At 43.1% G+C, this 52,364-nt stretch overlaps 4 protein-coding genes across 4 annotated transcripts; all 4 read right to left on the bottom strand.

Moving 5' to 3' along the window:
* Nucleotides 1-11,142: 11,142 nt before the first annotated feature.
* LOC115102607 (natriuretic peptides A-like) lies at nucleotides 11,143-12,807 on the bottom strand. Its single transcript, XM_029622728.2, has 2 exons — nucleotides 12,640-12,807; nucleotides 11,143-12,234 (listed from the first exon to the last, which is right to left on the bottom strand). The coding sequence occupies exons 1-2, from the start codon at nucleotides 12,763-12,765 to the stop codon at nucleotides 11,908-11,910; spliced, it is 453 nt and encodes a 150-aa protein (XP_029478588.1). The 5' UTR covers nucleotides 12,766-12,807; the 3' UTR covers nucleotides 11,143-11,907.
* A 2,935-nt stretch (nucleotides 12,808-15,742) lies between these two features.
* LOC115102609 (brain natriuretic peptide-like) lies at nucleotides 15,743-16,753 on the bottom strand. The gene is made up of 3 exons (XM_029622730.2): nucleotides 16,570-16,753; nucleotides 16,128-16,422; nucleotides 15,743-15,943 (listed from the first exon to the last, which is right to left on the bottom strand). The coding sequence occupies exons 1-3, from the start codon at nucleotides 16,687-16,689 to the stop codon at nucleotides 15,927-15,929; spliced, it is 432 nt and encodes a 143-aa protein (XP_029478590.1). The 5' UTR covers nucleotides 16,690-16,753; the 3' UTR covers nucleotides 15,743-15,926.
* A 1,467-nt stretch (nucleotides 16,754-18,220) lies between these two features.
* LOC115102608 (ventricular natriuretic peptide-like) lies at nucleotides 18,221-19,922 on the bottom strand. Its single transcript, XM_029622729.2, has 3 exons — nucleotides 19,712-19,922; nucleotides 19,178-19,487; nucleotides 18,221-18,652 (listed from the first exon to the last, which is right to left on the bottom strand). Exons 1-3 carry the CDS (start codon nucleotides 19,820-19,822, stop codon nucleotides 18,624-18,626), a joined length of 450 nt encoding a protein of 149 aa, XP_029478589.2. The 5' UTR covers nucleotides 19,823-19,922; the 3' UTR covers nucleotides 18,221-18,623.
* Nucleotides 19,923-24,204: 4,282 nt separating this feature from the next.
* On the bottom strand, nucleotides 24,205-25,294 carry nppal (natriuretic peptide A-like). Its single transcript, XM_029621171.1, has 3 exons — nucleotides 25,151-25,294; nucleotides 24,679-24,991; nucleotides 24,205-24,514 (listed from the first exon to the last, which is right to left on the bottom strand). The coding sequence occupies exons 1-2, from the start codon at nucleotides 25,232-25,234 to the stop codon at nucleotides 24,686-24,688; spliced, it is 390 nt and encodes a 129-aa protein (XP_029477031.1). The 5' UTR covers nucleotides 25,235-25,294; the 3' UTR covers nucleotides 24,205-24,514; nucleotides 24,679-24,685.
* Between the last annotated feature and the right edge of the window lie 27,070 nt (nucleotides 25,295-52,364).

Raw genomic sequence — 52,364 nt, 5'->3', positions numbered from 1 at the left:
GCCAGCATCCTAAACTGTTATCTTTGAGCTGATACAATTAGAGAACGTAGACAAATGTGTTCAATATACTTCCTGTAAAGGATTGTACTGACATAGATTGTATAGCTTCGTGTTTCCGAACCTTGGTCCTTGAGTACCCGCAACAGTACACATTTGTGTTGTAACCCTGGACAAGCACACCTGGTTCAACTTGTCAACTAATCATCAAGCCCTCAATGAGTTGAATGAGGTGTGTTAGTTATGAGCAACAATGAAACTGTGTATTGTTGGGGTTACTCGAGGACCAGGGTTGAGAAAGTGATCGGTAAGCTGCTCAGATAGCTGATGCTTAAAGTTAGAGGGAAATACGTCTCCAGCTTCAGCAAAAAAAAAAAAGAATTTTTTGTTGTTGCAATATTCGTTCCAGTTATTGGCAGCAGAGAACTGGAAGGAAAGGCAGCCAAAAGAGGTGTTGGTTTTGGGGATGACCAGTGAGAGACCTGCTGAAGCGTATGCTACGGGAGGGTGTTATGGTGACCGGTGAGCTGAGATAAGGCGGAGCTTTACCTAGCAAAGACTTATAGATGACCTGGAGCCAGTGGGTCTGGCGACGAATATGTAACGAGGGCCAGCCGGCGAGAGCATACAGGTCACAGTTGTGGGTGCTATTGGGCTTTGGTGACAAAACGGATGGCACTGTGATAGACTGCATCCAGTTTGCTGAGTAGAGTGTTGGAGGCTATTTTGTAAATGACATCGCCGAAGTCAAGGATCGGTAGGATAGTCAGTTTTACAAGGGTTTGTTTGGCAGCGTGAATGAAGGAGCCTTTGTTGCGAAATGGGAAGCCAATTCTAGATTTCATTTTGGATTGGAGATGTTTGTGTGAGTCTGGAAGGAGAGTTTACAGTCTAGCCAGACACATAGGTATTTGTAGTTGGCCACATATTCTAAGTCAGAACCATCCAGAGTAGTGATGCTAGTCGGGTGGGTGGGTGCGGGCAGCAATCGGTTGAAGAGCATGCATTTAGTTTTACTAGCGTTTAAGAGCAGTTGGAGGCCACGGAAGGATTGTGTGGCATTGAAGCTCGTTTGCAGGTTTGTTAACAGTGTCCAAAGAAGGGCCAGATGTATACAGAATGGTGTCGTCTGCGTAGAGGTGGATCAGAGAATCAAAACGTTTTGAGAATGATACAAATATACATTTTCACAAAGTCTGCTGCCTCAGTTTGTATGATGGCATTTTGCATATACTCCTGAATGTTATGAAGAGTGATAAGATGAATTGCAATTAATTGCAAAGTCCCTCTTTGCCATGCAAATGAACTGAATCCCCCCCAGAAAAATTCCACTGCATTTCAGCCCTGCCACAAAAGGACCAGCTGACATCATGTCAGTGATTCTCTCGTTAACACAGGTGTGAGTGTTGACGAGGACAAGGCTGGCGATCACTCTGTCATGCTGATTGCGTTCGAATAACAGACTGGAAGCTTCAAAAGGAGGGTGGTGCTTGGAATCATTGTTCTTCCTCTGCCAACCATTGTTACTTGCAAGGAAACGTGTCGTCATCATTGCTTTGCACAAAAAGGGCTTTACAGGCAAGGATATTGCTGCCAGTTAGATTGCACCTAAATCAACCATTTATCGGATCATCAAGAACTTCAAGGAGAGCGGTTCAAATGTTGTGAAGAAGGCTTCAGGGCACCCAAAGTCCAGCAAGCGCCAGGACCATCTCCTAAAGTTGATTCAGCTGCGGGATCAGGGCACAACCAGTACAGAGCTTGCTCAGGAATGGCAGCAGGCAGGTGTAAGTGCATCTGCACACACAGTGAGGCGAAGACTTTTGGAGGATGGCCTGGTGTCAAGAAGGGCAGCAAAGAAGCCACTTCTCTCCAGGAAAAACATCAGGGACAGACCCTATATTCTGAAAAGGGTACAGGGATTGGACTGCTGAGGACTGGGGTAAAGTAATTTTCTCTGAATCCCCTTTCCAATTGTTTGGTGCATCTGGAAAAAATCTTGTCCGGAGAAGACAAGGTGAGCGCTACCATCAGTCCTGTGTCATGCCAACAGTAAAGCATCCTGAGACTATTCATGTGTGGGGTTGCTTCTCAGCCAAGGGAGTGGGTTCACTCACAATTTTGCCTAAGAACACAACCATGAATAAAGAAAGGTACCAACACATCCTCCGAGAGCAACTTCTCCCAACCATCCATGAACAGTTTGGTGACGAACAATGCCTTTTCCAGCATGATGGAGAACCTTGTCATAAGGCAAAATTGATAACTAAGTGGCTCGGGGAACAAAACATCGATCTTTTGGGTCCATGGCCAGGAAACTCCCCAGACATTAATCCCATTGAGAACTTGTCGTCATTCCTCAAGAGGCGGGTGGACAAACAAACAAAAAACTAATTCTAACAAACTCTAAGCATTGATTATGCAAGAATGGGCTGCCATTAGTCAGGATGTGGCCCAGAAGTTAATTGACAGCATGCCTGGGCAGATTGCAGAGGTCTTGAAAAAGAAGGGTCAACACTGCAAATATTGACTCTTTGCATGAACTTCAAGTTAATGTCAATAAAAGCCTTTGACACTTATGAAATGCTTGTAATTATACTTCAGTATTCCATAGTAACATCTGACAAAAATATCTAAAGACACTGAAGCAGCAAACTTTGTGGAAATTAATATTTGTGTCATTCTCAAAACTTTTGGCCACGACTGTATACAGAGAAAAGAGTCAGCCAGAGAATTGCACCCTGTGGTACCCCCATAGACTGCCAGAGGTCCAGACAACAGGTCCTCTGATTTGACACACTGAACTCTGTCTAGGAAGTAGTTGGTGAACCAGGCGAGGCAGTCATTTGAGAAACCAAGGCTGTTGAGTCTGCCGATAAGAATGTGGTGATTGACAAAGTCAAGCCTTGGCCAGGTCAATGAAGACGGCTGCACAGTACTGTCTTTTAACGATGGAGGTTATGATATCGTTTAGTACCTTAAGCATGGCTGAGGTGCACCCGTGATCAGCTCGGAAACCGGATTACACAGAGGAGAAGGTATGGTGGGATTTGAAATGGTCAGTGATCTGTTAACTTGACTTTAGAAAGGCAGGGCAGGATGGATATAGGTCTGTAACAGTTTGGGTCTAGAGTGTCACCCCCTTTGAAAAGGGGGATGACCGCGGCAGCTTTCCAATATTTAGGAATCTCGGACGATACGAAAGAGTGGTTGAACTGACTGGTAATAGGGGTTGCAACAATGGTGGAGAGGGTCCAGATTGTCTAGCCCAGCTGATTTCGTATGGGTCCAGGTTTTGCAGCTCTATCAGAACATCGGCTATCTGGATTTGGTGAAGGAGAAGCTGGGGAGGCTTGGGAAAGTAGCTGTTGGCCGGGGTTGAGGTAGCCAGGAGGAAAGCATGGCCAGCCGTAGAGAAATGCTTATTGAAATTCTCGATTATCGTGGATTTATTGGTGGTGACAGTGTTTCCAAGCCTCAGTGCAGTGGGGCAGCTGGGAAGAGGTGCTCTTATTCTTCATGGACTTAGAGCTACAGCTTCTTTAAGTGTGGTTCCTGAATTCCCTGAAAAGTTGCATATCACGGGGACTATTCAATGCTAGTGCAGTCCGCCACAGGATGTTTTTGTGCTGGTCGAGGGCAGTCAGGTCTGGAGTGAACCAAGGGCTATATCTGTTCTTAGTTCTACATTTTTTGAAAGTAGCATGCTTATTTAAGATGGTGAGGAAATTACTTATAAAGAACATCCAAGCATCCTCTACTGACGGGATGAGGTCAATATCCTTCCAGGATACTCGGGCCAGGTTGATTAGAAAGGCCTGCTTGCAGAAGTGTTTTAGGGAGCGTTTGACAGTGATGAGGGGTGGTCGTTTGACCGTGGACCCATAACGGATGCAGGCAATGAGGCTGATATCCTGATTGAAAACAGCAGAGGCGTATTTGAAGGGCAAGTTGGTCAGGATGATATCTATGAGGGTGCCCATGTTTATGGATTTAGGGTTGTAACTGGTCGGTTCCTTGATAGTTTGTGTGAGATTGAGGACATCTAGTTGAGATTGTAGGACGGCCGGGTGTTAAGCATATCCCAGGTTAGGTCACCTAGCAGAACGAACTGTGAAGATAGATGGGGGGCAATCAATTCACATATGATGTCCAGGGCACAGCTGGGAGCTGAAAGCGGTCTATAACAGGCGGCAACAGTGAGAGACGTATTTCTGAAGAGATTAATTCTTTTAATTAGAAGCTCAAACTGTTTGGGCATAGACCTGAAAAGTATGAAAGCCTGCAAAGTTATATCTCTGCAGTTCAAATCTCAGAATTTTTGGTGGCCTTCCTAAGCCAGGATTCAGACACTGCAAGGACATCCGGGTCGGCGGAGTGTGCTTATGTAGTGAGTAAAATTAACTTAAGGAGGAGGCTTCTGATGTTAACATGCATGAAACCAAGGCTTTTACGGTTACAGAAGTCAACAAATGAGAGCGCCTGGGGACATACAGGGCCTGGGTTAACCTCCACATCACCAGAGGAACAGCAGGAGCAGGATGAGGGTACTGCTAATGGCTATCAAAACTGTTGGTCTAGTGCATTGGGGACAGAGAATAACAGGGAATCAAAGGAGCAGATTTCTGGGTGTGGTAGGATAGATTCAGGGCATAATGTACAGACAGGGCTATGGTTGGGTGCGGGTGAAGTGGAGGTAAACCTAGGCAGTGAGTGACGATGCATCTCTGGACGCACTAGTTATGCTGGGTGAGGTCACTGCATGTGTGGGAGGTTGGACAAAATAGGTATCTGAGGCATGTTGAGTGGGGCTTGGGGCTCCCCAGTAAAATAAAACAATGATAACTACCCTAAACAACAGTATACACGGCATATTGACATTAGAGAGAGACATAAAGCAATCACAGGTGTTGATTGGGAGAGCTAGCCAAGACAACAATGGGTAAGACAACAACAGCTAATCAGATAAGACAACAACAGGTAAAATGGCAATGAATGGTTAGAGAGGGTCAGTTAACTACACACAGGGCCTGAGTTTGAGGCTGGGGCCGACAGATAAACAAAAATGGAGTGCCGTGATTAATGAACAGTCCAGCAGGCATCAGTTATGTAGCCAAGTGATCATAGGGTCCAGTGAACAGCAATAAATGAAACAGTGAAGCTGCTAGGTAGTCGTTTCTACGCTAGCAAGTGAGAGACACAGAGTTCATAAAGTTAGCAGGCCGGGGCTAGCAGAAGCGTTTTCACCGACGTCCGACAAAGGCCGGTTGAGGGCACATCGGAATTCCGTCGGCAGACCAGTCGTGATGGATCGGCGGGGCTCCGTGTCGACAAAGGGTCCAGGCCAATTGGCAAAAGAGTTATTGTAGCTGGAGTAATTTCATTAGCCTTAAGCCAGGCGCATCTCCTAGCTAGCAAACTGGTGCTAGCTTTGGGACAAGGGCGTTATATAATATATATAATATTTTCTCTAAACTTTGTTGTTATGGCTGCATCCCTTTGTTCTCAATTTCCCTAATCTCAACATACCCTAATCTAACTGCCTGTAGCTCAGCCCCAGATGCAAGGATATGCATATTCTTGGTATCATTTGAAGTTTGTAGAAATGTTAATTGAATGTAGGAGAATATAACACAGTAGATCTGGTGGAAGAACAGAGAAAGAAAGAACATACGTTTTCTGTTTTTTATTGTTGTAGCATCGTCTTTCACATGTACTAGAATAGCCACACAGTCAGATAGGATGCTGGATATAATTTTGATGGATAACACAAGAGGGCAACTGTAGGTGTGCAAAGTTTCAGACTGATAACTTCAGGAATGGGTGAGCTACATGACATTTAGCATGAAGTCACCCAGGTGTCCCACACAAGTTGCCCAAGTGGCCGAATTGGTGAAATTACCTATAACTATATACAACAGTGCAAATAACTATATACAACATATCAAAAAGCAAATCTAACACACACACACACAAAAAAATGTTTTAAAAAATTAAAAAAAAACAACAAAAAACAGTACACCCTGTGGAAGTCCTCGACGCAATATTTTGCTGCCTGTGCCATGTCCCATAGCAGTCTCTTTCTGATGTAAAGCAGAGGCAAACTGAACAAGTGGTGCAGTTCATGTGACACAGAACACAACGACGCCTCCATGCTGTGCCCTTTTGGCCCTGAGGCACAGTCATGCCTGCAGTAATGAACTGTGTCATATGAACACCACTGGAGGCAGGAGTAGAGGGGCAGAGGTAGAGCGGGCAGCTTGGCACCGGGGGCTCCCAGTCGTAGTCGCTATCACTGAAAGAAAACATTTAAAAAATATTTGTATTGTATGAGCCTTTTATCATCACATAAAATAAACAGATATGTATTGTATAGAGCAGAGGGAACAGTCACTAAGGTGAAGTGCTGTTCCATTCAACTCCGGCCATTGTTGTGGGTCTGCCCTCCCCTGAACAGCACCCAATGGCAGGTGCTGGCGCAGTGGCCATGTGTGTGCTTGCTGTTCTACTCCATTCCATTTGAATAAAAAAATGGAAAATATATATATCTGACATGGAATCTATATACACTGCTCAAAAAAATAAAGGGAACACTAAAATAAAGATCTGAATGAATTAAATATTCTTATGAAATACTTTTTTATTTACTTAGTTGAATGTGCTGACAACAAAATCACACAAAAATGATCAATGGAAATCAAATTTATCAACCCATGGAGGTCTGGATTTGGAGTCACACTCAAAATTAAAGTGGAAAACCACACTACAGGCTGATCCAACTTTGATGTAATGTCCTTAAAACAAGTCCAAATTAGGCTCAGTAGTGTGTGTGGCCTCCACGTGCCTGTATGACCTCCCTACAACGCCTGGGCATGCTCCTGATGAGGTGGCGGATGGTCTCCTGAGGGATCTCCTCCTAGACCTGGACTAAAGCATCCGCCAACTCCTGGACAGTCTGTGGTGCAACGTGGCGTTGGTGGATGGAGCGAGACATGATGTCCCAGATGTGCTCAATTGGATTCAGGTCTGGGGAACGGGCGGGCCAGTCCATAGCATCAATGCCTTCCTCTTGCAGGAACTGCTGACACACTCCAGCCACATGAGGTCTAGCATTGTCTTGTATTAGGAGGAACCCAGGGCCAACCGCACCAGCATATGGTCTCACAAGGGGTCTGAGGATCTCATCTCGGTACCTAATGGCAGTCAGGCTACCTCTGGCGAGCACATGGAGGGCTGTGCGGCCCCCCCAAAGAAATGCCACCCCACACCATGACTGACCCACTGCCAAACCGGTCATGCTGGAGGATGTTGCAGGCAGCAGAACGTTCTCCACAGCGTCTCCAGACTGTCACGTCTGTCACATGTGCTCAGTGTGAACCTGCTTTCATCTGTGAAGAGCACAGTGCGCCAGTGGGCTCATACCACCCTCATGGAGTCTGTTTCTGACCATTTGAGCAGACACATGCACATTTGTGGCCTGCTGGAAGTTATTTTGCAGGGCTTTGGCAGTGCTCCTCCTGCTCCTCCTTGTACAAAGGCGGAGGTAGCGGTCCTGCTGCTGGGTTGTTGCCCTCCTACGGCCTCCTCCACGTCTCCTGATGTACTGGCCTGTCTCCTGGTAGCGCCTCCATGCTCTGGACAATACGCTGACGGACACAGCAAACCTTCTTGCCACAGCTCGCATTGATGTTCCATCCTGGATGAGCTGCACTACCTGAGCCACTTGTGTGGGTTGTAGACTCCGTCTCATGCTACCACTAGAGTGAAAGCACCACCAGCAATCAAAAGTGACCAAAACATCAGCCAGGAAGCATAGGAACTGAGAAGTGATCTGTGGTCCCCACCTGCAGAACCACTCCTTTATTGGGGGTGTCTTGCTGAATGCCTATAATTTCCACCTGTTGTCTATTCCATTTGCACAACAGCATGTGAAATTTATTGTCTATCAGTGTTGCTTCCTAAGTGGAGAGTTTGATTTCACAGAAGTGTGATTGACTTGGAGTTACATTGTGTTGTTTAAGTGTTCCCTTTATTTTTTTTAGCAGTATATATATATATATATACTATAGTATGGCTGGTATTATAAAACAGACTAGATGGTATAACAATCTTTGCAGGGCCGGTCCTGGCAGTTTTGCCGCCTTAGTTGCGACAACAAAAATGCCGTCCATCCATGTGGTAGGACAACTGTTGGTAAAACAGGCGGTTGTATTGGCTTTATTCGTCCTGATACCTGTGACCGATCAATTTGTCTATTTAAGCTCTGAATATCAGCTACCCAACTTTATCAGAAGGAGTTATCCTGAGCCCATTTGCAACGTGTTTACACAGCGGGAATACAGAAGTATTTTATTTTTTCACTATGATCAGCTCATCAAAAAATGGACTTATAGAAACTTGAAACAACTGATCGAGACAATTTAGCCCACGGGATAAAACTCCTGAACAGCAGTTGTGTGTAGCCTGATTGTCCATTCCATATTGTCAACTTTATTTTGACCTGTCCTGTTTTTAGGATATGTTGTTAACATGTCAGTGCATTTTTTATTTGATTGTGCGCCATTTAGGTTAGGCTATTTGATCGAAGGAACCTGAATGATGTAAAAAGTCTGTCTCATTACATTGTCATATATTTTATCTCCAGCCTGTATGCTAGAGAAAAGGCCACATACTCTTTCTACCAAGTCTGCTACATGATTTGTTAGATCATTTTTTGGGATGGAATGTTGGTGGAGTACCGCAGCGATGCGGCTGTCCAACTGCACCCTGGATGCTGGGAATGGAAGATAGATATTTTGCGTCCCTGCCTTTGACAAAGTGGATACTGCTTATCACAGGGCGGCATCAACGCTCACCTAAACAGTGGCGTGTATTCATGGATGCCAAGGGAAGCCAGAATTCCTCCAAAAATGTATAATTTTCCTTCAATTTGCAAGAGGCTGAATGTATCTTGCAGACCCACTGGCTCCAGGTCATCTACAAGTCCATGCTAGGTAAAGCTCCGCCTTATCTCAGTTCACTGGTCACGATGGCAACACCCACCCGTAGCACGCGCTCCAGCAGGTGTATCTCACTGATCATCCCTAAAGCCAACACCTCAATTTGGCTGCCTTTCCTTCCAGTTCTCTGCTGCCTGTGACTGGACGGAATTGCAAAAATCGTTGAAGTTGGAGACTTTTATCTCCCTCACCAACTTTAAACATCTGCTATCTGAGCAGCTAACCGATCGCTGCAGCTGTACATAGTCCATAGGTAAATAGCCCACCCAATTTACCTACCTCATCCCCATACTGTTTTTATTTATTTACTTTTCTGCTCTTTTGCACACCAGTATCTCTACCTGCACATGACCATCTGATCATGTATCACTCCAGTGTTAATCTGCTAAATTGTAATTATTCGCCTACCTCCTCATGCCTTTTGCACACAATGTATATAGACTCTTTAAAAATATATATTTAAAAAATTTCTACTGTGTTATTGACTTGTTTATTGTTTACTCCATGTGTAACTCTGTGTTGCTGTCTGTTCATACTGCTATGCTTTATCTTGGCCAGGTCGCAGTTGTAAATGAGAACTTGTTCTCAACTAGCCTACCTGGTTAAATAAAGGTGAAATAAATATTATATATTATTTAAACTAAATTGAACATGTTTCATTATATATTTGAGACTAAATAGATTTGATTTATGTATTGTGATAATGAAACAGCAGGGAGCTAGCTCGAAGTCCAGCGTTTATAAACCAAGGGTCGTTACAGTATTATATTAAATTCAAATAAAAGTGTTCATTGTTCATTCAATATTGTTGTAATTTTCATTATTACAAATATATATATATATATATTTTAATTGGTGATTAATCGGTATTGGCTTTTTTTGGTCCTCCAATAATCTATCAGCTTTGAAAAAAATCATAATGGTGTATATATATATATATATATATCCCAAAAATATGGGGGATTGCAAATGATGCAGACAATTACATTGATGGAAGCAACAATCTATCCGCAATATTAAAGCTGATCCACCCCTTAAAATAATAATTCATACATTGTTGTGCCCATGAGATGATGGAAGTTCAATATGTAGCTAGATGTAGAAGGCTAATGTTAACCAGCTAACGTTGCTCATGAATGCAAGTTAGGCTAGCGAGCAAGCATTTTAGCCAGGTGGTCAAGGACAACAAAAAATAAAAGCGTGTACTGTATGACAGAGTGATAGACCGTTTCGTCAACATGAAAGAGAATGGCGGCATTGGCGTTTCTCTACAAGTAGGGTGAGTCAAACATGTTTCTACTTACACGAACGTTGAGAAAAATTGTCAGAATTATGAGGTTGTTGGAGGTGCGTCTTGGTCAGTTTAGCTCAGAAAATGCTGCCCTTGTAAATCCTGCCTAATGAGGGGGCTGGCGTCTTGTCTTGTGCAGAAATTCTGCTACGGTTACTTCGTACCACAATGTTGCTCGCGACAAACTGAGCATTCATTTTCCAGAATCAATGTTCATTGGTACTCTTGTTTTAGCAGCGTCTGCACTGCGCGAAATTTGAGTAGTTGATACATAAAAAGGGTATTGGGAGAAAGGTTAATTTACCCTCTATTATTCTTCTGTTTTCTTGCGTACAGACAATTGGAATATCTCGCAAAACCATAACTTCAAATTAATTCGATATATCGGCCAGCCATAATTTAGGGAGTTGTTCCGTAGGGGGCCCTCCATAAATCGGAGAATTCTGCATTTTTGAAACACCTGAAATGGATTTTTCCTGCAATCTAGAGCTATAATCATTATGCCTAATTCTATGTTTAAAAAAAATCTGCATAAGGTTATCTATTAAGCATATCTCATTACCTGTTCAATTTTCATTTATTCTTTAGAAATGTTATGCCTTAGGAGTTTTGTACAACATCCACACTGGTATATAGTATCATATCCTAATAATTAAAGCAACTTTTGTATTTTCTAAAGTCTAGGAACCTTAGCAGGCATGCCAGCTAAGATAGTTAGACAAGCTACACTAACTTGATTGATAGCCTGAAATGGCTTGGTAGCTATTTATGAGAACGGGAACGTATCTAGCTGGCAAGCTAAAGCCAACTTCATAACATTGATAGGTATCTAGTATTATAGAGAAACAACAACAATTATTATTATGTTTTTATTCGTCAAGAAATAATCAATTGGCTACATACATAGCTTGATCAAATTAATTTACAAAACATACCTCCTGCTAGTCTTGCACATCACCAACGCTGTGTGTCACTACACGCTCTCTCCTCCTCCACTGACAATACTGTCGGCATGCATTAGAGGGATGGGTACCATTTGACTGGCCCAGTCAATGTGCCTCTATGATTTCAATTGTTAAAGGTCAAATCATTTCTGGGTAACAATTAAGTACCTTACAGGGATTGTTTGTTTTAAATTAAAATGGTAGAAAAGAAACAAAAATAGCCTCTTAGAAAATATACATTTCTCAAGCAATAATTTTGTTGGGACTGTCTGGGAGTGGTCTGAGTGGGGAGGCGAAATCTGAAAATGTGCTGTTATTGGCAAAGATGTTCGGAACGCTCTCATTGGTATATTAACCAATTTACCGTATGTGGCATTACCATGGAAGGCTAAAACTCCATCCCACCAAAACAGGCTGAAATTTCAGGCAGTCTTTTCAAACAGCTCTTACACTAAAGGGGCATTATCATAATTTTCATTTATTTCAGAGTATTATTCCAACCTCAGTGAGAGAGAAAAATATATATAAAGCCCTGGAAAATAAAATGTTTGACTGCACTGGGTCTGTAAGTTGTTTTAGTTGATTATAAGTTGACATCTTAAGAGGGGGGGGTCTCATCTTTTCAAGTTAAAACACCTACATGTGTTTTTCTGTGTACTGTATATACATCAACTGACTAGCTACGTCTTTTAGGACTGCAGCCTAAACCGCTCGAGGTCCCGATGCGGTCCATCCTGGCTCCGAAGCACCCAGACACAGCTTTACTCCTGGTGGCCATGAGCAGGTCCTGCAGCCTGCTCCTTTGACTCTGGGCCCTGCTGTAGCTCTCGTCTGCAGCTAGCTCCCGGACATCTGAGAGCCTCTGTGGGGCCTCTGGGGCCCTGTCCCACTCTGGGCTAGCCTTACTGTGTTCAGGCTCTGGGTTGGGGCCCTCGTAGTCCACTGCAGGGTCATCTGCTGTGGCCACTGCAGCCAAGGTCTCCTCGAATCGCTCCAGTAGATTCTGTAGAACAGGGAATTTATGTGGACATGTCATGATGTTTCATTACTTGATGTAGTTACAGTATCCTGGGCACTGTTAGAGCCATCTATCACAGACAAGCCATTTCCTTAATCCATTGACATAAAGGCTGTAAAAAAAAAAAAACTATAATTTTTAACTTCAAATACAAAAAAACATTCCAATATAACTCTAGATACTGTACACAAAAGACCTGGTTTTGAAAAGCGCATATTAGATCAGACATTTTCTTTCTGACTAGCTGTTATTACATCACAAAAGTTGCCAAACACCTCAGGGGCCACCATCCATCAATTGAATCCAACACAACTTTATTATAAAGTCTCACAGGGACAATAAATCAATGTACCCTACCTACATCAACTGAGACGACTAGTAACTACCTACCTTCAATTGGGCCAAGTCGCTCTCAGGGTATGGTCTGCCCAACACATGGGCCGCCACCAGCGTCTGTTGACAAAGCATGAGCAGAAGTCCCCATGAGACGGCAGTCCTCACCATGCTTGATTCCATTTAGGCTGTGGTTTGTTAGTGCTAAGGCAAGTTGTTAGCCAGGCCTTCTCTTAAATAGACAAAACACACACGCCCGCACACACATACAGAGGAGACGGTCTGGTGTCAGTGGCTCATCATTTTGTGGATTGTCTGAAGTGCATTCCGACACCTCTGTCTGATAAGGCTGCTAGTAAAATGTAATTTTAAGTGGCGGCTGGGTGATGGCTGATATGTGTGTGTGTGTTGATACTCATGGTAGGTCTTTGGGGCCTGAGCTCAGACATGGCGTGCTTTGCCGGGAATGCATCCGCCACACAAATAATTGGAATTGCTCTCGCTCCAAACTCTGACTATACCACAGTGGGTTAAAAGCATGTTCTGCTGCTCTATATATAGAAGGCAAAAAAAACGGTTTATGAATGGAACCTCTTTCCAGGTTAGAATAGTATACTGTTTTAGGCTTTAGTACATTTGTATTGCATCATACTGGCCGACTTGTCAAAAATAATGTACATAGAGACATCATAAGACATAATGACAATGCAAACATGCACTATAAATAGGTACATGTTCGGTATAGTCATAGAAAGCCTGTAAGTACCATCTCATTGAACGTTCTATAACTAGCTATATGGTGAACAATCCACAACTTCAAATTAAACGGAGGAAACACTGACAATGGTTTGAGCATCCTTAAAAAACAGTTACATCTCTTCATTTGAGTGTGTGGACCCCCTTCATGGAGTATTCATCTTGCATGGTCCAAAAGAGAGAGGCCATAATGACTTCATTCACCTTGAGTGGTGGCATTTGAGTCACTCATCAATACTCTACTTGTGAATAAGTCATGTTATGACAACGGTTTCCATCCCCTCCTATCAGTGTTAACGTAAAGCATGTGAATTATCTGTTAAGGTGACGTTTGTTGGACATGGCTGATATATGGATGACAATCTTGGGTGCTCCGTTTTTAAAATGTATTTAACCTTTATTAAACTAGGCAAGTCAGTTAAGAACAAATTCTCATTTACAATGACGGCCTAAGAACAGTGGGTTAACTGCCTTGTTCAGGGGCAGAACGACTGATTTTTACCTTGTCAGCTCGGTTTCAATCTAGCATCCTTTCGGTTACTGGCCAAACACTAACCACTAGGCTGCCTGCCGCCCCATATAAGACTCCATATAAGAAGGCAAGACCTTATCTCATGTCCTATCCAAATCGATAATCCTCATGACTCATAAAGTGATTTGAATTTTTGGCATTACTGTGAAGATACGTCATTCGTTCCTAAAACGTAACGCTGCCTTATCACTGGACAGCGTACAGTAACTAAGCCCGGGTCAGGTTATCAGTAATGATGACCCACACCACTTGGTACAATGTTGAGATAAAGTGTGCATTTCCGGAAGGTCTGAACTGGGCAGAGTCCAGGAATACAGTGTAAATCATATAATAATTGAACCATATAAAGGTATATGTCTAAAATGCACTATATATACAAAAGTACAGTACCAGTCAAAAGTTTGGACACCTACTCATTCAAGGTTTTTATTTTATTTTTCTAAAATACCCCATTGAACACCTTTGGGGTGAATTGGACATCAAAACTAACTCTGGGTCTTCCTTTCCTGTGGCGGCCCTCATGAGAGCCAAATTCATCATAGAGCTTGATGGTTTTCGCGACTGCACTTTAAACATTTTGATTTTACCCTTATTTCACCAGGTAAGTTACCTTGTCACAACTCAACTGATTGGCTTAAATGCATTAAGAAGGAAATAAATTCCACAAACTAACGTTTAACAAGACACACCTGTTAATTGAAATGCATTCCAGGTGACTACCTCATGAAGCTGGTTGAGAGAATGCCAAGAGTGTGCAAAGCTGTCATCAAGGCAAAAGGTGGCTACTTTGAAGAATTTAAAATATAAAATATCTTTTGATTAAACACCTTTTTTTGGGTTACTACGTGATTCCATGTGTTATTTCAACGTTTTGATCTCTTCACTATTATTCTACACTGTAGAAAATAGTAAAAAAAAACAACAACCTTTGAATGAGTAAGTGTCCAAACTTTTGACTGGTACTGTATGTGGACACCCCTTCAAATTAGTGGATTCGGCTATTTCAGCCACACTCGTTGCTGACAGGTGTATAAAATTGAGCACACAGCCATGCAATCTCCATAGACAAACATTGGCAGTATAATGGCATTACTGAAGAGCTCAGTGAATTTCAACGTGGCACCGTCATAGGATTCAAACTTTCCAACAAATCAGTTTGTAACATTTCTGCCCTACCAGAGCTGCCCTGATCAACTGTAAGTGCTGTTATTGTGAATTGGAAACGTCTAGGAGCAACAACGGCTCAGCCACGAAGTGGTAGACTCCACAAGCTTACAGAATGGGACTGCTGAGTGCTGAAGCGCGTATCGTTTAAAAATCACCTGTCCTCGTTAGCATCACTCAATACCGAGTTCCAAACTGCCTCTAGAAGCAACGTCCGCACATGATTTTGGAATAAGATGTTCAATGAGCAGGTGTCCACATACTTTTAGTCATGTAGTGTACATCTGGACTGTTTCGCAGAATGGTAGCCTATTCGGAACATTCTCTCTCCTTAGTGCTGAAATAACAGTAGCTTTGAGGTTTATTCCTTGTGATTTTACTTTGCGCCAAGTAGTTTTTCTTTGCTTCTCTCGTAATTTATTGTTCTGTGAGGGTTTATTGTTTTGTGAGGGTCACTCTGTAGCCTAAGGGTCCGTTGTGAGTTAGTTAGTATGCTATGGTTATGTCATCCCAATTCATACATGCACCTGACTCAATTTGGCGTATGACAGATCTATGAACGCCACCCCAAGGTTTAGGCAAACTTCACATCTTGTTATTTTCCTCATTGAACATTCAGCCTGAGCTTATAATGACTAAGGCATTCTGTAATTTGCAATAATTTATTTTTCTTAATGGATGGCAATAAAGTAACCAGTCAAAACAATGTTTTATGCGCAGTTGTAAACATTTATTGTACACCATGACACCATCTTAAATCAGTTCAAATAAATATATTGTCAATAAACAAAGTTCAATAAATATCATCAAATAAATAGGTAGCCCATAGTCTATAAATAAGAATACCATTTGGTAAGTAATGACGTTGCTGTTCCAGGTTATGTGTAAGACTTCATCTTGTCTTTGCATCTGAAAATAGACAAAACAAGATATTAACCAACATAAGTTTGTTTCTCAACATTAGAACTCTCACAATGGATACCAGACAACTTATACACACTGTTTTAGAGTGAACTACTTGGACACTATTTGGTTAAGAGACTGTATCTGATGCACAGTAGCCTATACCATCTCAACCTGAACTAAAACTCACTGTATTTGCCAACCGTGGTGCATCCAAGAGAGCTCATTGAGCCGATTCGGTCCATCCTTCGCCCGAAGCAGCCCGAGTATCTCTTTGATCTTGAGTCATTTCGGACAGTTTTCAGGTCCCGAGCTGACAGGAAGTCTCTTGTGGCGGCTTTGTCCGGTCTAGTTTGTGGTTGCTCTCTCTCATCCTCTGCAACCATTGCCATGTCTTCAGGAGTGACATCATCCAACTTTTCTGTGGAGACTCGCTCAACCTCACTCAGCTCAGGAAAGGACTTTTGAAGTCGGTGGAGAAGTACCTGCAATGTCAAAAACAAGTTTGAACAAACAGTTTTAATGATACCCTTTGGGCTTCAACGTCTAGGGATTATAAACTACTTCATATGTCTGGAACAAAACCTCCCTCAAAGGTAAATATGAGGCTGTATAGCCTAAAAGGGACTCACATTTAAGACCTCCATGTCATCATTGGTCAGTAACCCGTTGTAGACAGGATACGCGCTGCTCAGTGGCAGATTTAAGAACAGGAGAACAAGGCCAAAAAGAGGACTGTTGGAGAGCTGCATTGTTCTCTTTCTTCTTCAGCGAAGTTGTGTGTAAAGCTTATTTTCCTTGCAATTCAAATGTCGTTGTTTCTACACACCTACGCCAGGGTATTTTATATCTAGTCTGACCCGCACAGTTATGCAAAGAATTGGTGTTGCATGCCGACACCTGATTGTGATAACACTAGCTGTCGGAAATGACTCCTTTTAAAGCATTGTCTTCCTAGATAAATGGGGCATACCCATGACCTAGTCAGTTCAATCCTTTGTTTGGAAACATACGTTCATAGATTGGCTTGCATATTGTAAGAGATTTTTCACATTGAGTAGCATACTGAAAATCATAGGCTAAGCCTTGCCAACAGTGGGCCGCTGTCTAGCATTGAGGACAGACCTTGTGCCTTGTTTACTGTTAGACTTCTAAAAGTGTCGATATATTAATTATTAAGTAATTATCAAGTTCTCACTTAACCACGTCCCACTGGGCACAAACTGGTTGAGTCAATTTAATTTGTCAATGTATCGTGACAATGTCAGATTTGAAACGTAATCCACTATTAGAAACAAAAACAATAGGCTGGGCAACACCTACTGGAGAATTGGTCTATCTTCACCTACTCTTTGGTCTCCCATCTATGGTTTTAACCAAGCCCAGCCCACTTAGGTAGGACATGTATCACTGACTATTACCAATGTGCTATCTTGAGAATGATTGTTGAGAGACATCCTCTTAAAAAATGAAATAGAGTCACTGTTGCTGTCAAAGTCATTCCAAAGGGTAGGCTTATTAACAGAGCAAACATGACCAAAATGTATCAATCATCAATGATACTATTTAGGCCTAATATAGCATTTGCAAAGTCATCAACATCAATTGTTTGAATTCAATCCAGAATTCAAGACTTCAAATGTAATGATGTTTAGTGATAATGAATTGTGTTTGGTTGTCGATGCAACCAAATATCAACATTTGAAGGAAATGTATCTTCTGTTTGGATAGTTCCATCTGTGCCACGGGCTTAGTCTGGCTTTTATTCCAGTTAGACTACAAATAAAACAATGTATATGTTGGATTCCCATCACCATCTCAACCTGTGTGTGTGTGTGTGTGTATGGTGGGGTGTGTGCTGGGCCCTGGGGTAATGCTCTCTCTACAGACCTGCCATATAGATTTAAATGTTGCCAGTTAGATTTTTTTTTTTAATTGTGCTATATCGATGTGGAATATAGGCTACTGCATCTGCCACATTCTTGTTCCTGAATTTACATTGACTTTTGTAGAGTGTCAATAACTTTCTTTTTTTTAATGCTAAATATTGTTGATAATTCGTTTTCTTATAATAATCCTCATATTATTTGGACCTAATGTGCTGGCACTGCAGAGCTGGTTTAGTCCATAAACTATTTGAATTGCAGTAGTTCATTGTCAGTATGACTTGAATTTCTCTCATTGTCTTTCTCTCTGTGCAACAACTAGCCTAATGTGACAACTGGTAGGCTATAATGTCTTGAATTCATAATAAATTTATGTTGATGACAAGAAAACAAAGTGTTCTATTCTAATAGTTTATTATAAATAATACCATGTCCAAACATCATCAAACATATACATTGATTTTATACACACAAGTGAACAAAACTGTACAGGCGTCCAACATAACAAATGCATTATATCGGCTATTTCTGGTGTGCAATTAGCAATCATATATTCCTTTTTCATAGTAGAAATCAAATGTGCATATGTCTAATTCTCACTGATCAAGCCAACACTGAAATTAAGAGATTTAATTTTGTATGTTTTAATATCAAAATGATTTAATATACGTTAGTTTATCAAATAAATATATTATTTGACAGAAAAAAATGAAGATCTCCATAATAGGATGGAGATTTCCACAGAGGTCAGACATGACGCAGTTTCGTGATGTCCATGAATGGGTAGCCTCCATTGTTCTTCAGTTCCCAAATATTCTCTTCTTGTTACCTGCAAATACAAATGAAAAGAATATAATGATCACTGTTTAATTCATTTTTAGTGCTTATATCATTAGCCAAACATCACCAAGCATACGTTCAAGTCATATAGCCTTAAATTGTAATATAAAGGACTTAATATTGATGCGTGTGTGATCTTGTAACAACCTTTATATTATATTAAACAATAGGCAGAGCAATGCGTAAAATCTATTCTGTGTGCGTAAAACCAATACATTGTATGTATACATTTTAGCAGCAAATTAGGCCCTATGTACTTTTTCCACACAAAGGCTGTGTTCAGACAGGCAGCCCAATTCTGATCTTTAAAAAAAAAACGAATTGGCCTTTTTGGGTTGAATCAGATCAGTGCTGAAAAAGATCTGATGTGAAAAGGTCTGATGTTATTGGTCAAAATACCAATTACTGGAAACAAGATTAGGGCTGACTGTCTAAATCGTAGCCTACTACATTCTTGAGCAAATATGTATTTTTTTAAGGCATTCCACTCAAGTTATTGCCGTAAAAGATGTACCAGTCTTGACGTTATTGCACCCCAGTCCGCTCCACGAGCCGATTCTCTCAATCCGATTACCGAAACAGCTGTTGAACGATTTGGCTGTTTTTGTCAAACCGATGAGATCTTTCAGGCGTGACACCACAGGGCTTTCAGGGGCAATTCTGTTGGGTGCGTTCATGGTCATTCTCTCTTCCTGCCCCCGGATCGCCGTGGGCGAGTACTCAATGTCCTCCATCTCAGCTGTGTCCACATCCTCAGACTCAGATGGATAAGCGTAATTTTCCTCGTTAACGGTCAATTTGTCCTCGAGCCGCTGGATCAGATCCTATAAGTGAACAAATGGCATGTATTAATGTCACACGGTCATAACACATTACTTTGAAAGGTGATTATAATAGAACTTATAGATGCTATAGAATATATGCTCTATGCCACCTAGTTAAAAGTTGTTATAAGTCTACAGAAATTAAACAATTCTAAGAACTCAAATGTACTTGATTTTCTATGTTATGTATCTGAGCTGGTTCTTACTGTAGTAGGGTGTCTTACCTTCAGATTTTCCAACTCTTGAACATTCCGACTGGCATATGGAGTTCCACAGCTCACACTGAGTGTCGTTATTAATACGATATATCCAAGGAAAATATGCAATTTCGCCATTCCAATAACGAACCCCCCACTGTCTTTTTGAGGCGTCTCAGATATCCCTTTCAGTGTTTTAATGACGGGATGACCAGGTCGCCTTTTTATATAGAGCACTGTGGTTTGGACAGTAGGCCTACTTATGAAGGACTGCATGTTATGACAGAATTCAGCTTGACATTCCGTTGCCTTGACAGTAAGTGATAAGGGAGCCTGGTTGTGTGCGGCGCCCGGACCGACTTCCTTTTAAGATAAGATTTCGTTTGGACCATTATTTGGACTGGAGATGCTTATGCGCTCTAGAATCAATCGTAGACTAAGTATTCTGTGTTGTGTTGGTGATTGGTGAGAAGGAGGTTGCAATAGGCTTCTCATCGCTATATGGTATCGCTTGTTGAGTTTAAAGCTCTGATCGAGGAAATGTTGATGACCATTGTGATTGTTTTCTATGTATTGTGCTCTTTGTATGTACACAATGATTTTTAAGCCTTGAGACAATTTAGACATGGATTGCGTATGTGTGCCATTCAGAGGGTGAATGGGCAAGACAAAATAATAAAGTGTCTTTGCACGGGGTATGTGGTAGTGGGTACCAGGCGCACTTGTTTGTTTCGAGAACTGCAACGCTACTGGGTTTTTCATTCTCAGCAGTTTTCTTTGTGTATCAAGAATGGTCCACCACCCAAAGGACATCCAGCCAACTTGACATAACAGTGGGAAGCATTGAAGTCAACATGGGCCAGCATTCCTGTGCAACGCTTTTGACACCTTGTAGAGTCCACGCCTCTACGAATTGAGGCTGTTCTGAGGGCAAAAGGACAGGTGCAACTCAATATTAGGAAGGTATTCTTAATGTTGTGTAATGTACACTGTGTGTATATCTGGCACTAATAGTGGAATGCCAGTGTTTCACAGTATTACTTACCTGACAGTGTGGTGATTGGCAGCATCTGTTGTCAAACTAGGAAAGCGGTTCTGACTTTGTGGCTGTGTTATCTAGTGGAAATCGTTCGGTCATTTCCTTCTAAAATTCTACACTGTTCAATTTAAATTGATGTGAGATTACAAACACTGAATAATCTAGGACAGGTATTCCAAAACTGGGATACGCGCAATGCCGCCAAAGAAAAATGTGATTCACATAGAAAATAAAAACATTTTAAAAAATACAGTCCATTTATATTTTCCATAAACATTTAGGTGAGTTTTTTTTGTCACCTGAGTAGCCTCGTTTCACTGCCAAAAATAAAATTAAACCGTCTAGTGTTCAACGAAATAACAACACAATGTCAAATACAGTTAGTCTAGTCAAATAATTAACATCCAATCACATTACTCTCTCATGGGATTTCCACTAACTGTCTGTATGTTGCCAAACGTAGCTGCTGCTCATTCCATTTGCTCGAGAATGGATAAATGGTTAAAAAAGTAAGGACCGCGTCCATAGAGACACATACCAACTTTACTGGTAGTACGCACCTGTCGACGACAGATGTTGTTCTGCTTCCACGGCCACATCCAATGCTAGCATCAGTAATTCTACATTTGTTGTTAGCCCAGCTAGCATGGACACTGAGAGTTGTGAATCTGATTCAGCCGAAGAGCTACTGCTCCCTTACCCGGGAAAGCACCGAACGACAGACAGATACGTTGGACCAAAGAGGCGCAAATATGATGAGAACTACATTGATTTAGGGTTCACTTACACTACTGTTCAAAAGTTTGGGGTCTCATAGAAATGTCCTTGTTTTTGAAAGAAAAGCACATTTTTAGTCCATTAAAATAACATCAAATTGATCAGAAATACAGTGTAGACATTGTTAATGTTGTAAATAACAATTGTAGCTGGAAAGGGCAGTTTTTTTATGGAATATCTAAAAAGGCTACAGAGGCCCATTATCAGCAACCATCACTCCTGTGTTCCAATGGCACATTGTGTTAGCTAATACAAGTTTATAATTTGAAAAGGCTAATTGATCATTAGAAAACCCTTTTGCAATTGTTAGCACAGCTGAAAACTGTTCGGTTTAAAGAAGCAAAAAAACTGTCCATTAGACTAGTTGAGTATCTGTATCATCAGCAGCATTCACCAGCAGCATACCACCCTGCATACCACTGCTGGCTTGCTTCTGAAGCTGAGCAGGGTTGGTCCTGGTCAATCTCTGGATGGGAGACCAGATGCTGCTGGAAGTGGTGTTGGAGGGCCAGTGGGAGGCACTCTTTCCTCTGGTCTAAAAAAATATCACAATGCCCCAGGGCAGTGATTGGAGACACTACCCTGTGTAGGGTGAGACGTAAAACGGGTGTCCTGACTCTCTGAGGTCATTAAAGATCCCATGGCACTTTATCGTAAGAGTAGAGGTGTTAACCCCGGTGTCCTGGCTAAATTCCAAATCTAGCCTTCAAACCATCACGGTCACCTAATAATCCCCAGTTTACAATTGGCTCATTCATCCCCTTCCTCTCCCCAGGTTGTTGCTGTAAATGAGAACGTGTTCTCAGTCAACCTATCTGGTAAAATAACGAACTACAAAAATATATGTATCTGCATTTGTTGGTTTGAATATAGGCTCAAAATAGCCAGAAATAATAATTCTGAAACTCATCAGTCTATTCTTGTTCTGAGAAATGAAGGCTAATCCATGAGAGAAATTGCCAAGAAACTGAATATCTCGTACAACGCTGTGTACTACCCTTCACAGAACAGAGCAATCTGGCTCTAGCCAGAATAGAAAGAGGAGTGGGAGGCCCCGGTGCACAACTGAGCAAGATAACAAGTACATTAGAGTGTCTAGTTTGAGAAACAGATGCCTCACAAGTCCTCAACTGGCAGCTTCATTAAATAGTACCCGCAAAACACCAGTCTCAACGTCAACAGTGAAGAGGCGACTCCGGGATGCTGGCTTTCTTTGCAGAGTTGCAAAGAAAAAGCCATATCTCAGGCTGGCCAATAAAAAGAAAAGATTAAGACACCAGCATCCCGGTGTCGCAATTACGCAGGTTCTTTCCCGAAACGGATGACACAAACAACTGGATTTGTTATCCCTTTCATTCCCTGCCTCCAGTCCACTTACCGATATCTGAACAAGAGATTTTAATCAAAGTTGCAACAAGCAGTTCTTTGGAAATGGAATTTAATCAGACGCCACTGACCGATTTCTCAGAGTATCTTGCCTTGGCAAATCGCGCTGTTAAGACCTTTGCAACCACGTACCTATGTGAGAGCGGATTCACGGCCCTCACTAGCATGAATACTAAATTCAGGCACAAACTGTGTGGAAAATGCTTTAAGACTGAGACTCTCTCCAATACAACCCAACATTGCAGAGTTATGTGCATCCTTTCAAGCACACCCTTCTCATTAACCTGTGGTGAGTTATACACAATTTCCGATGAACAAATAAAGTTTTATATGTAAAATGGATAAATAAAGAGCAAAATTATGGATTATTATTATATTATTATTTGTGCCCTTGTCCTATAAGAGCTCTATCTCACTTCCCACGAGCTGGGTTGTGACAAAATTTATGTTTAAGAAATGTATCATATTGTGTGTGTGTGTGGCAGGCCAACAATGATGGAAACATTTTTTTGAGAGTGTGCTGACCCTGGTGCTAGAGGGGGTATGCAGCTGGAGGTTGAATGTTTGAAGGGGTACAGGACTATAAAAAGTTTGGGAACCACTGATGTAGGGAATTATTGTACCATCAAACTCATGTAAAATATATTTTCACCAACAAAAATATCGTTTTTATAGTTGTTTGAAGCTGATGGACCAGCTTCAAACAACTTTTAAAACAGTTGTAAAAACTATATTTTTGTTTTTTTGAAAATATTTGAATGGTACAATGAAACCCTACACGATGCTGTGCTTCTTTTCTCACATAAACTGGAATTAAGTGAACATTTCTGCAAGCAGAAAGTGAGCGATTTCCACTAGATAACACAGCTACAAAGTCAGTACCGCTTTCCCAGTTTGACATCAGATGTGGCTCTCGCGGGAGAATTCAACGGTCAAATATCACAGCCAATCGCAACACTGGCGGGTAAGTAATACTGTCAAACGCTATCATTCCACTATTAACTATTAACGCCAGATATATTATGGACATTTTCTGAAATTACAATGGACATTTTCATTTTCATATGTTGGGAGTTATGATGATGATGTTATAAAATGTATTTATTATTGCCAATAAGGTCATGTTAGCTGTTCTGGTGTGGTGGATATTCTGTACTAGTTCTATATGACTATTAAGATAGGCGCATGCACGTGGATGGTCAAGGGCCGCTTTTTCGGCTGTACCCCCCACCCCCCCCATACACTCTCCTCACTGAAGTAAGTGAAGTGTCGAAGTCTCGGTATGCCAGACAAAGATTGTAAAAATGAGAGAGAAACGTATTATGCAAAATATTTATTTAGTATACATTTTTTTCTCAAGAAAATAAATAGACCTAGATAAATACATAGCCTACAACAATAATATATTACATCAAGAGTTTGATGTTCATTTGACAATTAAAATTCGTCTGTACAGTTTTAAAATAAGAACAATTCAATATGCCAAATGCAAACCACATATTTAAATAAATCTCATCACAAACGCCATTGTAAACTCTGTCAATACTTTCTGAGTTGAAGAGGTTCATCCTTGTCGAATAGTTCAAGTAAGGGTAGTTTCTTGGGCTCTGATCAACAGCCAGTAAAACCTGTAGAAACAACACAAAACATGGAGCCGGTCTTGAGAAACAATATTGCATGTATTCATTTGATGGTTCAAACAAGTGAGATGTTAATATCAATTCAACACCAACATAGCCTACAATTTAAATGGAGAATCCATCGGTTGGATTGACCCAGTATATAACCGTACCTGTCCTTTAGCATCCAAGCCCGCTGAATGACCCAATTCTCTCTAGCCTGACGCCGAAGCAGCTTCTCATTCCACCCTTCTTGAACCGGCTCCACGGGTGCTTGGAGGTCTTCAGAATGTAATTGAGAAGACGCGCAATTGCATTCTCCTTTCCCGCCAGCGCGGAATTCCTTGAGTCTTCGGAGTCCCAAGGACGCACCACTCCCGCGGTGAAGGCTGCCTTCTCTGTATCCAACTCTTTCCCATCCACCTCCCTCTCCTCCGACACGTTATATGGTACATTTCTTTCCTCCTCCAGAAGCCGTATCACCCTCTAATTGAGAGAAAACATGGAATCATTAGTCGCAATGTCACTTAAAGCCACTTTAAACAGTCTTCCATCAACTACAATAAACATATCTATGGGAATTGGTGGAATAAGAACTGCAAAAATGTAATGATCGAAAGTTTTGCGAATGATGCACCAGCTTACCTGCAGGTTGGACACGGGGTTGGCTCCTACCAAGTTCATAAGTACAAGCGCGGATAAACAGCCAAATGTGATATTTGAAATCATTTTTTTATTTGTAGTTCTTCTTCGCCCCTTTGCTCTGTAGGTAGACCAACTCGTTCCCCTTGCCTGTTCTCCTTTGGCAACAAGACGTCACCAGGTGCGCATTTATATCTGTGGCGTTTCGTTACGGAGGCCCAAGAAAACATTAACCGTGGTCCGTGACTAATCTAGAGAGGTGCGACAATGCCGTGGGGGTGTAATTCATTTAACTGGAAACTTTACCTCAATTGACATAATAGGCTTAAAACTGTAACACTAAGAGGGCTCTACCCAATTACCCATATCTCCATACCAAGAGAGACAGAAAGGTGGCCATACTTCAAGCTAAACGTTTCAGGTGGACAGGTCTCTGAAGTTCATTTGAGATGATGCTGTTTTGTGATGCGGTCACAAGGAGGGGACACACAGACATACAGGCATGCAAGCAGACAGGCAGACAATATGAAGTCCCCATGCAGTGAAGTGGAGCAAACAAAGAATCAATTACAAACTCAAGATAAACTTGTTGATAGTTTTATATGACCTTGAATAAAAACGTTTATCTTCCCATATTATTCAATTAATTTCAAGTGAAGTGGATGTCTGAGGAAACATTCATTACATTTGAATGTTTGACAACTTATCACAGCGTCTTTTTTCAGTCTCTTTTTTGTATTACCTTTAATAGAAAAGAAAAGTGATATCCAAGACCTGCTCAGAGACAATAGATTTGCGTATATAATATTTTCCTATTCGGCATTGAGAGTTCCCAAAACTCTATTACAATTATTTTGATGAGTTTAGTCATCTCATCCACAGGATTGAATGGTTTACATCCTTGCACAAGTTGTTCTGAAATATTTGTAATGAAGCATATCGATTGACACTAGTTACTGCTGGCTTGTTGCATCTATCTAACTCACTCTGGATCCCTGTCAATGAAGATGCAGTGATGATATCCTCCTCTTTTCTCGTATTTTTGTATTCTCTACTCTACTCTTTTTATCTCTTCTTTTCCTCTCCTCTTCACACCTGTACTCATTATAACCATAAATAGATACTCAGTAAGAGTTTTTGTTTGTCTCACTCTCTTTGTCACAAACATTCTTCTATTTATCCAACCAATATCAATCAAGAAGTAATAAAAACATGTTTTTTTTTTACTGTGGAGAAGTCTACATAAAATACTGTACCTTGAAACTATGAACATGTATTGAGATCGCCAGATGGCTCTCATATAGAGTACCACAGTATGAGTCATAATACCTGTAAAAAAAAAAAAGTCTGTTCTCTTCTCTACCCAACTTTCCCTCACAGTCTCTTCAGTTTCCCTTAAGTCTCGTTAGTTTGGCTGCTCAGCCCACCTAAATGATCCCTCACCCATCATAGCCCTGCCATTCCCAACCAATCAGAGTGCTTGGAAATGCGCATCTGGACACTGCACCTGCCCACTCAGGTCAGAGTGCTATTGTTGTCCGAAGGGAGAAGATGCATGTTTCTGAGGACTTTTTATTTGTATTTGTATTTGTAATCAACAATTGCGGAAGAGAGGGTCCAGATTGTCTAGCCCAGCTGATCTGTAGGGATCCAGATTTTGCAGCTCTTTCAGAACATCAGCTGTGGAGAAGGGGGGGGGGGGGGCTTGGGCCAGTTGCTGCGGGGGGTGCAGAGCTGTTGGCCAGGGTTGGGGTAGCCAGGTGGAAAGCATGGCCAGCCATAGAGAAATGCTTATTGAAATTCTCAATTATCGTGGATTTGTCAGTGGTGACAGTGTTTCCTAGTCTCAGTGCAGTGGTTAGTTGGGAGGAGGTACTCTTATTCTCCATGGCCTTCACTGTGTCCTAAAACGTTTTGGAATTAGTGCTGCAGGAGGCACATTTCTGCATGAAAAAGCTAGCCTTTGCTTTCCTAACTGACTGTGTGTATTGGTTCCTGACTTCCCTGAAAAGTTGCATATCGCGGGGACTATTCGAAGCTAGTGTAGTACCCCACAATGTGTTTTTGTGCTGGTCAAGGGCAGTCAAGTCTGGAGTGAACCAAGGGATGTATCTGTTCTTAGTTCTACATTGTTTGCAAGGGACATGCTTATTTAAGATGGCGAGGAAAGCACTTTTAAAGAACAACCAGGAATCCTCTACTGAAGGGATGAGGTCAATATCCTTCCAGGATACCCTGGCCATGTCAATTAGAAAGGCCTGTTCACAGAAGTGTTTTAGGGAGCGTTTGACAGTGATGAGGGGTGGTGGTTTGACTGCGGACCCATAACGGACACAGGCAATGAGGCAGTGATCGCTGAGATCCTCGTTGAAAACAGCAGAGGTGTATTTATAGGCCACATTGGTCAGGATGATATCTATGAGGGTGCCCATGTTTACGGATTTGGGGTTGTACCTGGTAGGTTCCTTAATAATTTGTGTGAGATTATGGGCAACTATCTTAGATTGTGGGACGGCCGGGGTGTTAAGCATATCCCAGTTTAGGTCACCTAGCAGTATGAACTCTGATGATAGATGGGGGGCAATCAATTCACATATGGTGTCCAGAGCACAGCTAGGAGCTGAGGGGGGTCTATAACAAGCGGCAACAGTGAGGGACTTATTTCTGGAGAGATGGATCTTTAAAAGTGGAAGCTTGAACTGTTTGGACATAGACCTTGACAGTATATCTCTACAGTAGATTGCAATTCCGCCCCCTTTAGCAGTTCTGTCTTGACCAGAAAATGTTGTAATTGGGGATGGAAATTTCAGAGTTTTTGGTGGCCTTCCTAAGCCAGGATTCAGACATGGCTAGCACATCAGGGTTGGCGGAGTGTGCTAAAGCAGTGAATAAAGCAAACTTAGGGAGAAGGCTTCTCATGTTAACATGCATGAACCCAAGGCTTTTACGGTTACAGAGGTCAACAAATGAGAGCCAGGGCCTGGGTTAACCTCTACATCACCCGAGGAACCGAAGAGGAGTAGGATGAGGGTACTGCTAAAGGCTATAAGAACTGGTCGTCTAGTGCATTGGGAACAGTGAATAAAAGGAGCAGATTTCTGGGTATGGTAGGATAGATTCAGGGCATGGTGTACAGACAAGGGTACGGTAGGGTGCGAGTACTGTGGGGGTAAACCTAGGCATTGAGTGATGATGAGAGAGGTTACATCTCAGGAGGCGCCAGTTAAGCTGGGTGCGGTCTCCGCATGTGTGGGGGGTGGGACACAGGAGCTATCTGAGGCATGTTGAGCAGGACTAGGGGCTACGTAGTAAAATAAAACAATGAGAGCTGCCCTAAACAACAGTATACAAGGCATATTGACATTAGAGAAAGGCATAAGCAATCACAGGTGTTGATTGGGAGAGCTAAGACAACAACTGGTGAGATAACAACAGGTAAAATGCTAGGACAACAGCAACGGGTATATGGCGATGAATGGGCAGAGAGGGTCAGTTAGCTACACACATGGCCTGAGTTTGTGGCTGGGGCAGACAAATAAACAAAATGAAGTACAGTGTTAATGGACAGTCCAGCAGGCATCGGCTGTGTAGCAGAGTGATCATAGCAGCAATAGATGAAACAGCGAACCGTTTGGTAGTCGATTACTACGTTGAGCGAGCGGGAGACACGGCGTTCAGGGAGCTAGCATGCCGGAGCTAGCAGATGGATCATCACCAAAGATCCACGACGCAGAGGCCGGTTGAGAGCACACCGGCCGAGTTATGACAGCAGACCAACAGACCTGTTGTGATGGATCTCGGGGCTCCGCGTCGACAAAGGGTCCAGGCCAATTGGCAAGAGAAATGTTGTTGTTGGTGTACTTTATTTGCTAGCCGGGAGATGGGCCTAGCTCGAGGCTAACTGGTGCATGCTTCTGGACAAGGGCGTTAGCCACTATAGCCACTTGGTAGCAACTAGCTAGCTGCGAAGATCTGGTGTAATGGTCCAGAGCTTGCAGCAGGAATCCGGTGATGTAGTGGAAAAAAGCAGTCCGATATGCTCAGGGCTGGTATCGCGCTGTGCAGACTGGCAGGTATTATCCGGGCTATCCAGGCTAAAGCGACAGGAGTCCGAGCTAAGGGTGAAGACCACTAGCAGAGGCTAACAATGACTAAATAACTAGTAGCTAATTAGCTGGATAGCTGCTGAAGGAGGTTCCAGTTATAAGGTCAAAAAAATGGCTGATCCGTTCCACATTGGGTGAGGCGGGTTGCAGAAAGCTATATTTAATTTCGAAAATTGAAAAAAAGGGATTGAGATGTATACAACCCCCCCCCGAAAAAGACAATATTTACATGGGATGAAAACAAAACATGTCTTACTGCTGCACCATCTTGGATTGTCGACAGTAGGGGAGCAACTTTCAACCCCACATTCTGAAATTGAATTTTTGTCCACCCAGTTTTATCATTGGAATACAAAATGAGGAAACGATTTTCTTTAGGACCATTCGGATGCCTCTGAGCAGGCGGGTAGGCTGTTTGGAGTGTTAATCCGACTGGATAAAAAATGTAGTTGCGCCTCTGGTTAACAGTAATGTTGAATGTTGTGCGTGCATCGAATTGTAACTTACGGGGGGGGGGGGGGGGAGTTATTGGGGGTACATTTCAGCTATATGTTCTATTGCAGTGGTTCCCAAACTTTTTTTTCAACCTCCAGCTGTGTACCCCCTCTAGCAACAGGGTCAGTGTACTCTCAAATGTTTGTTTTTTTGCCATCATTGTAAGCCTGCCACACACACACTATACAATACATTTACACAACCCGGCTCGTGGGAAGTGACAAAGAGCTCTTATAGGACCAGGGCACAAATAATAATATAATAATAATCAATCATTTTGCTCTTTATTTAGCCATCTTACATATACAATTGTGAATAACTCACCACAGGTGAGCTTAATGAGAAGGGTGTGTTTGAAAGGATGCACATAACTCTGCAATGTTGGGTTGTATTGGAGAGAGTCTCAGTCTTAAATCATGTTCCACACACAGTTTGTGCCTGTATTTAGTTTTCATGCTAGTGAGGGCTGAGGATCCACTCTCACATAGGTACGTGGTTGCAAAGGGCATCAGTGTCTTAACAGCGTGATTTGCCAAGGCAGGAGCTTGTGATTAGGGACATGGACGTTACATTATGACTGTTGGTGAAGAAAAATTATAAAAGAAGAATAAAAATAGAACAAAACCCATACATACCGAGTTTTGAAGAGAAATACCAATTTTCTTTTATAAGAGAGTTGTTATAATTTTGTTAAGAAAGACTTAGTGAAGCCTGAAGCTGCTGTCTCATCGTGGAGGTATTTGACAGCCTTGAGGTTAGCCTAGCATCGTGCGACACAGAGAGAGAATTGCTTGGGAAAGATTAACGAGTTCATGTTCCCATGGGATATCGGTTACTGCTAAAGAGTACTGTCTGCATTGATAGCTGTGCTTGCTGTGGATCTTGTGAGGAAACCTGCAAGGAACTGCTATACTTCGCCGTCATAACGCTCAGGAAGGAAACACGTTCCGTCTACTAGAGAGGAACGTACTTTGGGGCGAAAAGTGCAAATCGATCCCAGAAGAAACGGCAAAGGACCTTGTGAAGATCCTGGAGGAAACAGTTGCAAAATGATCTATAACCACAGTCAAACGAGTCCTATATAGACATAACCTGAAAGGCCACTCAGCAAGGAAGAAGCCGCTGCTCCAAAACCGTCATAAAAAATTCAGACTACGGTTTGCAACTGCACATGGGAACAAAGATTGTACAATTTGGAGAAATGTCCTCTGGTCTGATGAAACAAAAATAGAACTGTTTGCCCATAAAGACCATTGTTATGTTTGGAGGAGAAAGGGGGAGGTTTGCAAGCCAGAGAACACCATCCCAACCGTGAAGCACGGGGGTGGCAGCATCATGTTGTGGGGGTGCTTTACTGCAGGAGAGACTGGTGCACTTCACAAAATAGATGGCATCATGAGGCAGGTAAATGATGTGGATATATTGAGGCAACATCTCAAGACATCAGTCTTGGTCGCAAATGGGTCTTCCAAATGGACAATGACCCCAAGCATACTTCCAAAGTTGTGGCAAAATGGCTTAAGGACAACAAAGTCAAGGTATTAGAGTGGCCATCACAAAGTCCGGACCTCAATCCTATAGAAAATTTGTGGGCAGAACTGAAAAAGCAGGTGCTAGCAAGGAGGCCTACAAACCTGACTCAGTTACACCAGCCCTGTAAGGAGGAATGGGTCAAAATTCACCCAACTTATTGTGGGAAGCTTGTGGAAGGCTACCAGAATTTTTATTTTATTTTTAAAAATGTTTTATTTACCTTTATTTAACCAGGTAGGCAAGTTGAGAACAAGTTCTCATTTACAATTGCGACCTGGCCAATATAAAGCAAAGCAGTTCGACACATACAACAACACAGAGTTACACATGGAGTAAAACAAACAGACAGTAGAAAAATAAGTCTTTATACAATGTGAGCAAATGAGGTGAGATAAGGGAGGTAAAGGCAAAAAAAGTCCATGGTGACGAAGTAAATACAATATAGCAAGTAAAACACTGGAATGGTAGATTTGCAGTGGAAGAATGTGCAAAGTAGAAATAGAAATAATGGGGTGCAAAGGAGCAAAATAAATAAATAAATATACAAATAACTACAGTAGGGGAAGAGGTAGTTGTTTGGGCTAAATTATAGATGGGCTATGTACAGGTGCAGTAATCTGTGAGCTGCTCTGACAGCTGGTACTTAAAGCTAGTGAGGGAGATAAGTGTTTCCAGTTTTAGAGATTTTTGTAGTTCGTTCCAGTCATTGGCAGCAGAGAACTGGAAGGAGAGGCGGACAAAGGAGGAATTGGTTTTGGGGGTGACCAGAGAGATATACCTGCTGGAGCGCATGCTACAGGTGGGTGCTGCTATGCTGACCAGCGAGCTGAGATAAGGGGGGACTTTACCAAGCAGGGTCTTGTAGATGACCTGGAGCCAGTGGGTTTGGCGACGAGTATGAAGCGAGGGCCAGCCAACGAGAGCGTACAGGTCGCAGTGGTGGGTAGTATATGGGGCTTTGGGGACAAAACGGATGGCACTGTGATAGACTGCATCCAATTTATTGAGTAGGGTATTGGAGGCTATTTTGTAAATGACATTGCCAAAGTCGAGGATTGGTAAGGATGGTCAGTTTTACGAGGGTATGTTTGGCAGCATGAGTGAAGGATGCTTTGTTGCGAAATAGGAAGCCAATTCTAGATTTAACTTTGGATTGGAGATGTTTGGTGTGAGTCTGGAAGGAGAGTTTACAGTCTAACCAGACACCTAGGTATTTGTAGATGTCCACATATTTTAAGTCAGAACCGTCCAGAGTAGTGGTGCTAGACAGGCGGGCAGGTGCAGGCAGCGATCGGTTGAATAGCATGCATTTAGTTTTACTTGTATTTAAGAGCAGTTGGAGGCCATGGAAGGAGAGTTGTATGGCATTGAAGCTCCTCTGGAGGGTTGTTAACAAAGTGTCCAAAGACGGGCCAGAAGTATACAGAATGGTGTCGTCTGCGTAGAGGTGGATCAGAGACTCACCAGCAGCAAGAGCGACATCATTGATGTGTACAGAGAAGAGAGTCGGCCCGAGAATTGAACCCTGTGGCACCCCCATAGAGACTGCCAGAGGTTCAGACAACAGGCCCTCCGATTTGACACACTGAACTATTTCAGAGAAGTAGTTGTTGAACCTGGGGAGGCAATCATTTGAGAACCCAAGGCTATCGAGTCTCCCGAGGAAGATGTGGTGATTGACAGAGTCGAAAGCCTTGGCAAGGTCAATGAATACGGCTGCACAGTATTGTTTCTTATCGATGGCGATTAAGATATCGTTTAGGACCTTGAGCGTGGCTGAGGTGCACCCATGACCACCTCTGAAACCAGATTGCATAGCGGAGAAGGTGTGGTGGATTTCGAAATTTCTTTGACCCAAGTTTAACAATTTAAAGACAATGCCACCAAATACTAATTGAGTTTATGTCACTTCTGACCTACTGGGAATGAGATGAAAGAAATAAAAGCTGAGATAACTAATTCTCTCTACTATTATTCTGACATTTCACATTCTCAAAATAAGGTGGTGATCCTAACTTACCTAAGACAGGGAATTTATGTTACTATTAAATGTCAGCAATTGTGAAAAACGGAGTTTAAATGTATGGCTAAGGTGTATGTAAACTTCCGACTTCAACTGTAAGGTTCAAGGAGTTTCTCATTTTCTGAGCTCTTTGGTGGCCATTTTACAAGAGCTTTTTGAGCAGAGCCTTTCTTTTTCCACAGGTTTATATGTCAGCCATCTCGACGTGTCGTATAGAGATCGAGGCTCATCCTCTGATGGTGCGGTTCCTGAAAGCCGTGCGTCGGCTCTAAGCCTATGGCACCGACCTGGCTTTGGTTCTAGACGCTCTGTGTGAACCCTCTGTTTGAACCATTGCAGTTTGTGGACCTGAAGGTCCTTTCCTACAAGACTGCCCTGCTCATGGCTTTGGTCAAGCATGTTGAGGATCTCCACTCGCTATCAGCGCACCCTTCCTGTTTGGAGACTCCAAAGGCATGTTATTACATCCTAATGCAGCTTTTGCTTCCAAGGTTATGCCTACTGTATGTCTGACATGCCCCTGGATTTCGAGCTGTTCCCTTTCTCACATCCTCCGTTTTCCAGTGAACAATGGAGGCTACTTGGCCTCGGTCCGGTGGGTGCTTTGCGCACGGCATCCATTTTTTATATATTTTTTATTTAAATTTGATTTTTCTAGGCAAGTCAGTTAAGAACAAATTCTTATTTACAATGACGGCCTAACATCATTGTAAACTTCTTGAGTGTAGGGGGCATGATTTTAGTTTTTGGCAAAAAAATGTACCCATTTGAAACGGCCTATTTCACAGGCCCAGAAACTAGAATATGCATATAATTGTCCGAGTATGATGGAAAACACTCTAAAGTTTCCAAAACTGTCAAAATATTGTCTGTGAGTATAACAGAACTGATATTGCAGTCGAAAACCTGAGGAAAATCAAACCAGGAAGTGCTGTTTTTCCTGAAAGCTTTCTGTTCCATTGGATGCCTTGCCTCCATTTAAAGGAATATCAACCAGATTCCTTTTTCTATGGCTTCCTCAAGGTGTCAACAGTCTTTAGACATAGTTTCAGGCTTTTATTTAAAAAATGAGCGAGAAAGATAACATCGCGTCAGTGGATAGCTGGGTGTTCCCAGAGTTTTGCTTGCGCAACAGAGTGTGGCAGCCATTGTCTCTCCCTCTCCTATTGAAAACCGATAGTCCAGGTTGATATATTATCGATTATATATTTTAAAAACAACCTGAGGATTGATTATAAAAAACGTTTGACATGTTTCTGTGGACATTACGGATACTATGTGGAATTTTCGTCTGCGATGTCGTGACCGCTCGAGCCTGTGGATTTCTGAACAGAACGCGCCAAACAAATGGAGGTATTTTGGATATAAAAATAATCTTTATGGAACAAAAGGAACATTTAATGTGTAACTGGGAGTCTCGTGAGTGCAAACATTCTAAGATCATCAAAGGTAAGCGATTTAATCTATTGCTTTTCTGACTTTCGTGACCAATCTACTTGGCTGCTAGTGTTTGTAATATTTTGTCTACTGAGAGAGATGTTCTTACATGCTTTCCCTGAAAAGCTGTATTGAAATCTGACATGCCAGGTGGATTAACAACAAGCTAAGCTGTGTTTTGCTATATTGCACTTGTGATTTCATGAAAATTAAACATTTTTAGTATTCAGTGGGTGTTGATGAAAATGATCCCGCTAAAGGGATGGGTGCGTCAAGAAGTTAACTGCCTTGTTCAGGGGCAGAACGACCATTGTCAGCTCAGGGATTTTTTACCTTGTCAGCTCGGGGATTTGATCCAGTATCCTTTCGGTTACTGGCCCAACGCTCTAACCACTAGGCTACCTGCTGCCCTATTGACCTGTTGGGCATGATTTTAGTTTTCTTCAGGCTCAGAACTGTATGTTCAAAAGCTGTAGTAATTTTGAAAGGAAAATGAAACACATGATTAGATAAATCCGGATTATATGCTGAAATGATTCCCATGGTAATTACCATTTGAAAGTCGACACATCATTGTTTCCAATTTTGATGAAACACTGAGATTAACGTTCATGTTGATTCATAATATATTATTATTATCACATACATATTAATGTTTATTGCAAATGATCACACCTAATGTTTACCGAATCAACTCTGTTCTGAGGGTGTCACGCCCTGGTCTAAGTATTTTGTGTTTTTCTTCATGTATTGGGTCAGGCCAGGGTGTGGCATGGAGTTTTTGTATTGTGGTGTGTTTTGTCTTGGGGTTTTGGTGTGTATGTATTTGGGATTGTAGCTAGTGGGGTTATCTAGCAAAGTCTATGGCTGTCTGGAGTGGTTCTCAATCAGAGGCAGGTGCTTATCGTTGTCTCTGATTGGGAACCATATTTAGGCAGCCATATTCTTTGAGTTTGTCGTGGGTGATTGTCCTTAGTGTCTTTGTTCCTGTCGCTGTATTTAGTTGACAAGTATAGGCTGTTTCGGTTTTCATTACGTTTATTGTTTTGTAGTGTTTTGTGTTTATTCGTATTTACGTTTGTTTTCATTAAACATGGATCGCAATCTACACGCTGCAGTTTGGTCCGACTCTCCTTCACCACACCTAGAAAGCCTTTACAGAATCACCCACGACAAACTCAAAGAATATGGCTGCCTAAATATGGTTCCCAATCAGAGACAACGATAAGCACCTGTCTCTGATTGAGAACCACTCCAGACAGCCATAGACTTTGCTAGATAACCCCACTAGCTACAATCCCAAATACATACACACCAAAACCCCAAGACAAAACACACCACAATACAAAAACTCCATGCCACACCCTGGCCTGACCCAATACATGAAGAAAAACACAAAATACTTAGACCAGGGCGTGACAGAGGGCAGACTTGCCCTGGGACAGAGAGAGAGAGAGACTTCAGCCATTTTCATTTGCCAGGTGCTACATTCGATAGTCCAATATGATAAATGGTTTTAAGGAAAGTTTAAAACCATTTCAAACCCCTGAAAAGTACTTTATATAGCTCCTTGTGCCAAGTGGCTGGTGAAATGTCAATTAGTCCCCCTCCATCTCCAACCTGTGTGCCCCACATCCAAGGCAGTGGGAGGAGGGAGTAATTGGGCCAATCGCTCATCATTTGCCCTTGGTCTCTTTTCTCACTGGGGTAGTGTGTGAGTGTCCTCTTGGGTGTGTGTAGGGTTGTTTGGAACAAGCCTCTAGCCTATAGACACCTAAATGCACGTACACATGCAGGCAGGCATGAATATAAACTCAAAAACACGCACGCACGCACACATGCATGCAAACGCACACACACACACACACACACACCCACCCACAAACTTACAAAAATGTACAAATGTCACCTACAGTAGACAGACTCAATTGTCGTCCTAAGCGCTTAGACAAAAACGTCAATATGATACAGGTAGTATTTTACAGTATAAATCACAGTCATGTTAATATATTACAGTTCTGTCAGAAAGTATTTAAACCCCTTAACGTTTTCCACAATTAGTTGTGTTACAAAGTGAGATTAAAATTGATTTGTCTTTTTTTCCAATTATCTACACAAAATACTCTGTAATGTCAAAATGGAAGAACAATTCTAACATCTGTAAAAAAATCAACTTAAAAAAATTTATGAAAAATAAAACACTAATATACAGTTGAAGTTGGAATATACATACACCTCAGCTAAATACATTTAAACTCAGTTTTTCACAATTCCTGACTTTTAATCCTAGTAAAAATTCCCTGTCTTAGGTCAATTAGGATCACCACTTTATTTTAAGAATGTGAAATGTCAGAATAATAGTAGAAAGAATTATTTATTTCAGCCTTTCATCACATTCCCAGTGGGTCAGAAGTTTACATACACTATTTTGTCTGAGGTGTTGGCTGATTTTCTTTTGATTTTCCCATGATGTCAAGCAAAGAGGCACTGAGTTTGAAGGTAGGCCTTGAAATACATCCACAGGTACACCTCCAATTGACTCAAATTATGTCAATTAGCCTATCAGAAGCTTCTAAAGCCATGACATCATTTTCTGGAGTTTTCCAAGCTGTATGTAAACTTCTGACCCACTGGAATTGTGATACAGTGAATTATAAGTGAAGTTATCTGTCTGTAAACAATTGTTGTTAAAATGACTTGTGTTATGCACAAAGTAGATGTCCTAACCGACTTGCGAAAACTATAGTTTGTTTGAGTGGTTGAAAAACTAGTTTTAATGACTCCAATCTAAGTGTATGTAAACTTCCGACTTCAGCTGTATCTTGATTAGATAAGTATTCAACACCGTAGGTTAATACATGTTACCTTTGGCAGCGATTACAGCTGTGAGTCTTTCTGGGTAAATTCCTAAGAGCTTTGCACACCTGGATTGTACAATATTTGCATATTATTCTTTTCAAAATTCGTCAAGCTCTGTCAAGTTGGTTATTGATCATTGCTAGATAGCCATTTTCAAGTCTTGCCATAGCTTTTCTCTAAGTCAAAACTGTAACTAGGCCACTCAGGAACATTCAATGTCATCTTGGTAAGCAACTCCAGTGTATATTTGGCCTTTATGTTATTGCCCTGCTGAAAGGTGACTTTGTCTCCCAGTGTATTTTGGAAAGCAGACTGAACCAGGTTTTCCTCTAGGATTTTGCCTGTGCTTAGCTCTGTTCTGTATATTTTTATCCTAAAAAACTCCCTAGTCCTTGTCGATGACAAGCATACCCATAATATGATACAGCCTCCACCATGCTTAAAAATATGAAGAATCGTACTCAGTGATGTGTTGTGTTGGATTGCCCCAAACATAACGCTTTGTATTAAGGACATGAAGTTAATTACTTTGCCTCATTTTTTGCAGTTGTGCCTTATTGCAAACAGGATGCATGTTTTTGAATATTTTTATTCTGTGCAGGCTTCCTTCTTTTCACTCTGTCCATTAGGTTATTATTGTAGAGTAACTACAATTTTGTTTTCTCCTGTCACAATCATTAAACTCTGCAACTGTTTCAAAGTCACCATTGGTCTTATGGTGAAATCCCTGCGCGATTTCCTTCCTCTCTTTTTTATTTTTATTATTATTTTTTTTTTACCCCTTTTTCTCCCCAATATCGTGGTATCCAATTGTTGTAGTAGCTACTATGTTGTCTCACCGCTACAACTCCCGTATGGGCTCGGGAGAGATGAAGGTTGAAAGCCGCACTGTGTTGCGCATCCAACCCGGAAGCCAGCCGCACCAATGCGCCGGAGGAAACACCGTGCACCTGGCCACCTTGGCTAGCGCACAGGAGTCGCTGGTGCACGATGAGACAAGGACACCCCTACCGACCAAGCCCTCCCTAACCCGGGTGACACTAGGCCAATTGTGCGTCGCCCCAGGGAGACAGAGCCTGGGCGCGAACCCAGGGACTCTGATGGCACAGCTGGCGCTGCAGTACAGCGCCCTTAACCACTGCGCCACCCGGGAGGCCCGATTTCCTTCCTCTCTGGCAGCTGAGTTAGGAAGGACACCTGTATCTTTGTAGTGACTGTGTGTATTTATACACCATCCAAAGTGTAATGAACAACTTCACCATGATCAAAGGGATATTCAATGTTTGTTTTTTTACCCATCCACCAATAGGTGCCCTGTTTTTTGAGGCTTTGGAAAACCTCCCTGGTCTTTTTTAGTTTAATCTGTTTTTGGAATTCACTGCTTGACTGAGGGACCTTACAAATAATTGTGTGTGTGGGCTACAGAGATGAGGTAGTCATTAAAAAATCATGTTATGTACTATTATTGCACACAGAGTGAGTTCATGCAACTTATTATGGGACTTGTTAAGCATTTGTTTTCTCCTGAAATTAGTTAGTTTTGCCATAACAATGGGGTTGAGCACTTATTGACTGAAGACATTTCAGATTTTCATTTTTAGTGAATTTGTAAAACAATTCTAAAAACATAATTCCATTTTGACATTATGGGGTATTGTGTGTAGGCCAGTGACAAATTTAATCAATTTTAAATTCTGCCTGTAACACACAAAAAAATCTCAAGTCAAGGGGTGTGAATACTTTCTGAAGGCACTATAGCTATGAGAGATGATAGTGAACATTGATAACGAATCATTGATGATGATGACTATTACAACGACACTAACCATCCACCCGCTCCAACACTTGAATTATATCTATCTACATCATATCTGTGTGACAGAACGAGAATGAGTCGAGAATTTGTCACCCGATTAGGGACAGGGCGAGGGGGACGAGGGACAGCCACCAAACCACGGATGTTGTCAACTAACCCAGACTGTCAGCACTGTCCTCCCACCCCTCTGACACACACTGATTACCTTATCATAGAGACATTGCTAAAGCGTAGCAAGAAGAACACTCACTATCCCTGATTCACTGGCTGCGTCCCAAATGGCACCCTATTCCCTATATAGTGCACTACGTTTGACCAGGGCCCATAGGGATTAGGAATAGGGTGCCATTTAGGACGCAACCACTGTCTTTCTGAAAAAGGCCTTGGTCGAATCCCTAGCCACGCCCACTTCCATATCCCCTTTAACCAATCATTAATGTCCATGCTAAAAATACCTGGCGAAACCTGACTTTTCAAAGACATTTAAGGTGATCTGGATGACTTTTTAACAGTGCGTCATCGGCAGGACATTGCGAAGACATTATCCGTGTTATTTTTGGCTATGAACTGTGGGTATTGCTCATGGCGCAGGTGTGTGTAATGATTGATTCGCCAGTGGGGGATCATTAGCATGGCTGTTGAGGGGTTTTGGTGAAGTGTGTGTGTGTTTGTGTGTGCAGGTGTGCAGGTGTATGTATGTCATAAAAACTTGACTATGCCACCTGGTGGTGGTTTGGAGCACCAGGACTCAACTGTAAAATGATTGAGTGCTAGTGACCAGTTAAAAACCACAGTAACCATGAAACACAAGGAGGAAAGATTTCAGCAAGGATGAACATTTATTAATAAAAAACATGTAGATTGGAAATGTATCTAAAATTATGTGGGCCACCCACTAAAGGTATTAAGGTGGAATCGATTCCACAAAAATGAAAAATGGAAAACCGGCAGCTGCCCGATCCGCTCTGCTCCGCATTTTACTCCTGCTCTGTCCAGTCTCTTCCGAATGGACCTGAGGCACAATGAAACAGGGACCAGTAAATATGTCTCAACTGTTTGGTTCAATATTCACAAGGTTGAGGAATTGTTGCTCTCACCAAACTTTTCAGCCATTAGCTTTCAGCAACAAGGATCCACCATGCCTCTGTCATAAGGGTAACTAAGAAACCAGTGTCCATTAAAAATGTTGCTCGTCTCCTGTTAATGGAGACTTCAACATTGGGGGCATGTCCCAACTAGATTAGTTGTGTTGCTTCCTGTGCCCCCTGTTGTTTTGTTTTGTTTGTATGTGTCTGGTTTTAAGTAGCATGGTTTTTAAAGTAAAGGTATCGAGAAAATGAATTGCCGAAATAAACATTCTAACTGAAATGTGAAACCAAATTTACAATGTGCCCGAACTAAGAATGTGCTGAGACTGATTGAAAACCATGTCTTACAAAATAAATGTTGAAAACGGTCTTTTGTGTTCTGCCTCTGCTTCACGCTGCCTGCTCAATCCTAGACCTAGAACCTGTCACTTATCCACCTTGTGACATGTACGTGTGCATGTGTGCACATGCGTGTCTGTGCGTGCATGTGTGTGGCTAGCCTCTGAAAGGCCAGGGAGAGAGAGGTGTGTGCACTGACCTCATAATGGAATGGTATTTGCAGGGCAGGAGACACGACAAGACTCAAATGACAGGCATTTGTTGGACATATCATATCAAAAGATGAGAAAATGCAAACATATCCTCTAGATTTGAATATGAATAGAGTGATTAATACTCAAGACTTAAGGCCATGTGACTTGACAAGGAAAAACTCTGGGTCCTAAGAATATCAACATTGTGCAACATAACGTAACATAATAAAAACATAATAATTTGTAACATTTTCATACTGATTCTCATGAGCAACCATTGTAAATCTCATATCATGTTACCTCATGTCATGTCATCTCATTACTTTTCAATTTGTCCAATTGCGTCAATATTCCAAGGTTGGCTTCAGGCACACACCACAGGCATGATGGATGTTAGTTAGGACATATCCAAACTGGTTTCACATACTGTTTGAAATCTTTCATATTCTTGCTTTAGCCTGCCTGCTTGCACTTTTGGGACGTTTCTATTGGTTCAATTGCAACAGGCAAGCCCAGCTAAAGTATGATTTCAACCCAGGTCTGCAATGGACCATGCATAGTTGGCTTCAGTCACACGCCACATGGATGATGTTCATTAGAGTTCGAACATATAGGCCTATGTACTCATTAGCCCCGCCCCTAATAGCCACCCTAGCCTGCACTCCCAGTCCCAAATGATTACATCACAGCCCATGGTTCCATGAGGAATCTAAGGCCTGCTGCACTCCCTCCGAGCTACGGAAGGCCCTACATAACCGTGTGCTGAGTGTGACCTCTCTAGAGCCACCTTTTACAGAGATAAGGCTATTTTAACATGACAGAGACCTCCTTCAGTGTTAGTTCATGCTATTTTTATCGTATGTCTCTTAAAAAAGCCAAGTGGAGCTTTCAAAATTGCAAAGAAGTTCTCGTAATGTGAAATATATGCTACTGTATATTTAGATCCGTAGATTCGAATTTCCTATTCCTCAGAGAATTCCTGTTACAAGATTTTGAGTATTCTTCTGCTGAGAAAATGTCATAACCAATCTGATTTCCAACAATTCATTGAGAATTTCAACAAATAAATAAATAATAACCCGTTGATATTTGAACAATATCAAAACGACCTTGTCCTGGAATGTACCTTGAAATATTGGCAGGCCCACTCTTTGATGGTAAACACATATTTCAGAGTGTGGCTCAACCACCCAACAAAAACAAACAACATAAAATATACATTTCAATGTACCACTTTTACAGTCGGTGTCCTAAGACATTCTGCACAAATCAAAAAAGAGCTAGCTTTACAAAATAATTCAAATCTCTTTAGTGTCCCTTTTTCCCAAACTTGACCCCCCCCCCCCCCCCCCCGTAGCTCTCTGACAGATATCATTGACGTTACCCCAGGCAACAAGGGCCCCCGCCGTGTCTACTCACACCCCAGTGGTACTTTCAGACTTTTCAGGGCAGGGCTTTCTCCTTGGAGAGGGGATTCAGGGACAGTTGCGACAGACAGTTTGTGTGTTCCTGTGGTAACGCATTGGGGTCTGGTATCAAAGCCCAGTCCACAGGGTTTCAAACCCATGAGTAATTCGTTTTGAATCCAGGCTTTTGCTGTTGGCATGAGCTATTATGTCTTGGCTGGTGGCTTTGTATGAAACCCACCTGCGACATAACCCCAACTGTTCCATTCAAAGTCCAAATCTTTTAAAAGTTAATATTCGGAAGGTTTGAAGCATGATATCAGGAAGGCTTTGGGTCATGCGTTGATCCAGGATTTAATGAACATAATATTGTTGCTGAATAACAGACTGTATGATTCATGGAAGTAGTATAGTAACATGGATCGTGTTCAGTAGGCATTAAAACAGAAAACGTTAAAAATAAGCATGTCTTGAAACGTAAAAGGAAAATGAGCGTTTCAATTGGAATATACTTTGAAATGGAGAAGGTACGACCATTGAGAGTGCTCATTTTTGTTTTTGTTTTTCAAATAATTTTCTGTTTCATTACTAACATAGTAAACAAAAATTTGTGACACTCAAATTAATATAATATGTTATGTTTGGTATGGTATGTATTAATTAGTGTATGATATGTTCCGAATTACAATTTATATGATATGTCACGAATTACAATTCATCTGATATGTTATGAATTCCAATTCGAACAATATGTACTCATTTACAATACCACGTTAGCTAGGTGGCTAGATGGCTAACGCTAACGTTGGCTAGGTGGCTAACGTTAGCTAGGCTAGGGGTTAGAGTTAAGGTTAAGGTCGAACACACAACCTTTGGGTTGCTAGAGGTTTGCGTTATAAGCCCACCCATCTACCCCGACCAACCTCCCTCCTTTTGTTTTTGCCTTAAGTAAACTTTTGTATTATGTAACCATACCAAACGTAACATATAGTAATTTGAGGGTCTCGGAATTTTCGTTTACTATGTTACATCAAGTCTATGAGACCAGTTCCTGTGTTGGCATCCTGAGGCAGAGGCAGGGTGGTGTTTCGGCTCGCCCTATCTGCACCGCACCACTTCCATTTTTGGGGTGGAATGCTTCTAGCCCCTTTGTGCCAGAACGTCACACATGGAGCCTAGTGACTGGCAGGGCCGTCGCTACATATGAGGACACAGAGGTCTGGACCTCTGCAATCTTTTCAAATGTAAAAATATTATAATAATACAATTGGGAACTCAGTCGGGATCTTACTGTTGAGAGTTAGAATAGTAGAATACACAGTGTGACATTTAAAAACTTGGTTGTGCATCAGTAGTTTTCCTCTTGCTATATTTCACTCACTGACAGTCAATCAATTAGCCCATGTCAGTAGAACATTTTAGATTGGCAAATTAGTTAGTCTAGCTAGCTATCTAAACTTTTAGTAATCATGGCCGAATTACCGACCAGGCACGTGCCCAGGGGCCATGATCTCCAGTGGGCCCCTCACTCAGATATCATATTATCATATTATCAATGTCATAAAACAACATTGCCGCAGGAGAGGTAGACGGAGCAGCCTCCTGGTCAGACTTCGAAGGCATGCACACCACCCACCGCTTCTGAGCATATTACTCGCCAATGTCTAGTCTCTAATCAACAAGGTGTTCAAAATTAGGGCAAGTGTTGCCTTCCAGAGAGACGTCAGAGATTGTAACATTCTCTGTTTCACTGAAACATGGTTCTCTCGGGATATGTTGTCGGAGTCGGTACAGCCACCGGGTTTCTTCATGCGTCGTGCCGACAGAAACAAACATCTCTCTGGTAAGAAGACACGCGGTGGTGTATGCTTCACGATTAACGACTCATTGTGTAACCATAACAACATACAGGAACTCAAATCCTTTTGTTCACCTGACCTAGAATTCCTTACAATCAAATGCCGACCACATTATCTCCCAAGAGAATTATGTTCGATTATAGTCATAGCCATGTCACAGCCATATCCCCGCACTCAAAGCTAATTTGAGGGTACCTAAATTCTACCAGCACATTGACTGTAGCACCCGTGCGAGCAATACACTGGACCACTGTGACTCTAACTTTCGCAATGCATACAAGGCCCTCTCCCGCCCTCCCTTCGGCAAATCCAACCACGACTCCAATCTTGCTCCTACCGTCCTATAGGCAGAAACTCAAACAGGATGTACCCGTGACTAGAACCATTCAACGCTGGTCTGATCAATCGGAATCCCCGCTTCAAGATTGTTTTAATCACGCAGACAGGAAAATTTTCCGGGAAGCCTCAAAAAATAATATTGATTCATACACTGACTCGGTGAGGGAGTTCATAAGGAAGTGCATTGGAGATGTTGTACCCACTGTGACTATTAAAACCTACCCTAACCAGAAACCGTGGATAGATGGCAGCATTCGCGCAAAACTGAAAGCACGAACCACCCTATTCAACCATGGAAAGATGTTGGGGAATATGAATATAAACAGTGTAGTTATTTCCTCCACAAGGCAATCAAACAAGTGAAATGTCGCAATTCAACAGCTCAGACACGAGATGTATGTGGCAGGGTCTACAGGCAATTATGGACTACAAAAAGAAAACCAGCCACACCAACATCTTGCTTCCAGACAAACTAAACACCTTCTTTGCCCGCTTTGAGGATAATACAGTGCCACCGACGCAGACACTACTAAGGACTGCGGGCCCCCCCTCTCCTTCTCCGTGGCCAACGTGAGTAAGACATCTAAACGTGTTAACCCTCGCAAGGCTGCTGGCCCAGACGGCATCCCTAGCCGCGTCCACAGAGCATGCGCAGACCAGCTGGCTGGTGTGTTAACAGACATATTCAATCGCTCCCTATCCCAGTCTACTGACCCCACATGCTTCAAGATGGCCACCAGTGTTCCTGTACCAAATAAGGCAAAGATAACTGAACTAAATGACTATCGCCCCATAGCACTCACTTCTGTCATCATGAAGTGCTTTGAGAGACTATCACCTCCACCATACCTGTCCTCCTAGACCCACTTCAGTTTTCTTACTGTCCCAATAGATCCACAGACGATGCAATCGCCGTCACACTGCACACTGTCCTATCCTATCTGGACAAGAGGAATACCTATGTAAGAATGCTGTTCATTGACTACAGCTCAGCACTCAACACCATAGTACCATCCAAGCTCATCATTAAGCTTAAGGCCCTGGGTCTCGACCCCGCCCTGTGCAATTGGGCCGCCCCCAGGTGGTGAAGGTAGGAAATAACATCTCCACTTCGCTGATCCTCAACACTGCATGCTCAGCCCCCTCATGTACTCCCTGTTCTTCCATGACTGCGTGGCCAAGCACGCCTCCAACTCAATCATCAAGTTTGCAGATGACACAACAGTAGTGGGCTTGATTACCAACAATGCGTAGACAGCCTACAGGGAGCTGGTGAGGGCACTCGGAGTACGGTGTCAGGAAAATAACCTCTCACTCAATGTCAACAAAACAAAGGAGATGATTGTGGACTTCAGAAAACAGCAGAGGGAGCACCCCCCAATCCACATCGACGGGATAGTAGTGGAGAAGGTGGAAAGTTTTAAGTTCCTCGGCGTACACATCACGGACCAACTGAAATTATCCACCCACACAGACAGTATGGTGAAGAAGGCACAACAGCGCCTCTTCAACCGTAGGAGGCTGAAGAAATTGGCTTGTCACCTAAAACCCTCACAACCTTTTACAGATGCACAATTGAGAGCAACCTGCCAGGCTGTATCACCGCCTGGTAAGCAACTGCACCGCCATAAACCGCAAGGCTCTCCAGAGGGTGGTGTGGTCTGCACAACGCATTTACTGGGGGCAAACTACCTTCCCTCCAGGACACCTACACCACCCGATGTCACAGGAAGGCCAAAAAGACCATCAAGGACACCCGAGCCACTGCCTGTTTGTTATGCAGGTGAGTGAGGACCCAAAAGCGGTTTAACAGAAACAGAGTCTTTTAATGTCCAAACACAGGGAAGACATAAATCCTCTTCAGATGTATCGGTTGACAAAATAGACAACCCGCAGAGAGGGCGACAAATAAATCATAAAGTCCTCTGATCTTTACAGGAGAGTCCCCTTCTAGCAGCAGAGGAGAATAGCAGGGTTAGCGGCAACAGACTGCTGGTCTCTCCGTGTAGGCGCGGGTTGTAGAGGACAGAGGTACCTGATCACACGTAGCATCTGATGAAGAGGCAGATTACGACAGGACGGGACAAGGGTGAAGCAAACGAGAATCTGACAAAGACAGAAGCAGAAACAGAGAGAGAAATAGAGACCTAATCAGAGGGAAAAAAGGGAACAGGTGGGAGAGAGTAAACAAGGTAGTTAGAGGAGATGAGGAACAGCTGGGGGAAGGAAGGGAGAGAAGGTAACCTAATACGACCAGCAGGGGGAAACGAAGTGAAGAGAAAGAACAGGAACAAGACATAACATGACAATACATGACAGTACCCCCCACTCACCGAGCGCCTCCTGGCGCACTCGAGGAGGAAACCTGGCGGCAACGGAGGAAATCATCGATCAGCGAACGGTCCAGCACGTCCCGAGATGGAACCCAACTCCTTTCCTCAGGACCGTACCCCTCCCAATCCACTAGGTACTGATGACCACAGCCCCGAGGATGCATGTCCAAAATCTTACGGACCCTGTAGATAGATGCGCCCTCGACAAGGATGGGGGGGGGGGGAGGGAAACGGGGGCGCGAAGAAAGGGCTTAACACAGGAGACATGGAAGACCGGGTGGACGCGACGAAGATGTTGCGGAAGAAGAAGTCGCACTGCGACAGGATTAATGACCTGAGAAATACGGAACGGACCAATGAACCGCGGGGTCAACTTGCGAGAAGCTGTCTTAAGGGGAAGGTTTTGAGTGGAGAGCCATACTCTCTGACCGCGACAATATCTAGGACTCTTAGTCCTACGCTTATTAGCGGCTCTCACAGTCTGCGCCCTATAACGGCAAAGTGCAGACCTGACCCTCTTCCAGGTGCGCTCACAACGTTGGACAAAAGCCTGAGCGGAGGGGACGCTGGACTCGGCGAGCTGGGACGAGAACAGAGGAGGCTGGTACCCGAGGCTACTCTGAAAAGGAGATAGCCCAGTCGCAGACGAAGGAAGCGAGTTGTGAGCGTATTCTGCCCAGGGGAGCTGTTCTGCCCAAGACGCAGGGTTACGAAAAGAAAGACTGCGTAAGATGCGACCAATAGTCTGATTGGCCCGTTCTGCTTGACCGTTAGACTGGGGGTGAAAACCGGAAGAGAGACTGACGGAAGCCCCAATCAAACGGCAAAACTCCCTCCAAAATTGAGACGTGAATTGCGGACCCCTGTCCGAAACGGCGTCTGACGGAAGGCCATGAATTCTGAAAACATTCTCAATGATGATTTGTGCCGTCTCTTTAGCAGAAGGAAGCTTAGCGAGGGGAATAAAATGAGCTGCCTTAGAGAACCTATCGACAACCGTTAGAATAACAGTCTTCCCCGCTGACGAAGGCAGTCCGGTAATAAAGTCTAAGGCGATGTGAGACCACGGTCGAGAGGGAATGGAAAGCGGTCTGAGACGGCCGGCAGGAGGGGAGTTACCGGACTTAGTCTGTGCGCAGTCCGAACAAGCAGCCACGAAACGACGCGTGTCACGCTCCTGAGTGGGCCACCAAAAACGCTGGCGAATAGAAGCAAGCGTACCCCGAACGCCGGGGTGGCTGGCTAACTTGGCAGAGTGAGCCCACTGAAGAACGGCCAGACGAGTAGGAACGGGAACGAAAAGAAGGTTCCTAGGACAAGCGCGCGGCGACGGAGTGTGAGTGAGTGCTTGCTTTACCTGCCTCTCAATTCCCCAGACAGTCAACCCGACAACACGCCCCTCAGGGAGAATCCCCTCGGGGTCGGTGGAGGCTACTGAAGAACTGAAGAGACGGGATAAAGCATCAGGCTTGGTGTTCTTAGAGCCCGGACGATAAGAAATAACGAACTCGAAACGAGCGAAAAACAGCGCCCAACGAGCCTGACGCGCATTAAGTCGTTTGGCAGAACGGATGTACTCAAGGTTCCTATGGTCAGTCCAAACGACAAAAGGAACGGTCGCCCCCTCCAACCACTGTCGCCATTCGCCTAGGGCTAAGCGGATGGCGAGCAGTTCGCGGTTTCCCACATCATAGTTACGTTCCGACAGCGACAGGCGATGAGAAAAATATGCGCAAGGGTGGACCTTGTCGTCAGAATGGGAGCGCTGGGAAAGAATGGCTCCCACGCCCACCTCTGACGCGTCAACCTCGACAATGAACTGTCTAGAGACGTCAGGTGTAACAAGGATAGGTGCGGATGTAAAACGCTTCTTGAGGAGATCAAAAGCTCCCTGGGCAGAAACGGACCACTTAAAGCACGTCTTGACAGAAGTAAGGGCTGTGAGAGGAGCTGCCACCTGACCGAAATTACGGATGAAACAACGATAGAAATTGGCGAAGCCGAGAAAGCGCTGCAGCTCGACACGTGACTTAGGGACGGGCCAATCGCTGACAGCTTGGACCTTAGCGGGATCCATCTTAATGCCTTCAGCGGAAATAACAGAACCGAGAAATGTGACGGAGGAGGCATGAAAAGAGCACTTCTCAGCCTTCACATAAAGACAATTCTCTAAAAGGCGCTGGAGGACACGTCGAACGTGCTGAACATGAATCTGGAGTGACGGTGAAAAAATCAGGATATCGTCAAGGTAAACGAAAACAAAGATGTTCAGCATGTCTCTCAGTACATCATTCACTAATGCCTGAAAGACAGCTGGAGCGTTAGCGAGGCCGAACGGCAGAACCCGGTATTCAAAGTGCCCTAACGGAGTGTTAAACGCCATTTTTCACTCGTCCCCCTCCCTGATGCGCACGAGATGGTAAGCGTTACGAAGGTCCAACTTAGTGAAAAACCTGGCTCCCTGCAGGATCTCGAAGGCTGAAGACATAAGGGGAAGCGGATAACGATTCTTAACCGTTATGTCATTCAGCCTCGATAATCCACGCAGGGGCGCAGGGTCCCGTCCTTTTTCTTAACAAAAAAAAACCCGCTCCGGCGGGAGAGGAGGAAGGTACTACGGTACCGGCGTCGAGAGCTACAGACAAATAATCTTCGAGAGCCTTACGTTCGGGAGCCGACAGAGAGTATAGTCTACCCGGGGGAGTGGTTCCCGGAAGGAGATCAATACTACAATCATACGACCGGTGCGGAGGAAGGGAGGTGGCCCTGGACCGACTGAACACCGTGCGCAGATCGTGATATTCCTCCGGCACCCCTGTCAAATCACCAGGCTCCTCCTGTGAAGAAGAGACAGAGGAAACAGGAGGGATAGCAGACATTAAACACTTCACATGACAAGAGACGTTCCAGGAGAGGATAGAATTACTAGACCAATTAATAGAAGGATTATGACACACTAGCCAGGGATGGCCCAAAACAACAGGTGTAAAAGGTGAACGAAAAATTAAAAAAGAAATGGTTTCGCTATGATTACCAGAGACAGTGAGGGTTAAAGGTAGCGTTTCACGCTGAATCCTGGGGAGAGGACTACCATCCAAGGCGAACAAGGCCGTGGGCTCCCTAACTGTCTGAGAGGAATGTCATGTTCCCGAGCCCAGGCTTCGTCCATAAAACAGCCCTCCGCCCCAGAGTCTATCAAGGCACTGCAGGAAGCTGCCGAACCGGTCCAGCGTAGATGGACCGACAAGGTAGTACAGGATCTTGAAGGAGAGACCTGAGTAGTAGCGCTCACCAGTAGCCCTCCGCTTACTGATGAGCTCTGGCTTTTACTGGACATGAAATGACAAATGACCAGCGGAACCGCAATAGAGACAGAGGCGGTTGGTGATTCTCCGTTCCCTCTCCTTAGTCGAGATGCGAATACCCCCAGCTGCATAGGCTCAGCACCTGAGCCAGTGGAGGAAGATGGTAGTGATGCGGAGAGGGGGCAACGGATAACGCGAGCTCCCTTCCACGAGCTCGGTGATGAAGATCAACCCGTCGTTCTATGCGAATAGCGAGTTCAATCAAGGAATCCACGCTGGAAGGAACCTCCCGGGAGAGAATCTCATCCTTTACCTCCGCGCGGAGACCCTCCAGAAAACGAGCGAGCAAAGCCGGCTCGTTCCAGTCACTGGAGGCAGCAAGAGTGCGAAACTCTATAGAGTAATCAGTTATGGATCGATTACCTTGACATAGGGAAGACAGGGCCCTGGAAGCTTCTTCCCCAAAAACAGAATGATCAAAAACCCGTATCATCTCCTCCTTAAAGTTCTGATACTGGTTAGTACACTCAGCCCTCGCCTCCCAGATTGCCGTGCCCCACTCACGAGCCCGTCCAGTAAGGAGAGATATGACGTAGGCGATACGAGCTGTGCCCCTGGAGTACGTGTTGGGCTGGAGAGAAAACACAATATCACACTGGGTGAGGAACGAGCGGCATTCAGTGGGCTCCCCAGAGTATCCGAAGTCCGAAGATCCGAAGTCGCTGGGTCCATTCTTGGTCACATTCTTCTGTTATGCAGGTGAGTGAGGACCCAAAAGCGGTTTAACAGAAACAGAGTCTTTTAATGTCCAAACACAGGGAAGACATAAATCCTCTTCAGATGTATCGGTTGACAAAATAGACAACCCGCAGAGAGGGCGACAAATAAATCATAAAGTCCTCTGATCTTTTCAGGAGAGTCCCCTTCTAGCAGCAGAGGAGAATAGCAGGGTTAGCGGCAACAGACTGCTGGTCTCTCCGGGTAGGCGCGGGTTGTAGAGGACAGAGGTACCTGATCACACGTAGCATCTGATGAAGAGGCAGATTACGACAGGACGGGACAAGGGTGAAAGGGTGACAAAGACAGAAGCAGAAACAGAGAGAGAAATAGAGACCTAATCAGAGGGAAAAAAGGGAACAGGTGGGAGAGAGTAAACGAGGTAGTTAGAGGAGATGAGGAACAGCTGGGGGAAGGAAAGGGAGAGAAGGTAACCTAATACGACCAGCAGGGGGAAACAAAGTGAAGAGAAAGAACAGGAACAAGACATAACATGACAATACATGACACTGTTCACCTCACTACCACGCAGGTCAGTACAGGTGCATCAAAGCTGGGCCCGAGAGACTGAAAAATAGCTTTTATCTCAAGACCATCAGACTATTAAACAGCCATCACTAACACAGAGAGGCTGCAGCCTACATACAGACTCAAATCATTGGCCTCGTTAATACATGGATCACTAGTCACTTTAAATAATGCCACTTTAATAATGTTTACATATCTTACATTACTCTTCTCAAATGTATATACTGTATTTTATACCATCTATTGCATCTTGCCTATGCCGCTCGGCCATCGCTCATCCATATATTTATATGTACATATTCCTATTCCATCCCTTTACATTTGTGTGTATAAGGTAGTTGTTGTGGAATTGTTAGATTACTTGTTAGATATTACTGTACTGTCGGAACTAGAAGCACAAGCATTTCGCTACGCTCGCATTAACATCTGCTAACCATGTGTATGTGACCAATAAAATTTGATTTGATTTGATGTTAACACAAGTCATGGCAAAATGTGTAGAATTGCAGGAAATGTGCTTTTAAAACTGCAAACATGTCTCCCCACCCCATGGCAAAATGTGTCATATTGCAGGAAATTAGCTGTAAAGCAAACATTTGTTTACCTTTTATTAATAAAATACTTTTTCTGCCAACAGGTCCCTCTGTATGTATTTGATTATAGTGTTTAAACCCGGTGCTGAGTTAATGTGAGTTAATGTGTAGCGGCTAATTGTATAGCTAATAGGCTGTGTTTGTAGATCGTCTGAGGTGAATGAAGCTACAGCAACCAATGTGATAA

Source organism: Oncorhynchus nerka, linkage group LG20 (genome assembly GCF_034236695.1).
Source record: "Oncorhynchus nerka isolate Pitt River linkage group LG20, Oner_Uvic_2.0, whole genome shotgun sequence".
NCBI classification, from domain to species: Eukaryota; Metazoa; Chordata; class Actinopteri; order Salmoniformes; family Salmonidae; genus Oncorhynchus; species Oncorhynchus nerka.
The sequence above is the reverse complement of the archived record's forward strand: the minus strand, read 5'-3'. Positions and strand labels throughout refer to the sequence as shown.

Bases quoted from the DNA above. Each gene is read 5' to 3' on its own strand.
- LOC115102607 (XM_029622728.2), bottom strand. From the start codon at position 12,765: ATGGAATCAAGCATGGTGAGGACTGCCGTCTCATGGGGACTTCTGCTC. The intron at 12,235-12,639 runs GTAGGTAGTTAC...CCTGTTCTACAG, and splicing joins GCGACTTGGCCCAATTGAAG to AATCTACTGGAGCGATTCGA.
- LOC115102609 (XM_029622730.2), bottom strand. From the start codon at position 16,689: ATGCAGCTCTCCAACAGTCCTCTTTTTGGCCTTGTTCTCCTGTTCTTA. The intron at 16,423-16,569 runs GTGAGTCCCTTT...TTGACATTGCAG, and splicing joins ATGACATGGAGGTCTTAAAT to GTACTTCTCCACCGACTTCA.
- LOC115102608 (XM_029622729.2), bottom strand. From the start codon at position 19,822: ATGGCGAAATTGCATATTTTCCTTGGATATATCGTATTAATAACGACA. The intron at 19,488-19,711 runs GTAAGACACCCT...GTTCACTTATAG, and splicing joins AAGAGTTGGAAAATCTGAAG to GATCTGATCCAGCGGCTCGA. The intron at 18,653-19,177 runs GTACATCTTTTA...TTGTATTTGCAG, and splicing joins GTGCAATAACGTCAAGACTG to GTAACAAGAAGAGAATATTT.
- nppal (XM_029621171.1), bottom strand. From the start codon at position 25,234: ATGATTTCAAATATCACATTTGGCTGTTTATCCGCGCTTGTACTTATG. The intron at 24,992-25,150 runs GTAAGCTGGTGC...TCTCTCAATTAG, and splicing joins ACCCCGTGTCCAACCTGCAG to AGGGTGATACGGCTTCTGGA.